The sequence below is a fragment of the Melitaea cinxia genome, chromosome 1 (assembly GCF_905220565.1).
Source record: "Melitaea cinxia chromosome 1, ilMelCinx1.1, whole genome shotgun sequence".
Classification (NCBI taxonomy): domain Eukaryota; kingdom Metazoa; phylum Arthropoda; class Insecta; order Lepidoptera; family Nymphalidae; genus Melitaea; species Melitaea cinxia.
Genome location: NC_059394.1, coordinates 16,028,686 through 16,089,633, shown reverse-complemented (window position 1 = coordinate 16,089,633; position 60,948 = coordinate 16,028,686). Strand labels below are relative to the sequence as shown.

Sequence of the window (60,948 nt, the reverse complement as noted above, 5' to 3'; positions counted from 1 at the left end):
CGCGACCGGCCTCGATTAGGACAGCTCGGTGTGTAGTCGACGTTAATAAAGTCTAATGGAAAATTTTAATATGACGTTATCATATATCGTAGAAATGTGTCTTTGAAACTCTCGATGTGCTTATTGTCCTGTAGTTTTGTTAGAACACGGGCAAGGAGGGGATCGCAGCGAGGCGCGGCAGGAGTTGTGCACTAGGGCTCCTAGGACTAGGCTAATAGTGACCTTAAAAGCGAAGTCTCGTAGGTACTAATTTAATTATATTTTTTTTAGAATTTAAGCTGACCATGTGCTGTGCTTTTGTTTTAAATAATAGTTTCTAGGTAAATGAAATTATTTGTTTTATATTATAACTATTATTATTTTAGATTCGCGTAGTGTATTTCGTATTTATTGCAGTCAATTCGATAACGAGCTTTTAAAATGTTGCGTATGATATGTTAAAATTATTATTCATTATTAGAATACACGAGTTTGTTCATTTGCCAATTGAACGATTTTGTAAAATAATGTGTAGATCACAAATCAAATGTATTTCTTATTATTTTTTAATGTGATAAGCGGATAGATTAGACGGCTACTTGGTAGCGTAGGTGGTTGCATCTTCATTATTGTAAACATTTATTAAATAAAGAGATTTTAATATTTAAATACAAAAATAGTTCACTTTTAGTGGAAATATTTTTGCCAAGTAGCGGATTCGAGTCAACCATCGCTGTCATTATCAATAAATGTATAATAAAATATTTTGTTTTATTTACTAATTATATTGTTGTTTTATTAGTTTTTTTGTATGTTCATACCCTTTCCTATATATCATTTCACTTATAATTAGATTAGATTTGTAGTTTCAATTTAAATAGAGTAAAATTGTGAGTAGTGTCGATATTACATTAGACATTTTCTTTATTAATAATAATTTTTTTCTTCTGAAAAATTCTTTGAAAAAAAAGTAGTAAATTTAAAGAAACGACATTCCTTGCACTCTATACTACAAGGTAATATTAAAATGTTATAGCTTTTGATATTGTGATTTGACATTTTGATGTTATTAATAAATTTAATCTCAACGACCGTTTCATCTTCACTTATCTTTGCAATTCCCATGAACGTTCCCTCAGATCTGACTCCAATTTACTTTCAAAACTTCCTTCTCATACATCCTCCTTCTATTATAATTCCTTCACTGCTAAAGCTGTCTGACTTTGGGATTCTCTTCCGCTCCCAAAAAGACGTGCTCCTACCTCATATACATATAGATATATATATACACATATATATATATATATATATATATATATATACTAGCTGACCCCGCAAACGTTGTTTTGCCATAACACAAAATTTCAAATATTTTTCTCAATTTGACCGCAGCACCAACTGTCAGGACAAACTGAAATTAAACTAGAATAATATTTAATATTTGATGCTGCGATGGTAGCGCAGTCTACCGGATCCAATGTAAAACGTTCCAAAATTAACAACTACTTATAAATTAAAAATTAGTTAAATAAACATTTTCCAGTGGACCAAATTGTGAATCTAAACCATCCTCGAATCCCCTTGAACTCACAAATTTTTTTATCAAAATCCGTCCAGCCGTCTAGGAGTTCAGTAACATACACACGCACACAAGAAATATATATATATATATATATATATATATATATATATATAATATATATATATATATATATATATAATATATATATATATATATATATAATATATATATATATATAATATATTAATGTATGTTCTTTGATAACTTCGTCGTTTAGGAATCGATTTTGATAATTCTTTTTTTGCTATCCCAAGTGGGGTACCATGATAAGGAAACCAGGATCTGATGATGGAATCCCAGAGAAATCGAGGGAAACCCTCGAAAACCGTAGTGACGACTATTGCGTTTGTGATTTTTTTTTTGTCTACTTACGTTGTATTATACTAGTCGAATTAATTGAAGTCGGTTTTTTTCGTTTGCGAGCAAACACAATTATGTTTATTATTTACATTCGAAACGAAACGTACGAAATTCAATTATGTTACATTTTCAGTTTTTAACCGACTTCCAAAAAAGGAGGAGGTTCTCAATTCGACTGTATTTTTTTTTTTTTTTTTTTTTTTATGTATGTTACATCAGAACTTTTGACCGGGTAGACCGATTTCGACAAATTTTGTTTTAATCGAAAGGTGGTGTGTGCCAATTGGTCCCATTTAAATTTATTCGAGATCTAACAACTACTTTTCGAGTTATATCTAATAATGCGTTTTTACTTGACGCTTTTTTCGTCGACCTATGTTGTATTATACCGCATAACTTTCTACTGGATGTACCGATTTTGATAATTCTTTTTTTGTTGAAAAGGGGATATCCCTAGTTTGGTACAGTGATAAGGAAACCAGGATCTGATGATGAGATCCCAGAGAAATCGAGGGAAACTCTCGAAAATCCGTAATAACTTTTTACTGGGTGTACCGATTTTGATAATTTTTAATTTAATCGAAAGCTGATGTTTATCATGTGGTCACATTTAAATTTTATCGAGATCTGATAACTACTTTTTGAGTAATCTTTGATAACGCGTAGTTGCTTGACTATTTTTTCGTCGATCTACGTTGTATTACTTGTCGATGTAATTGAAGTCGGTTTTTTTTCGTTTGCGAGCAAACACAATTATTTCTACACTTATTAAAAAAAGATATGTTCTTTAATTTAGTCTTTATATCATAAAGCTATGTCAGGTGCTTTAAATATAAAGAAAAATTGCTAACCGACATTATTAAAAATAGGTATATCTATATCACTCAGATGTTACAACACTTGTTTTGCGTTGCCTTTCTTAGGAACAGCCAACCATGTGTGTATATTAAGCATATTTATTTATTAAACCTACGAACGATGATTTATGTACTGTAGTTTTATTCCATTTTCATAGTAAGAACATTGCCGTGTCCTATTTGACAGTGGAAACCGCTGAAACTCGTGCTGATATCGTTGATAGCGAGTTAGCGAGCGACAGTTGACCTTATTCGCGACGTCGCGAGTGTCATCTGGCTTGGGGCGGTACTGAATGTGCCTGGTACGCGCCTTTAAAAGTACAACACAATTGTACCGTCTTCAAAATATTTGTAATTACAATATAAGTAATTTATTATAAAACTAAATCCCACGAGACTCTTACAAAAGGAGTAACAGGAAATTGAATAAAATATCATTAGATATTTATATCAATTGAATGTAAATATTTATACTTAGTATAACTATTTATAGCAGATAAGTAGTTAAAATAAAGAAACAAAGTCGTTAATGTGGGCTATTTCCGGTAGTGGACTACGACAGGCTGAAGTGATGAAGTAATATATCATTTTATTGTTACAACTAGATTTCATTCAAAAGTCTTGTAAAAAAAGATTTAGAAAATATGGTTTTGTATACCGTACTTTAATCTATTTTTGTAGGAAAGCTGATGGCTCGTTACAAAGGAGACATCGTTCCATAATGGCCTACCAAAGGACTTGCGTGACTTGCCATTTGCCAGGCTCTCCTTTGCTCTACCACTTCACTGTTTCTTAAACCACCACACTGGTTGTTGATTTAGCAATTTTGGCCTAACAATGTCTTAGGAAAATTATTTTGCAATATGGATCAACCGGGTCCATCAACGTCAAATCAGGACCCGAGAATTGACTTCATAGGCTCGTATGTAGTAAAGTCCCTTAAACTTAAACCAGAAAAATGGATGCGAGTATTGAGTATAGAAGAGCATAGGTCGACGTTAAAAGATTTCTTGGATAAACCTCATCCTATCCTTCTAGTCGTACTTCTAACTCATACGGCTCAACTTGTTCCAGTAGTTTCGTTTCCTTGTTATTTGAAGAACAAGGCCGTTTTTTTCGTCAAAAAGCGACCAGATGTTGTTCCTAAAGAACGATGTGCGGAAATGGTCATATTTGGTAAGTATTGTATTATATTGCTAGAAACATTACTTTTAAGGCAAATTTAATAAAACTTTAAACATGACGTTACGCACCAGTTTCCTAGTATGTGTATGGCCCAGAGGTTTTGTTGTTATTTATGGATTTTGGAACATTATTAAGATTTCCAAAAATGTCAAGCAAATTTTTAATGAAATCTTAGAAATGATTACAAAATTTTATGCAGGTGATTTGGCCCCAAGGCTGATAGATGAACTGGCAGCATTAGTAGACGAAGTATTCGTACCTCTTCTGTCGAATCCTCTCAACCATGAAGGGTGGCCGTTAGTCGTCTCTCAAGATATACTCAAACAAATACATAATCTTAAAAGCACAGTTTACGAGGTTTGGGTTTTCCTATCAAATAGCCATAGAAAAGTTGGAAAACAAAGCTGTTCGTAAATTATGCTATGATTCTTTGTAGGTAAAAGGTAAAGTAAATGGCCAAACAGTTTTACCAATGCCGGTCGGAGTCGAATTAGTTTACGAGGCTGAGAAGGGTTTGTTACGGGGTGAAGAAGTTGACTTATATTTAAAAAGTGCTATAGAAGGTGTGGTTATTAAGTGGGCTCAACAAATTAACGATGTTATGATGGAGGATTCATCTCAAGCGTTTGATAATGGACAAAATCCACTACCGAGAGTTGGTTAGTAAAGTTTCATATACAGATAACTATTTATTTCATTTGGCTTTGCGTAGGATTTCTAAGTACTATATATAATACGACGAAATTCCAAAAAATAGTTTCTTATTACCATTCTTTAATAGTAATCAAAATCATAAATAGCAAATATACATAATATGTATTACTTTTACTCAAATTTTTATATCACAATTTATCTCTGTGACAATAGCACTTTTGTATGCTCAAAGAAGTTAAATAATTAGAAAATAAATAAGCTGAAGTTTTCTTTTTATTAAGAGATTTAGTTGAAAGATTTTGAAATTACAAGGATTAAATTTTATATCGAGTGGAGTCGAGTCGATTCAGCCTGTAATATTCCACTGCTCTACTAGCAAAGGCCTCTTTCTCTATGTAGGAGAAGGATCAGAGCTTAATCCGTCACGATGCTCCACTGCGGGTTGGTGAATATATTCCCCAATATGAGTAAGGATCCCTTTCAGGTGTATATGATAACAACTGGTACCGACATCTTATGGAGGCACGGTGGGGAGAACTACTAGGACAGATATCCAAAACGGAAAGAAATATTTGTACAAATATCCGCCCCGACTGGTAATCGAATCAGCAATCCGTCGGTATTTTAGGCGTGTACATGGCACACTCACCACTACACCAGCGTGGTTGTTCTTAATTTTTTATAGCTACGAGCTGCTCGGACAGGCTTCGTTCTATCAAAAGTTAATAGTAAAAAAATTTTTTAGTGTTAAAACCTTCCGCGGGTCTTAAAGACCATACAAAATAAATGAGCCGAACTGGTCGAGCCATTCTCGAGTTCAGCAACATTCATTTTTATTTATATAGATTATTATTTCAATCCGCAGCAAAAATAAATTGTTGTAATAATTGTTGTTTTGTAATAATTGTAAGGAGAGATTTTGAATTAAATGTTATAATTACAATGGAAATACCCTCCGTATGAATTTACATACGTGTTATAACTAGAGTATAAAATTTTTAATAGATTTAGTATTATACTAAAATAATTGTGATTTAAACATTTTAAGTATTCTAAAATGTCCCGCAGATAATAATCTAAGCATTAATTTATTTAAATAAAGCCAACTAATTATTTTTTAGAGATAGCTTTCTGGAGATCTCGGCTGAGTAATTTAAATTACATTTACGATCAACTGCGTACTGATAGAGTTCGATGTATGGCGGTTATTTTGGAAAAAACCACTTCCGCTTATTATCCATGCTTTAGCCGACTTTTCAAAAATATTGTTTCAGGTACCTAAATTCTGTTTTAGCTAAGTTTTGAGTATATGAATGAAGTTTTAAGTGAAAGTTTAATAATAAATTTTATTTTTCACAGCTTTAGCCGAAGCATCTGAAATCGATTTATATTTGCATACATTAGAAAAGCATTTTCAGGCATTGGAAGATACAGATTTTATTGAGTGTCAGCCTTTATTTCGACCGCTTTTTCATGTTATATGTATGGTGTGGAGAGACTGCAAATATTATTGCAGCTCATCCAAACTAATGGTTCTGATAAAACAGATATGTAACTTACTTATACATCAGGTTTGTTTTTTTTCAATCTTAAAAGGAAATTTAGACTACGTGTTCTTAAATTTAACATTGAAATGAAAATACCTGTTAAGTTTATTCAAAAAGAAAAATATAAATCTATTTTTAAACAAATAATAAAAAAAAAACCTTTAAAGATGTCTTATAATTAACATTATACGATTTACATTCTTATTGATCAATATTTTCAGGCAAAGAAGTGTTTAGATCCAAGCACATTATTTCACAGTGATATTGATGAGGCGAGGCAGCGTATACAATTAACAATCGATATATTAAAAAATTTTCGAAGTACATTCGATTATTTTAAAGACAGATTGCCTAGTTATTTTGAAGGTAGAGCAATCATACCGTGGACGTTTCATCCTAACGTGGTATTTGAGAGGATGAATAAGTTTTTAGAGAGATTAAATACGATCCAGTGGTTTTTCAAAACGGTACTCGAATTTCAAAAGTTAGAAAAAATTGAAATTGGCGGTATGAAAGGTCGAGTATTAGGTGGCCAGATTAGAGATATTTCAGCAGAATTTGATGGTTATTTTCATAGTTTCGCTTCTAAATCATACGATGTTTTGGACCCTGATGATGAAACATTTAATGAAGATTTTAAGGCGTTCCAAGAAAATATTATCGACTTAGATTTAAAATTATCGACAGTTTTGGTAGAGTCTTTTGATAACTGTCCCACTTTAGAGGGAATATTTAAGGTAATTGTAATAATAAAAAATAATCCGTTTATTTTTAAATACGAATATTAAACCAATTTTGTGCTTGCAGTTGATAGACATTGTTGGCTCAGTTTTAGACAGACCGCTTATCAGAAATGAATTTACAGCGAAATACGTAGAAATAATTGTAATGCTCAAGGAAGAAATAATTGTTTGTGAAGTAAGTTCACTAAATATTAAGAAATGCTTATTATTATAAAATTATGCACAGTATATTGTGTATAATTTTATAGAAACAATTTTTTTATTTTCTTTAGGATCTCTTTAAAGAGCAAGTTCATCGTCAAGAAAAATACGGTCATATGGAAATAGATGCATTTTTTCCACCAATAGCAGGAGGACTTCTATATATGACCACGCTTGCTGCTAGAATTACTAAACCAGTGTCCAATTTTAGAAATCTCCAGCATCCGTAAGTTTATCAAGTTCGAGAAAAATACTAGAAAGAGTTAAAAAAAATAACTTTTATTCTTGTAAATTTTCGATTTAAGATTTCTTTTGCAGATGTGGTCTACGTTAATAATTATTACGGCTTGTGGGCTTATCTTCGCCAATCCAAGCTTGTAGTCAGCTTTCGCAATTTGCCGCACCCGTTACTCAGCTGGGTGGGGCAAATTGCGAAAGCCTATTATTTGCTTGATGTCTCCAGAAAATTTTGGCCACAACTTGGAGTTTGAAAATTAAGATTTGCTAATAGCTTATCTATACAAATAAATAAAATTGGAGTGTCTGTTTGTAATATTAAAATAACCGCTTTTTTACTAAACGCATATGGATGTATACTTGGTACATATACCCAAAATAACATTTTTTACAATTTTTTCCGGCTAATTTCTGAAACGACTAGAGGCTACTTTTATTTTAGAAAATTATTTACTTTATAATTGCGAATTGAACAATAACTCTTTTGTTAAATTCCACGTGGAATAAATCGCGGACACAGCTAGTTAAAAAATAAGGAAAAACTATTACAATTTTTGAAATTAGTCACACTTTTTGGTTACATTTCAAATTAGCCACAAGTTCTCATAGTAAAGAAGTAAAGTAGGGCAAATAAGTTTCAGGTCTTGATCGCTATTTCTAATTTAGCATTATTTACTAAACATTTAATAAATTAGAATGGAGTGAAAAATCAAGTGTAAAATTTTTGTCAGGATAAAAGATAGCGAGGAAGCGAAGAAAATTTTTATACGATACGAACAGTTAATAAATGACATCAATGATTTCAAGAAGAAATATTTCAACGAATGGGCAGTGACTGTCCCTAAAGTTATTGAGACGAAATCAAATAACACCATACTCGCCCGACAGGGATCTGATTTAATATTAAACTTTAGTCCAGCGGTAAGATTAATTAAAATTTATGTCCTGAATATCTTACTTTCCAAAAATTTACGATATATTCAATATATTCAATATTCAATATTGTTAATTTTTGTTTAGCTTCTTGAATTAATGAAGGAAATTCATCATCTTCGAAACAATTCAGATTTCAAACAATACTTACCACCTGAAAGCTTAGAGTTATTTAAAAAGCAAGAAACTTATAGACAGTATCGAATTAATCTCAATAGCACGATTGATTGGTACAATCTTATCCGCAAGAATAGTCAAAAGGTTGAATTTGACTTAGTTGAAGACGAAATTAAGGCGATCGATCATAGAATTGATATGGGGCAGAATGAATTAAACTGGAATTCGAAAGGTGCTTTGATAAAATTAACATGTTACAAATTTTTATCGAACACATGGAATAATATGGATAATTTTGTGATTTTTAGACCTATGGAATTATTTAGAAGAACTTAATACATTAGTAGGCAGTCTTTTTAAGCGTATGTCAAAAATACAAGCTAATTTGAGGGAAATGAAAGCTACCATGAAGACATGGACTACACAACCATTATTTGAAAGAAAGGAAGGTAAAAAGGTATGCACTTTATTCAAGGTGAAGCAGTAATATTATATGGAATGAAATACATATTTATAAGTGGAAAGTAGTATTATTCTAAAGAATATATTGTGGAAAAGAATTTTTTATTTCTTTTCTTTACCTCAGGACACTTTATTAAATCTCGATGACTGGCAAGAACGCACTAACAAACGGTACAGTGAAATAAAAGAAACAGCTGAACGTATAAATGTTCTGTTACAAGAGAATATGGAATTGTTTAACATGCAAGACAATCAAGATAGTGAAATATGGTTGTCTTATGTTTCCTTTATAGATGGGTTGATTGAAGAAACTTTATTTAAATCAATTGCTTGCAGGTAAAATTTCAAACAAAATGTTTTGTTTTATAAGAGTGTATTATTTATTACAAGTATGGGTTCTTAGTACCTTATCCTTTTTTTACTTACCTTTATTTAACCATTACATAAAAATACGAATTTTAAATATCTTCAGCGTATAAGTTTAATATATCATAATGTAATATCGCAACAAAATACAATACTGGGATAAAAAAATACGTTTTTTTAATTCACATTTCAGTTTAGGTTACATATCAGAACACATGAATCCTAAGAATAAACTAGCTCCTTTATTCGAAGCGCAATTGGAGCTTCTTGAACCGGACATGGTCTTTTGCCCGAGCTTAGACCCAAGCGAAGAAAAAAGTTTTACAGCTATGATAAATAAATTAATTGAGGATATATTTAGAATGTCAACATTGATAACAAGGATCGACCCGAAGAAAAGCGATTCATATGAAACTCAAATTGTTAACCACAGCGATATTATTGAGATGAAAGAAGACATATTAAATGGAATAGAAAGAGTAATTAATTATTTTATTTATAATTTAGAAAATGGCTAGCTACTAATTACACCTAATGATTATAAAAATTACAGGTTGTAGAAGAAGCAAATGACTTTTGCAAAACATTTGAAAACTATTCATATTTATGGTTGGAAGAACGAGATGCTGTAATGGAGATATTCCTAACATATGGGAGAATACTAACTCCTGAAGAAATAGATAGAATTGGTTCGGAAGATAAAGAAGTTGTTCCTCCTGTACCGTGTCCACCGAAAATGGAAGCTTTCAGGGAACAAATAGATCATTACGAAAATTTGTTTATGGATATAGAAGATATGGATTCCTACAAAGTTTTTAATTCATGGTTTCAGGTAAAATACGATATTATCTTGGATGTATATTTATCGTTTTCATAATATGACGTTTAAAATATTTTAGGTTGATATAAGACCATTCAGACAAGCTTTGTTAAATACAGTGCGTAAATGGGGAAATATGTATAAGGAACATTTGGTAGAGAATGTTACGTCCAGTCTTAGTGATTTGGGTAATTTTATTCGAAAAGCTGATGAAGGTAAAAGTTTTCTTCGAGAAAATTAGATTGAATTTATTTTAATATATGTTTAAGGAATTTTAATGCTATTTTATAATATATATATTTTTTAGGTCTCTTGCAGCCTGTACCCGAAGGCGATTATGAAGCACTAGTCTCTGTTATGGGTTATTTAATGCATGTTAAAGACCGTGCTCTAACTACTGATGATATGTTTCAACCTCTGACAGAAACAATTGAACTTTTAAAGTTTTACGATATGGATATACCAGAAGAAGTCAACGTGCTTTTGCAAGTAAATTGTTTTGGTTACTTTTTTAATTTCTTTTATATTATTTTATAGTTAAATGAAATAGAGTTTAATAAGGAATTATTTATATGCGTATATGTATATATATTTCAAGGAACTACCAGAACAGTGGCAATCAACTAAGAAGCTGGCTTTAACTGTGAAACAACAAGTAGCTCCTCTACAAGCGGCAGAAGTTTCTGGAATCAGGAAAAAAATAACTACGTTTGATTCCCATGTTACTTATTATAGAGAAGTCTTTAAGAAATACGAAGTATCTAAAAATTGTTTTATTATTGGTTACTTATATTTATTACTTTAGATATAATGTAAACGTAATTTTTTGTTTCTCTGGATTTAAACAGTTTTTCAAATATGAATGTGATGATCCCTATGCTGTTATGTCACGCGTTGATAAAGAAATGCTACACCTGGAAGATGAAATGAAGAGTATTCAAGAATCTGGCTCACTTTTTGAAGTTAACATACCAGAATTTAAGCTTCTAAAACAATGTAGGAAAGAATTGAGAATGCTTAAGGTAAAGACATTTTTTTAAATTATATCAAGATAAAAATAAAGTAAGATAAGTAATATATTCTTTTTATTTTCAGCAACTATGGGACTACGTTTATATAGTACGAACAAGTATCGAAGACTGGAAAACGACACCATGGCGAAAAATCGATGTTGAAAATATGGATATCGAATGTAAAAAGTTTGCTAAAGAAATCAGACTATTAGATAAAGAAATGCGAAGGTAAAGTTGTTTTAATTATTGTTATACTTATGTTCGGCTTTTGAAATTAAATAAGATTTTAAATTGTAAATTTGAGTACTTAAACAATAAACATATATTACTATTATTGTAATTCGTCGATAATTTTCTTTTGTGACGTTTTTGTCTAAGTCTTGTGTTTCTAAGTCAGAGTAAAGTTGGTCAGCGCTTAAATGTTTTATATATTATTTTGTTTTAGTTGGGACACTTATATTAACTTAGAAGCTACGGTAAAAAATATGTTAACTTCGCTAAGAGCAGTGGCTGAGTTACAAAACCCTGCTATCAGGGAACGCCACTGGGATCAACTCATGAGAACTACAAAGGTGATAATAATAAGCAGCAAGTGTATTAAGTCTTGTAAATATAATCCTTCCTTCTACTGTCTTTTCAGCTACTGACATTTTTGTCGAAATATGTAAATAAAAGCAATTATATTATTGCCTGTGTGAATTTGCAGTTTGCACTTATTATATTGGAATGGTTTATAAATTGGTTATAATTTTATACTCTTATGCATTTCCGCATGTTTGCATCGTGTTGTAATTTGATATGATTTGCTCTTCTCAACTGCCTTTTAAAACTGAAATTCATATATTTTATTTTCGAAATTGTAAATATTGTAATATATATTTTAAAAAAAAGTATGTTATTTTGGGCTCTTTGGTTTCAAATTGTAAATACGTTTATGATTCACAGAGCTTAGCTGCATTGCCACCTGAACTTACAGTAAGTATGTTACATATAAGAATTATTTATAATCAATATACTTGTCATATTTCTGGTCTATGGGGTTTTGTTTTTACTGACGAGAGACTTGAGTTTTTCGGTAAATGGTAGGTATTTTTGCAGCATAATATTGTGCATTTGGTTTGTGTTATGAATACAGTTATTTGAATGGAAATTTAGACTAATATACCACTTTCACTACTTATCTAATATATTGTTTTTAAAGCATGCAAGTTTTTTTAATAAATAACGAAATGACTTAGCATGTGTTTTAATTTTAATATATATGTAAAAAAACAAAAAACTAGAAATACCAATAAGCCTACCTATACAAGATATTTAATTATTTATATCGTATAGGTCCGAATTGTTATGGATGAAAATACAACGTTAGCGGATTTGTTAGCGTTAAATCTACACGAATTTGAGGAAGAAGTTAAAAATATCGTGGACAAAGCAGTAAAAGAAATGTCAATGGAAAAGATTTTAAAAGATTTGAATACTACTTGGAGTGGTATGGAATTTGAACAAGAGGTACACACAAGAACTGGTTGTGTTTTACTAAGAGCTAGCGAAGAACTAATAGAAACTCTTGAAGAAAATCAGGTTAATAAATAAATTGTTTTGCTCATAGTCTGCCCTTACTTAACAAAACATGATTTAATCATGCTTTCATTTAACTATTCCAGGTACAACTTCAAAATTTGATTACGTCTAAGTTTATTGCTCATTTCCTAGAAGAAGTCTCTGGTTGGCAGCAAAAGTTGTCAATTGCAGATCAAGTTATAACTGTATGGTTTGAAGTACAAAGAACTTGGACTCATCTTGAAAGTATATTCATGAGTTCAGAGGATATCAGGAAACAATTGCCTGAAGATTCAGCTAGATTTGATAGGATAGATGCTGAATTTAAAGTAAGTGCTCGAAAAAGACCCAAAAGTTTTAAACCAAGGTATTTTCTTGTTTGTAATAAAAAAAATTTTGTAGATCTTGTCAAAAGAAATGTCAAAGACTCCAAATGTAGTTAAAGGAACAAATAAAGAAGGTTTAGTAGCTATCTTGGATAGCTTACAAAAAGATCTAGTAATTTGCGAAAAAGCTTTAGCTGAATATTTGGAGACAAAAAGATTAGCATTTCCCAGGTTTTATTTTGTGTCTTCAGCTGATTTATTGGATATTTTGTCGAACGGAAATCAAGCCGATCTCGTAATAAGGTACGAAAATGTTTAAAGTAACTTTACTACTTACTAAATGAATAAATTAATATCAATTTCGTACACTACTTGCTAATTTTTTGAAAATTTTTAGACACCTTACGAAGTTATTCGACTCTATTGCTAAGTTACAGTTTATTGAAAGTGATGTACCTGGTGAAAAAACGGCTTCAGGTATGATAGCTAAAGATGGTGAAATTGTACTGTTTCATGGGCAATGTGATTGTACTGGTCCGGTAAGCAAAAACAATTCCAAATCTACGTAGATTTACGACAAAATAAGGCTAACTAACTTTATATTATTTTTTAAAAATAGGTAGAAATATGGCTTAACAGATTACAAGATATGATGCGATCCACAATTCGCCATTATTTTGGAGAAGGTATCGTATCTTACGAAGAAAAATCTAGAGAACAGTGGCTATTTGATTATATGGCCCAAGTTTCCTTATGTTGCTCTCAAATTTGGTGGACATCTGAAGTAAATATTGCTTTTGGGAGACTAGAAGAAGGGTATGATAATGCTCTTAAGGATTACTATAAGAAACAACTGTCTCAATTAAGTACATTAATCACTTTATTAATTGGGGAATTGAGTAAACAAGATCGTCAAAAAATCATGACAATATGTACAATTGACGTGCATTCTAGAGATGTGGTCAGCAAATTGATTCAGGGAAAAGTGGAAGCTGGATCTGCATTTCAATGGCAGTCTCAACTCAGACACAGGTTTTAAGAAATCCTGCATCATCATTGCACTATTTAGTAAAGGTTACTTCATTTTCATTCATGCTTTTTATTCACCGTATATATAAATAAGTTTATTTCTTATGCCAATAATTTTATCATTATTGTCATCCATTAGTTTTAGCGCAAATAAAGGATATTAAAAGCTGATAGTCCATTCCTTAGTTATAATTATAATTATTTATTTTATAGATGGGATGAAAAAGAATACCATTGTTTCGCCAATATATGTGATGCTCAGTTCAAGTACAGCTATGAATATTTAGGAAATACACCTCGGTTAGTAATAACGCCTTTAACTGACAGATGTTATATAACTTTGACTCAGGTAAGAAGCTCGTAGAAAATAAATTGATTTGTAATTTTATGCAAATGTAAACTTATTTATTTATTTATAGTCACTACATTTAATAATGGGTGGTGGTCCCGCCGGTCCAGCTGGAACAGGAAAAACAGAAACGACCAAAGATTTAGGTAGAGCTCTTGGCATAATGGTTTACGTCTTCAATTGTTCGGAGCAAATGGATTATCAGGTTTTGTGTATATTCAAAATTATTTTAACAACATTATTAAATTGCTGTTTATTATATATACATTTTATTTTACAGTCTTGTGGTAATATCTATAAAGGTTTAGCGCAAACCGGTGCTTGGGGATGTTTCGATGAATTTAACAGAATTTCTGTTGAGGTGCTTTCGGTAGTAGCGGTTCAAGTAAAATCAGTTCAAGATGCAATAAGGTTAATAATTACGTTAATTTTTATACATATATCTTTTGCTATAACCTCAAAAACATTACGAATGAAAAATAACACATTTTTAGGGACAAAAAGGAAAAATTTAATTTTATGGGAGAAACAATAGTCTTAGTCCCTACGGTTGGTATATTTATAACAATGAATCCAGGTTACGCTGGCAGAACAGAGTTACCGGAGAATTTGAAGGCTTTGTTCAGACCTTGTGCAATGGTTGTACCAGATTTTGAATTGATTTGTGAAATTATGTTAGTGGCTGAAGGATTTCAGGATGCAAAAATTTTGGCAAGAAAGTTCATAACTTTGTACACGTTATGTAAAGAGCTTTTATCAAAACAAGATCATTATGATTGGGGATTGAGAGCGATTAAATCCGTATTAGTTGTCGCTGGGTCTTTAAAGGTATTGATATTAATTATACTTAATACGGTAATTTGACGAGATATGATGGTTCTTAAATTAATATTTATGCGATGATCCAATGTGAATTTTTATCGTAGTAGTAATAGTTATCATTCCGTTACAATGAATAGGGGAATAATGTTTAATAGTCTTAATAAAGACTTAGGTACTTATATTTTTAACACCGTTAAATTTCAACAAAACCAGGTCTCTACTTTTTGATATAATCCCGTTCATTTAACAACTGGGGTATAAGTATGAAACTTAAAACTATAAACTTTATTGTATTTATAGATATTAAATTATATGCTTTTACGCTTTAGCCTGTAATATTCACCTCTTTCCCCATGTAGGAGAAGGATTAGAACTCAATCCACCACGCTGTTCCAATGCGAGTTGGAGGATATATTTCCTACTATAAGTGACGATCGCGATATGAGGTGTACATGATAGCAACCGAAACTGACAGCTTAACGTGCTCTCCAAGGCACGGTGAGAAGACCCACAAGGACTAACAACCTGACCGGAAATAAATATTTGTATAAACACAGATATTGACTTCGAGCGGGAATCTAACCTGCGACAGCCAGTGTTTAGGCATCGCTGATACGGCACACGCACCATTACACCAGATCAAATTATATAACAATTTTTTTATTATAACTATTATATTATATTATGCTTTTCTTAAAACTATTATATTGTAAAACTATTCATAAACGAGATATTTACCATGTTTTTTATTTTCATTTTGCGGAGCTCGAAATTTCGACATTAACTGCGAATATCTTATTCACTAGACTAGAAGTAACCATGTTAATCTAAAATCTTATGTTATATTATATTCAGAGAGGCGATCCCGGAAGACCTGAAGAGGAAGTACTTATGAGAACATTACGTGATTTTAACATTCCAAAAATAGTAACAGACGATATGCCTGTATTTATGGGACTAATCGGTGATCTGTTTCCTGCTCTTGAAGTACCAAGAAAACGTGACTTAGAATTCGAAAGAACAGTCAAACAAGCCGCAATGGATTTGCTTCTACAACCAGAAGATAACTTTATTTTAAAAGTTGTTCAATTAGAAGAATTGCTTGAAGTACGTCATTCTGTCTTCATTGTTGGTAATGCTGGTACTGGTAAAACTCAAGTGTGGAAAACGCTGTTTAAAACATATCAAAATATGAAGAAAAAGCCAATTTTCAATGATTTGAATCCAAAAGCTGTTACAAACGATGAACTATTTGGTATAATCAATCCAGCTACTAGGGAATGGAAGGATGGATTGTTTTCTGTTATAATGCGAGATCAAGCAAATTTAGTAGGCGAAAACCCAAAATGGATAGTTTTAGATGGAGATATAGATCCCATGTGGATTGAATCGTTGAATACAGTTATGGATGATAATAAAATATTAACTTTGGCCAGTAATGAGCGTATAGCGCTAACGCCAAGTATGAGATTGATGTTTGAAATATCTAATTTACGTACAGCTACGCCAGCTACTGTATCAAGAGCTGGTATTTTGTATATCAACCCACAAGATTTAGGTTGGAATCCGTAAGTAAAAATAAATATTGACAAATCCTTTTGTTTAATTTTAAATGAACTTTAGTAAATGAAATCAATTCTTAACTCTGTTTATTTAATTTATTTAAATAACTCATTATTAAGTTCATTATTTCAGTTACGTAACAAGTTGGGTAGAAACTAGAAAAATACCAGCGGAAAAGTCAAACCTGGTTATCCTGTTCGACAAATATATCCCACCATGCCTAGAGAACATACGAAATAGATTTAAGAAAATAACACCAATAGCCGATATGGCACACATTCAAATGCTTTGTCATCTGCTGAGTTGTTTATTAGTTCCTGAGAATACGCCACCAGATTGTCCAAAAGATTGGCACGATATATATTTCGTATTTGCTTGTGTTTGGGCTTTTGGATCTGCTATGTTTCAAGATACGAATATTGATTATAGGATTGGTAAGCTATTCAAAGCCGAACATAATTTAATAAACTTCGTATAATGTATTAAATGTTTATAATTTTTGTAGAATTCTCTAAATGGTGGCTCAATGAGTTTAAAAACGTAAAATTTCCAACCGGAGGAACAGTATTTGATTATTACATAGATTCTGAAACCAAACAATTCGCACCCTGGACTGATAAAATAATGAAATTTGAATTAGATACGGACATACCATTGCAAGTAGATATCAATTAGTATTTAAACATTAAATATTTTCATTTAAAATATATTTAATATTATTATTTTTGCATTGTTAATCTTATGTTATTTCAAATGATATTTTTCTAGGCGGTACTTGTTCCAACAGCTGAAACAATCAGAGTTAGATATTTCTTAGATTTATTGATGAAAAACAAGCACCCGGTAATGTTGGTGGGAAGTGCTGGTTGTGGCAAAACAGTACTCGTAAATGAAAAACTGCAAAGGTGAGGTTAAAGTTTTTCTAATTTGTGTCTCATTGTTAAGGACTGAGTGATTTTAACTTTCCAATTATTGAAGCCTTTCAGATAACTATGCCATTCAATCGATTCCATTTAATTTCTACACGACGTCAGAAATGCTGCAAAAGATTTTAGAAAAACCCTTAGAAAAAAAAGCTGGACGTAATTACGGTCCGCCAGGAAATAAAACTTTGATATACTTTATAGATGACATGAACATGCCAGAAGTCGATCCTTACGGAACAGTGCAACCTCATACAATAATAAGACAACATTTAGATTACAATCATTGGTACGATCGCACCAAATTGTCTTTAAAGGATATTCATAATACTCAGTATGTTTCATGCATGAATCCAACATCTGGTAGTTTTACTATAAATCCAAGATTGCAGAGACATTTTTGCGTATTTGCGATAAGTTTCCCAAATGCAGAAGCTTTGAACAATATCTATCATTCGATACTTAGTCAGCATTTGGTTAATCCAGAATTAAGAATAAGTGCTCAAATTGCAAAAATTTCGAGTAAGTACATTTATTACACTGATCCTTATGTAATCACGTATATCGTATCGCGATGTTTGTCCGGGCTTTGTCTCCGAAACTACTGGACCGATTTTAATAAAATTTTGCACAGATATGTAACTTTGTTCAACCTAAAATAACAGTTTTATTTGATTATTAAAATAAAACCTTTATTTTAAGTTGGACAAAATAATGTATAATTATTATATTCACAAAAATATAAGACAAAAAAAAGTTCGCCAAAGTTAGTATTTATATAAAAATCCATCTGAATGAAACATGACTTACAGTTCCCTCCACCCCCTCTTCCCGTGGCTGTCGTAAGAGGCGACTAAGGGATAACACAGTTTCACTATTTTCTTGGAACTTAAAAAGCCGACCGATGGCGGGATAACCATCCAACTGCTGGCTTTGAAATACACAGACCGAAGACGGGCAGCAGCGTCTTCTGTGCGACAAAGCCAGCCCTGCCAACCAGTCAAACCAACCCGCCTGCCCAGCTTGGTGACTATGGGTAAAACACATGAGTTCACACCACTTTTGGCGTGAACTCGTGTAGGCCAATGTCCAGTAGTGGACTGCGAAAGGCTGATGTGATGATGATGTGATTACAGTTCTCTAATTTAGTAGACTAATTTTAAAAAAAATCTTCCTACTCTGAACACACAATGATTTCTTTTCCAGAAAATGCCGTGGCAGCAACTATAGCTTTGCACAACAAAGTGTCACAAGTATTCCTACCGACGGCTATTAAGTTTCATTATATCTTCAACTTAAGAGATTTGTCTAACGTTTTTCAGGTACAGTTGCCATTACGTTAGGCTCTTAATATACAATTCGAGTCATTTGATGCGGTGTTCTTTGCGTCAACTTGTTTAGATAGTAAAAATCTTGCATAAGACGTAGAAGCTAATGCATTTTTTTAACCAAAAAAATATATATCATAAAGAAATTCATATATCAAATTTTAAATAATAAAAAATGTCTGCATGTACGTATAAATTTTTTTTTTACTTGTTGCTGGGACGCAGCTTACCGAACCACTATTATAGTAATCCAAGCTGTGTATTTACAAGTTTAGACAACTACACTGCTTCGTGCCAAGATGAATTAAACGACCTGTATTAATCTTTGTTTTTATTTGTTTAGGGATTCCTTTTTAGTACAAATGAATGTTTAGTGTATCCTTCTGACTTAATAAGACTTTGGCTGCACGAAACCCACAGAGTATATGGAGACAAATTGACAGAAGATAAGGATATAGATGCTTTTCTTAAAATGCAAGTTGATCTATGTAAGAAAAATTTTGAGGTAATATATCAAATTTTGCATTCATCATAATTAATTTGAAAAGTATGATAACAGTGATCATATCACAGTAATGTTACTATGTACTGATATGAACACACAATTTTGTACATAGGACATAGACGAAGGTGCAGTATTTGAGCGTCCAAATATTTATTGTCATTTTGCGGGTGGTATTGGTGAGCCGAAGTATATGCCGATTGCTAATTGGGAACAGCTAAATAAATTGCTCACCGAGGCACTTTCCAGCTACAATGATCTTATTGCAGCGATGAATCTTGTATTATTTGAGGATGCCATGATGCACATTTGCAGGTATCTGGAATTATATTACTTGGATTTCAAATCAGTGAAGAATTGTAAACCAGACGAGATTATGGGTTCGAGTCACTCAGTAAATTATCAAAGCGTAAAATTAATTTGCTAAATCACATTGTAAATATACTTTCCAGAATAAGTCGAATCCTTGAAAGTCCAAGAGGTAGCGCTCTTCTTGTTGGAGTTGGTGGTTCTGGTAAACAATCTCTGTCACGGCTGGCAGCCTTTATTTCGAGTTTGGAAGTATTTCAAATACAATTGAAGAAAGGATACGGTGTTACAGATTTAAAGGTGACGACATTTTAAGATAACTGTATATTTTATATCATAAAAGTTTGTTTTAAAAGTATTTAAAATCGTTACATTTTTTTAGCATGAACTTTCTGGATTATACATTAAAACCGGCTTAAAGAACGTTGGAATTATGTTTCTCATGACAGATGCCCAAGTTGCTAATGAACAGTTCCTTGTATTAATCAATGACTTACTAGCCTCTGGTGAAGTTGGAGATCTTTTTTCAGATGATGATATTGAAAATATTATTGGAGGTGTTAGAAATGAGGTATTTCTTGTAATAACTATGTGTTGTAAAGATTATCTATATCAGAGTTTCTCATTTAATTTATTTAAATTCTAGGTAAAAGGTGCAGGTTTACCTGATACAAGAGAAATTTGTTGGAAATTCTTTATTGACCGCGTTCGTAAGCAACTTAAAGTTGTTCTTTGTTTTTCGCCTGTGGGTTCGACGTTACGAGTAAGGTCTAGAAAGTTTCCAGCTCTCATCAACTGTACATCTATCAACTGGTTCCACGAATGGCCTCAAGAAGCGTTAGTTTCAGTGTCCATAAAGTTTTTGGAAGAGTTGCACGTCTTGCCGGTATTATATATTTTTTTTAATTCTTCATTATTTATCGTTACTGCTGTTATTCAGTTTTTGGTATTATATACCTTGATATTTCTTCCAGATTAATTTGCGAGATTCTGTGTCAAGATTCATGGCTTATGTACACACTTCGGTTAATACAGTTTCGAAGGCTTACCTATCTAATGAGAGGCGTTACAACTATACAACACCTAAGAGTTATCTAGAACAAATCAGCTTATACGCTAAACTTGTAAATCAAAAAACTGATGAGCTTCGAGCTAAAATTCTCAGGTATATTATTTGACAATGATTTTGCAATTTATTTTTTTAATTAATACATAATAATTATATATTATTATTATTATCACAGATTGGAAAATGGCTTAGAAAAGTTAAGAAGTACTGCTTCTCAAGTAGATGAACTAAAAGCTAAGCTAGCTCTACAAGAAATAGAATTACAGCAAAAGAATGAAGCAGCTGACAAACTTATTGAAATGGTTGGCGTTGAAACAGCTAAAGTACAAAGCGAGAAAGCGCTGGGTAAGATTGCTGAGAACTATGCCATTATATATCAACATGTAAAATATTTTTCTTCTTTTTCAAGTGTAATTTTGAACATTATTTAAATTTGTATTTTAGCTGATGAGGAAGAAGAAAAAGTAGCAGTGATTGCTGAAGAAGTGTCCAAAAAGCAAAAAGATTGCGAAGAAGATCTTATAAAGGCCGAACCTGCACTAGTAGCTGCTCAAGAAGCTTTGAACACTCTTAATAAAGCTAATTTGACAGAGTTAAAATCCTTTGGTTCTCCTCCAGGGGCTGTAACAAACGTAACAGCTGCTGTTATGGTCTTGTTGGCACCAGGAGGAAAAATACCGAAAGATAGAAGTTGGAAATCTGCTAAGGTGGGTGAACAGAGCTTAAGATAGTTCCGATTACTTTTTATTAATTAAATAAATATATTTATGAGAATTCAAACTTTGACACACGTGGCTCTCAAACGTATCTATAGTATGATAATTAGGACATATTGAATAATATAGGTAGGATATATAATATTAAAAAAAATAAAGTATTTTTACTACAGATGATGATGGCAAAGGTCGACGTATTTTTGGAATCTCTCATAAATTACGACAAAGAAAATATTCATCCCGACGTTATCAAAGCCATACAGCCGTACCTCAAAGATTCTGAGTTTGAACCAGGTATGATACGATTTTTATCAATACTCTAGGTGTGTTAGATTATATTTGTGTTTTTTTTACTCCAGGCAGTTTTTATTTAATTTTCGTTGATTATTCAGAATTTGTTAGATCGAAATCGGCTGCGGCGGCGGGTCTTTGTGCTTGGGTAATAAACATCATCAAGTTTTATGAGGTATTCTGCGACGTAGAGCCGAAGAGAAAAGCATTGGCCGCGGCTAACGCTGAATTAGCAGCAGCGACAGAAAAGTTAAAATCGATCAAGTCTAAAGTTGCTGTGAGTAAAATTTTTCATATCATTTACGTTTCTTATGAGGATAGTTATAAATTTTTATTATCGCTGTAGCGTCCTTAAATTCATAGTTTTTCTGTAATGTGTACATTGTCTTGCTTATTTTAATTGTTATCTTTTTATAGTCTCTAGAAGAACAATTAGCGACATTGACTGCTGATTTTGAAAAAGCAACATCAGAGAAAGTAAAATGTCAACAAGAAGCGGACGCAACAAATAGAACTATTCAATTAGCAAATCGTCTGGTTAATGGACTCGCTAGTGAAAACGTCAGATGGGCTGAAGCTGTTTCTATGTACGTATACCCGTATTTAATCTATATAAATAGCTGAATATTTTCTTCATAGAAATTTACCTCTCAAAAAAAAGGCGTAACAAATTTGGAATTTAACGTAATACGATTATAATAATTATTCATTTCAAAAATTGCCAATAATTATTATTTTTATACTCAGATTTATGCAGCAAAGTACAACATTACCGGGCGATGTTCTTCTCGTTTGTGCCTTCATATCATATGTCGGTTGTTTCACTAAGCAGTACAGACTAGATTTACTACACAAGAATTGGCTAGTTTTCTTGAAAACTTTAGAGGTACAGATATTTCATCTATTTACTTTTTGATTGATTTTAATTGTTTCTTTTTATTAATAATAATGTTTTTTCTTTAGCCACCAATTCCAATAACCGAAGGACTAGATCCATTGTCGATGTTAACGGATGATACAAATATAGCGATATGGCACAATGAAGGTTTACCTTCAGATCGCATGAGTACTGAAAATGCTACTATACTTTCAAACTCCGATCGATGGCCCTTGATGATTGATCCACAGGTACTATAAATTTAATTTCCTCATAAGAATTCTTTTCTTTCGAGTTAAAATATAATGTTTAGATTCATATTTTTTTAATTTTGATTATTTTCTGTTATTTTTTTTAGCTTCAAGGGGTAAAGTGGATAAAACAAAAATATGGCGACGTACTTAAGGTAATTCGTCTTGGACAAAAAGGTTATCTTGATACTATTGAAAAAGCTATTATTAAAGGTGAAACAGTACTCTTAGAAAATATTGGTGAAACTGTCGACCCAGTCTTGGACCCTTTATTGGGCCGAAACCTTATTAAAAAAGGAAGGTAAATATTATTAACGACGTTATTTTATTAATACTCTAGCTGGATCTACAGAAATTGCGTAGATAACGTGTGAAATTTAAATGATCTTTATGTTTTCTGAAAGTTTTTAATTTCATAAAAACCTTGTAAAAATATTAGAAACGTTGAAAAAAGAGCCGGATTGGTATAGCTGTTCTCGAGTTTTGTTCTTAGTAATACATTTAGTTATTCAGTTATATATAAAAGGTTTAAAAACATATTCTTATAGGGCTATTAAAATTGGGGACAAAGAAGTAGAATACAGTCCAAATTTTAAGTTAATATTACACACTAAACTAGCCAATCCACACTACAAGCCAGAGATGCAAGCTCAGACTACATTAGTGAATTTCACTGTTACTCGAGATGGGCTAGAAGACCAACTATTGGCAGAAGTGGTCAAAGCTGAGAGACCAGATTTAGAAGAGTTAAAAGCAGAATTAACAAAGCAACAAAATGAATTTAAGATACAGTTGAAAACGCTTGAAGACGATCTATTATCTCGCCTGTCATCAGCAGGTGGGAATATCTTAGGTGATACGGCGTTGATAGAAAATTTGGAAACTACTAAAAAGACTGCTGCAGACATTGAGAAGAAGGTGAAGTACTATTTTAATGAATTTTATAAACACATGGCTTAAATGAAATAGCCATCATAAATATAAAGTACTGATAAATTTAACTTTTTTTTGGTAATTATTTAAACCTAATGTTTACTGACATTGTAGGTAACCGAAGCTAAAGTAACATCTCACCAAATAGATCAAGCGCGGGAATTCTATCGACCAGCTGCAGCTCGAGCTTCACTTCTCTACTTTATTCTGAATGACCTTAATACCATTAATCCTATATACCAATTCTCACTTAAGGTAATATAACTCATTCCTTTTCAGTGTTCAAAAATTCTCAATGTAAATTATAAAAATATGTTTCTAGTGATTAAATGATATTTTAGGCTTTTAGCGTCGTTTTTCAAAAGGCAATATCAAAAGCTGAACCAGCTGAGGAAGTCAGTCTGAGGATCAAAAATTTAATTGATTGTATCACGTACTCGGTATTTCAATATACTTCGAGGGGTCTTTTCGAATGTGATAAGTTAATATTTGCATCGCAGATGACTTTCCAGGTAAATATTACCGTAAATAAATTTTGCTGTAACTAGGATAATAATGATTACACTATTAGACATTTTTTGTAATTTCTTGTCTGATTGAGTTTGAAATTTAGGTTCTTCTGATGAGTGAGGAAGTATCACCAGCCGATTTAGATTTTTTCCTTCGCTTTCCAATAAAACCTCATGTAACAAGTCCTGTTGACTTTCTGTCAAATCAGAGCTGGGGTGGTATATGCTCCTTAGCGAGTAAAGACGAATTTAGAAACCTCGATAGGGATATAGAGACTTCACCGAAGAGATGGAAGAAAATTGTCGAAATCGAATGTCCAGAAAGAGAAAAGTTTCCACAGGTATTTTTTATCAATTCATTTAACGAATTCTAATAAAACGCTATGATTCTAGTGCACTTTGTTACCTATAAAGTATATAAATAATGTTGGGGATTGTTAACAAATTAGATTCGAAAAAGTCTGATCGTCAAATAAATGTAAAATAAGCTTTTGGTTTAATAATGAATCTTTCAATTCTTTATATTGAAATTAAGATATGAGATAACACGGGTGTTTTTATATTTATATTTTTAGGAATGGAAGAATAAAACAGCACTTCAGAGATTATGCATGCTCCGAGCTCTGCGACCAGATAGAATGACGTATGCTGTTGCGTAAGTTAATTGTAAATTGTTACCATTATACTAAAATATTTTTATTTTCTTTTTATAAAAAAATATGCCAGCTTAGATCTTCCTGTGAATTTCATGAAATATTAAAAAGTATAACTCTTAAATTAAAAACTTTACATAAAAATCTAAAATTTCAATCACAAAAATCCACGTTTGATCGTCTTACTATCTAAATGTGTTTGAAATCCTATATCTTTGAATATATTTTAGAACTTATATTGAAGAAAAGATGGGTGCAAGATATGTAGAAAATCGTACGGTTGAATTCAGTAAATCTTTTGAAGAAACCAGTCCAACGACACCTATATTTTTCATATTGTCCCCTGGAGTGAATCCTCTGAAGGACGTAGAGACTTTAGGAAAGGTCTTAGGATTCACTGCTGATAATGGAAACTTCCATAACGTGTCGTTGGGTCAAGGACAGGAGATAGTAGCTGAACAAGCTATGGATGAATCACTTAAAAAGGGTCACTGGGTCGTATTGCAGGTACTGGCTTGAGTGTCGTCTCCAAATGTGTTTAGGTTTATTTGATGAATCATCATTACAGCCCATACAGTCCACTGCTGGACATAGGCCTTACAAGTTTACGGCAAAAATAACATGAACTCATGTGTTTTGCCCATAGTCACCACGCTGGGCAGGCGGGTTTGGTGACCGCAGTACTGGCTTTGTCGCACCGAAGACGCTGCTGCCCGCCTTCGGTCTGTGTATTTCAAAGCCAGCAGTTGGATGGTTATCCCGCCATCGGTCGGCTTTTTAAGTTCCAAGGTGGTAGTGAAACTGCGTTATCCCTTAGTCGTCTATTACGACACCCACGGGAAGAGAGGGGGTGGCTATATTCTTTAGTACCGTAGCTACACAGTACATGATTACTGATGATATTACAGTATGAATACAAATAAAAATTACAATATGAATGAAAATGGATATAAATATCCAGATTAATTATTATTGATTTTTTTCTTTTTTAATTTTTTGTTGCACAATTATACAATATATCAATTATACAATAGTACTAGTACTATATTTTTTATTTATACTTGTACTAAGCTTTGCCACGCAGTTTCACCCGCTTTAATTTGAGTAAAAAACATACTATTTTTTTAATCATTACTGCACGTCTTGGGTGACTTACTGATTATCTCCTAACTAATGCACCCAAATTAAATACTATACAATTATATATAATACCTTGTTGATGAAGTGTTTTTCATTCGCAAAGATTCATGTGACTGACTAATAATACAATTAAGTCATCTTTTCATTTTTTGTGATCATCAATTTGTTGCAGTTATTTTGAAACTCCTTCTAAGATATTCATTGAAATCAAATGATATCAAGGGCAATTTTGTTTACAAAAATACTTATGATGGATAATCCATTTGTTTGAATAAAGAGATCTTTAAATCTATAAATGAAATATAAAATAAAGATCTATATCATATCTATAAAACCACCTTCGCGAATAATGCTATATTTTAGAAAAAACTTGTTTACCAAAAAAAGGTCATAATGAGTTAACCTTAAAAGATAGACATATGCTTTCGCGGACTTTTTTGAAATTTTAATGGCGATCAATTCCGTTATAAACAGATTTTTTGTGGTAATTTTAATGGTTTACGTAACGCCCACAACGGAAGCTTTCAAAAAGAATATTTTTTTCCCGTTTTTGTAACATTTCTTATTGCTACTCAGTTTATATTGGGCATAGTGTGATGTTATTATAGCTTATAACCATCCTTGGCAAATGGACTATCAAATACAAAATGGATTTTAATTATATATAAAACAAATTCGATCCATTAGTTCCTGAAATTATCGCAATTAAACAAACAAATAAACATTTTAGCTTTAGTATGGATTCGTTGTGCAAAAATTTCATTTGAAAAATAAAATTCAATTAAAACTTTCGAAGTTTCCATAAGAATTTTTTGATGATGAAAAAGGCCAATCGAAAGAAACCAAGATTAATTTAAATTAATTTGCTAAGGGAATAAAATGACCCTTGACATATTTAATATCATCTTAATGGTTGTATGTTTATATTTTCAGAATATACATCTAGTTAAGAAATGGTTACCGAGCCTTGAAAAGAAAATGGAAAGCTTCGCAGGCGGTTGTCATGCAGACTACAGGTTATTTATGTCAGCAGAACCAGCAGCCACCCCTGCTGCGCATATTATACCTCAGGGTATATTGGAATCCAGCATTAAAATTACTAATGAACCACCTACTGGAATGCAGGTTTATCGTAGTTAAATATATATTATTTCATATATAATTTTGAATACCGGGTCGTCTACTTCAGGTTGTTTATATACAAAGAGGCCACAATAATGCCTATCATTTAAACCATGTTACCAAGGCTGTCAATAAATCACTTTTCTTACCTTTTTTCATTTCTCTTGTTCTGTACCATTCACTTTAGATTATTAATTCAGAGATTTCATAATTATGGATTACTTTAATATTTATATATTTTAGGCAAATTTACACAAAGCACTCGATAATTTCAATCAAGAAACGTTAGAAATGTGTGGTAAAGAAGCGGAATTTAAAGCTATTCTATTCGCCCTTTGTTATTTCCACGCTGTAGTCGCGGAAAGACGGAAATTTGGTCCTCAGGGATGGAATAAAATTTACCCCTTCAATGTTGGTGAGATTAATAGAGTTTGTGACTTTAAATAATGAAATATTACATTGAATGTTATGGAATGAGATTTATTGTTATTAAGTTGATGTAGCTTTTCTGACAATTGCTATATAATACAATAGTGTCAAAAAATACAACGGTAAAAATGTGACGTTATATTTTCAGGTGATTTAACAATAAGCGTATTCGTTTTGTATAACTATTTGGAAGCGAACTCAAAAGTTCCATGGGAGGATTTGAGGTATTTATTTGGTGAGATCATGTATGGCGGTCATATAACAGACGATTGGGACAGAAGACTTTGTAATGCTTATCTTGAAGAATTGATGCAACCTGATTTGGTAAGCCAATTTTATAGACATATTTTGAGACTACAGATTAAATAATATATTTGGAGGAGAATAGCTTGAAAAGTTAAACGTTAAGTTAGGTTGTCTTAAATAAGGTTTGTTGTTTGCTGCCATTGCTGGTGTTACTTAGGTCGATGGCGAACTGCAGCTAGCACCAGGTTTCCCAGCACCACCCAATACTGATTATGTCGGCTACCACCAATATATAGAAGATGCGATGCCTCAAGAGTCTCCATACTTATACGGTCTCCACCCAAACGCTGAAATAGGGTTCCTAACGACAACTTCAGAAAATTTGTTTAGGACCATTTTTGAAATGCAACCGAGAGATGCTCAAGCTTCTGGAGCTACTACAGTGACTAGAGAGGATAAGGTACTATAATAAGAGATTTTATTTACTTAAGCACATATTATGAAGATTCTGGTTATTTTTTAAAAAAAATCTAATATTTGTGACAAAGGTGAAGCAAATGCTGGATGAAGTAATGGAGAAACTACCCGAGGAGTTTAACATGGTGGAAATAATGGGAAAAGTGGAAGAGCGAACTCCATACGTGATCGTTGCATTCCAGGAGTGCGAGCGTATGAACCATCTGACTGGAGAAATGAAACGCTCGCTAAGAGAGTTGGATTTGGGTTTGAAGGTGATTGTAGTTAAAAAAAGACTTTACATGGTATTTTATGGTTGTTATTGTGTACACCTAATAGCGATCGTTACTCTATTAGGGAATATATCCGCCAACCCTAAAGAGGCCTATGCTTAGCAATGGGATGTTACAAGCTGAAGCGAGCGAGCGATTAAATTACAGTTTGATATGTATTCTGTATAAAAATGTGTACTTTATGGCATAATACCTGTGTACCGTGATTTTACACGAGTTAATTAAGGAAAAAATAACAAATAATTTTTTCCGTTTTATAATATTAGTATACATAGACAAATGCATTGTTATAAAAATATAGAGGCCTAAGCGTAAGCGCTGTCCGTATTCATTTTGTGAGAGAAAAGCACCGCCTCCTTGGAAGAGTGCGATAGAGGGCAAATTGTTGATTAATACAGGCTAATAAATGGTTTATTAATGGCTAAAAACTATTTTATAACTTATCAGTCTCAGATAACGTACTTTTTATAGGTGATTGGGAAACGGACACCAATATCAGTATAAACTTAATGTATGTACAAATCTAATATATAAAATTCTCGTGTCGCGGTGTTTGTAGTTAAACTCCTCCGAAACGGCTTGACCGATTCTCATGGAATTTTGTGTGCATGTCGGTTAGTTCTGAGAATCAAACAACATCTATTTTTCATACCCCTAAGCTATAAGAAAGGGGTGGGGGGTTAAGAGTGTTACTAAAATATTATGAAATTTAGTGTGCATATCGGGTAGGTCTGAGAATCGGCCAACATCTAATTTTAATTCCCCTAAGTTGTAAGGTTGTTGTACTGTGTGGCTACGGTACTAAAGAATATAGCCACCCCCTCTCTTCCCGTGGGTGTCGTAAGAGACGACTAAGGGATAACACAATACCACTACCACCTTGGAACTTAAAAAGCCGACAGGTGGCGGGATAACCATCCAACTGCTGGTTTTGAAATACACAGCCCGAAGACGGGCAGCAGCGTCTTCGGTGCGACAAAGCCAGTACTGCGGTCACCAACCCGCCTGCCCAGCGTAGTGACTATGGACAAGACACATCGGTTCACGTTATTTTTGGCGTGAACTTGTGGAGGCCTGTGTCCAGCAGTGGACTGTAAAGGCTGTAATAATAATAATAAAAAATAATAAGTTGTAAGGGGGGAATTGAGAAGGTTAATAAAATATATGGCAAAACAACGTTTGCGGGGTCAGCTAGTGTTTTCATAAATAAGAATTAGACTCACAACCCCATAGTCCCAAAGTAAAAGAGTTTCATTTATTCATGAAAACACTATTTATATTTATTACAAAATTAATGTTGGCGTCTTTTTATGCGAAACTATTTTGAATAACTGGGATTGGATAGTGATTATGTTGTGAATATTTGAATGTATTTAATATTTTAGGGTGAATTGACAATCACTTCAGATATGGAGGAACTGGAAAATGCGCTTTTCTTGGATCAAGTTAGTATTATTTTGCAATATACCTAGGAATTTAATTTGTTTGACCGTACCAGTAAATTCTTTATAATCTAATAAATTTTCTAGGTTCCTGCGATATGGGCTTTGAGGGCTTACCCATCACTGTTGGGGTTATCAGCCTGGTTTGTAGATTTACTGCTTCGACTGAGAGAGTTGGAAACTTGGGCAACTGATTTTGTAGTAAGTTCTTTTGAGTAGACTAAAAATCTTGTGAAGATTTATGATTAATGTTGCATTCTTATGCATTGCGTGATCTTTTAGAGTCGATCTCAATCGATAAAGGTTCTAATTTCTTAATTACCCTAACACTTTTTTACATTTATTTTATATATGTAATTGACTGAGGTACTGAGGTAGGGCACAGCAGGAATTTCCTGCTCAAAATATGGAGCAGCCCGACTGGGGTAGTACCTCGAACTTACAGAAGATCACAGCTAAATAATACTGTTTTCAAGCAGTATTGTGTTTCTGTTGGTGAGTAAGGTGACCAGAGCTCCTGGGGGGATTGGGGATTGGGTCGGCAACGCGCTTGTGATGCTTCTGGTGTTGCAGGCATCTATAAGCTACGGTAATCTCTTACCATTAAGTGAGCCATACGCTTGTTTGCCGAACTAGTGATATAAAAAAAAAGGATTTTAATCCAGCTCTCTTACTTACCAGTTACCAACATCAGTATGGTTGGGTGGATTCTTCAACCCACAAAGCCTGCTCACAGCTATCATGCAGAGCACGGCGCGTCGCTACGAGTTGCCGCTAGACAAGATGTGCTTACAGTGCGATGTCACTAAGAAGATGAAAGAAGATTTCACGTAAAAATACTACATAATATACATATATATTTTTCTTTAAGTCCTAAAAAAAGTTTATTAAGTTCACCGGTTTTAAAATTAGTATAAATTTGTTGGGCCTTGCTTGATATGATGACATTAAAACTAAACGGGTATAAAAAAATTCAGCTCTATCAGGTATAGATACATTCAAAATTAATTTATTCTACCTTAACAAACATACATACATTGCAAGTTAAATAAAATGTGTTAAAAGTAATGAAAAATAATTACGTCTATACTCAAATATATACATATACACACACACATACACTCGTACACATACCTATACAAACATACATTAATAACACACAGTTTTTACACACAGTTTTTACACAGACAGTTTTATTTTTATCAATAATTAATAACTACCACACATATTATGCAAGCTAATAAATTTTTGATTTTTAATTATAAGATTTAGATAATTTGCACAGCAGGAAATTTACTTCTCAAAATATGGAGCAGCATACAAAAAAAAAAACGAGTGTACTTTAGACCACACGACTGAAGTAAAACTTACGAAACGTAACTTTCTCTCTTTCTATCTTCACTAACTTATATCTCCCACTTAACTTCCGTTCACCTCGCTCGTTCACACTAACCGTAACGCTCTTGTCACGCATTCACCAGTACTCCCGAAGTCAAGCGTTTTATTTCAATAAAGTTTTGAATACATAGTGCAATAAACAGTATTTATTAAAATACTACACACTTCTAACCGCTGCTACTGTATCGTGTCCTACGCCCAAATATTATCTGGAAGAAATCGCTCTTTAGCGATAAGATCGCCTTTGTATAGTTCGCGTCATGTAAAAAGAACGCTGAAAGAAACTGGAGGGGGTGCGTTTGCGTGCGTACTTGTGCACAAAAGTACTACTGTTTTATTATTTAATTAGGCTTTCACTCGCGGCTTCGTATAATGGTTATTGGTAGGTACATTAAAAAATACTAGAAATAAAGTATAATAATTATCACTTTACAAAATTACAATTTTTTTTTAAACAAAAGCAATAACAAATTTTTTAGTTATTGAAATGTCGTATTCAAAAATATTAATTATCTATACTCTCGATATTCGTATCTTAATAGTTTTTATGTGTTTAAAATGATAAATTGATATTTGTTTTTTAGTTATATAAATAGTAAATGCAGTTTTACAAGTGTCCGTATGCTAATGTGTTGTGAAAGTGAGTGATAAATGCGGAAAAAACGTGAATTACGATTGATAGTGGATTGTTTACCAAATAAGACTGTTCCAAAATATGGAAAGTAAGAAAAAGTTTTTTCAAGAGTTGGCAGTTCTTTGGTGGTTCTTTTTAAATGACGCGAATTATATATTATAAATAATTTTTCTCACTTCTCTATGTAAAACTATTTCGTAATTTAAAACTTTTGTGCGCGACAATATTTTGAGTCGACGTCGAACTGTCCAACCAATAGCACACCGGCAAGTATGCGACACGTGATAAACACTCCCGCCCCCTACCCCATACCACCAAATAGACCGATAAATCGCTTCTGCGCAGCTTCAAGGCCAGCGTTCTTTTTACATCACGCGAACTATACATCTTGTATTGTATCTTTCTTTATAGGTGTCTGTACATTAAGTTATAGTTCATTGTACATTAAGAATAAAAAAATAAAATATATAAATAAATATTTAATAAAAACACAAAAAACATTCTTTTATAAATGAATAAAAAAAGAAAAAAATCTTATCAAAAAAAATTATGTGGTGTCATGGGACACCAGGTAGGAAAGAAGTTCCCTCGGATAGTATAGAAACAAGATCATTAAAAAAAAAATGTTGAATTTTATATATATTTTCTAGTTCTTGATTTTTTTTTAATTTTGTTGTTTGGTTTTTATTAACTACGTAAAAGTATTTTTTTTTTATGTTACTAGGTCGGCAAACAAGCGTACGGCTCACCTGATGGTAAGCGATTACCGTAGCTTATAGACGCCTGCAACACCAGAAGCATCGCAAGCGCTTTGCCGGCCCAATCCCCAATCCCCCCAGGAGCTCTGGTCACCTTACTCACCAACAGGAACACAATACTGCTTGAAAACAGTATTATTTTGCTGTGATCTTCTGTAAGGTCGAGGTACTACCCCAGTCGGGCTGCTCTATATTTTGAGCAGGAAATTCCTGCTCTGCCCTACCTCAGTTAAATTTAGGAAATTTAGGAAATTTTGTATTTTAGAAAATACAAATACCTTAAAAAAAATAAATCAAACAAAATAGTAATTCAAACAATTAAGTGAAATAAAAAAACACGTGTCTTTATTTATTTTTGTCGACAGTATAAAATTACATAAATAATTTAAAAAAAAAGTTTACTTGTAATATTTTAGTTTTGCAGACGTTTTATTGTAAAGTCGCGTGACTGATATTACGTCACTTCCGTTATATATTTTTCTTACGGTTTTAGTCTCACATTTTTCTCAATTCGGTCGCCCAGCCAAATATCAAGCCTACCGTAAGGAACTTCGTTCCAATTAGTGTACTGTCATCGGTCCTCGATAAGTCAACCAAGTTTAAATCTGAGCGTTTGAAGCGGGCCAAAATGAAGTCCAAAGGAGTCGGTTACAAACGTAGAAACATAGAAACGTATAGGTGAAACTACTCGTAATGATTTCAGGCTTTGGCTTGACTATTATAGACTTGGTTTCGACCTCGCCTATCATTTATAGACAAAGAAGAGTAGACGAAAATATGAAATCTCAGACTTGGCTTCGGCTTTACTTTACTAGTCATCGAATCAGAAGAAAAATAAAGTTACTTCAGACTTGGCTCCGGCCTTTTGATATATCAGAACGAAACTTACAAATTCAAACTAGGCTGTATGGATTATAGTCCTTTGCCTTTCCCTATTGGGGATAAATTTTAAAACAACAACAAGTACTCGTAATGAGCAGCGTGTAACAAAGTGGGGACGGTGCAGCGCAGCGGACGCGCGCTCGGCGCCGCGCGACGGCGCTTACGTGCACGGGCTGCAGCTGGAGGGCGCGCGCTGGGACCTGCACGCCGGCATCGTCATGGACTCGCGCCTCAAGGAACTCTTCCCGCCCATGCCCGTCATCAACGTGCGGGTAAGCATTCTACACTATACGAGTGTGTAGCGGACGCGCGCTCGTACGTGCACGGGCTGCAGCTGGAGGGCGCGCGCTGGGACCTGCACGCCGGCATCGTCATGGACTCGCGCCTCAAGGAACTCTTCCCGCCCATGCCCGTCATCAACGTGCGGGTAAGCATTCTACACTATACGAGTGTGTAGCGGACGCGCGCTCGTACGTGCACGGGCTGCAGCTGGAGGGCGCGCGCTGGGACCTGCACGCCGGCATCGTCATGGACTCGCGCCTCAAGGAACTCTTCCCGCCCATGCCCGTCATCAACGTGCGGGTAAGCATTCTACACTATACGAGTGTGTAGCGGACGCGCGCTCGTACGTGCACGGGCTGCAGCTGGAGGGCGCGCGCTGGGACCTGCACGCCGGCATCGTCATGGACTCGCGCCTCAAGGAACTCTTCCCGCCCATGCCCGTCATCAACGTGCGGGTAAGCATTCTATACTATACGAGTGTGTAGCTGTGTGGTTACGGCGGTGAGAATACAGCCACCCGATACGATACCGATAACTTTGTCTCGTTTATGGCAAATATTTTTATTTGTACGGTGTATTGTTTTTCGCAGAATGAACTAACTAGGTGTAGGCATTCATTACTGATTTCCTATGCAGTATCTCAAGCCCATAAAAAATGCGATTTCTCAGATTTTAAATGTAGCGGAATGTGCTTATGAATTTATAAAAGTGGCTTATGTTTTTACTAATGTTATTGGCAGGCTTGCTGTGTTGTTACGGCAGTAAAGAATATAGCCACTCCCAATCTTCCCGTGGGTGTCGTAAGAGGCGACTAAGGGATAGTACAGTTCCACTACCACCTTGGAACTGAAAAAGTCGACCGATGGCGGGATAACCATCCAACTGCTGGCTCTGAAATACACAGGGCGAAGACGGGCAGCAGCGTCTTCGGTGCGACAAAGCCAGCCCTGCGGTTATCAAGCAGCCTGCTCAGCGTGGTGACTACGCATAAGTTCACGCCATTTTTGGCGCGAACTAGAGGAGGCCTATGTCCAGCAGTGAACTGTATTAGGCTGAAGTGATGATGATGATGATATAAGTATATGTGACGCCTATACACCGACGGTCGCGGGATCGATTCCCGCTTGGAGTGGATATTTGTGTTTTATAAATATTTATTTCCGGTCTAGTTTTAGTCCTTGTTAGTCCTTCCCACCGTGCCTCGGAGAGCACGTTAAGCCTTGTTTTTTTTTTAAATAAAATAAATATGCCAAACATTTTAGAAATAAAATGAACATTACATTATGAAAGACAAATTAAAATGTTATATTATAGAGCATAGTTTTCAAAAAGTATATGTACAAATACAAGTGTTAGACTACTAACTACGTTCTACACTTACCATAAAATTATATATATATATAGGAATTTATTATTTTTCATGTTGAACGATATCTATAACACCCTATTTGAAAGAACTTAGGAATCGAACACTCTGTATTGTGAGCGTGTATACATTTTTTTTCTATATATTTCAGGCCATCACACAAGACAAGCAAGACCTACGTAATATGTACGAGTGTCCTGTGTATAAAACTCGCACGCGCGGACCCACTTACGTATGGACCTTCAACTTGAAAACTAAAGACAAGCCTTCGAAATGGACATTAGCCGGGGTCGCTTTGTTATTGCAGATTTAAATAAAATAATTATTATTCATTTGTTCGATGACTTTTAATTGCTATATCTGTTTTGCTTGAGGTACATGTTTGTATTTTTTAATTTTTTTTAGGGCTTGCTTCACAGCTTTTTAATGTTAAAATTTATTTTTCTAAAATAAAGTTGGATTTTGTAATCAGTCGATATGTTGTATTAGACAACATTTAATCCTTGATTTTTATTTTGTGTTTATGGTAAATATGTAATGTATGTATAAATAAATAGACTTGTATTTATTAAAAATTCCTTTTGTTGTTTAGTTAAAAATATTTAAATGTTTTTCAATTATATTTGCATGTTAATCAATAAAATAAATGCTTAAAATAATCGAATAATACATTTTTATTACTTCTAAAACGTTTCTTTGAATTATTAAAATAGAGAGACGACTTTTATGATAGGTTCAAATTTTGCATGTAACAGCTAATAAGCTGTTGAGTTGCATTGAAATTTTTGTGTTTTAATTAAAAGATTTAGATAATTTTTACAGCAGGAAATTTACTGCTCAAAATATGGAGCAGCCTGGCTGGGGTAGTAGTATCTCGACCTTTAGATCACAGCGAAATAATACTGCTTTCAAGCTTTCTTGTTTTCCTATTGGTGAATAAAGTTTTTTAACTCCATTCCCCCATTTCCCCTGCTCAAAAGAGCTCCTGGGGAGAAATGGGGGTAGGGTCGGCAACGCGCTTGCGATGCTTCTAGTGTTGCAGATAAGCTACGGTAATCGCTTACCATCAGGTGAGCCGTACGCTTGTTTGTCGATCTAGTTATATATAAAAAAAAAGTTCACATGACATTTTAAGAATAAGAAACAAACAGGGCATGAGGCATGAAATAAATAATAATAAATAATAAATGAGGTTGAATGTGTGTGTTGTCATACACGAACTTCGATTTCCAGCCTGCAATTACGTCACACATCCGTATTCGTAAGTTTTATAATACATTTTTTTTGGGAATATACGTAACAGTAACGAAACGCCTTCGATGACTTGTCGCCCGCTATATCCCGAAATTGTGTGCACAATGGAAAACATTGCCTTGTCTAATATATTAAAGGTGATCGCTTCATTTTATTGTTTTTTTTTTCTTAATGGATAAACTCAAAAACTGCTAGAAGAATTTTAAAATATCTTTCACAAATAGAATGCTACGTTGTAACTGAGTGACATAGGCTATATTCTAGCAGAAAGCTAATAGGTATTATAGTAATGACGTCACGAATCGTAGCCGTAATGCCTAAACATCTCACATAAAAAAAAAACTAAAAACTAAATTATAACTAACATATCATTAAGACCTAAATAACATTATTAATAATTTCATTCATATATCAATCCAAGTGTCTCTATTTATATATTTTAATAAAGACAGCAAAGTTAAAAAGTTAATTCTATTTCGAAGAACAATATAATATAATATTTTTGTGTTACTATTAAATTTTATAGTATATAATTTAAAAAACATATATCATAAGATATTAATTGATAAGTGCGAAATCGAGTCTATATGATAATTATTCATAAAGCTAGAATACAAATAATAAAAATGGCATCGAGAATTTGATATATTTCTAACAGTCAAAGTTGAGAAAAGTGCCTATTTCACCAAAAAAATTGATATTTTAACCAATTCGTAGTAGAATCAGAGGATTCTTTTTTTGAAAAAAAATTAAAACCAAAAGGCAGGTCACTCAATATTCAGTGAATTACCAACTTTGAAGATTAGAAGCAGCAGACGAGTAATAAACGCATTCCAGCTGATAAGAGTCAGCTCTATATACTCGTAACTTCTAATCAATATTTTAAAGCTGTACAACTATACTAGGATACTGGATACGTTATATATATATATATTTATAATTTTAAAAGATATTGGAAAAATTTGTGAAATATTTTAAATTGAATACAGTAGAATCCTGAATAAATATCTTGTAAAACATATTTATTCTGGATAATCACATTTATTCTAGTAAATGAAATAAAATCAACTAACCAAAAGCTCTATTATGAAATTTATAAAATATAAATAGAATGGTGCACGTAACTTCGATCAGAGCAGGAAGGCTAGTGACGCGGTTAGTGGGGAGAAGCGAATTTTACAAAAATTTCGCTTTAGTTTTAATTTGATCCCCTTTTAGTGTTTACCAAAATTATTAAAAATTTAATATACATAGTATAAAACTCAAATTAAAAAAAAAAATAAAGTCAAAATCATAAAATGAGAATTTATAAATATGACTGTACCATTTCTAAATTTATGTAGTCTATGAGTAATAACTAATGGTTTTCCGACCTTGTCACCTTACGGTAATTAACTTGATCAAAAGCTCATATTCGTTACAAAATTCGATACTTTATAAGGATGATATCATCAAATATGGCCTTAGAGTTTCTTATGTCATTAGTTTTTTGGGCGATGTTATCATAATTAATCAAAATACTAAATTAGCTATTATAAAAAAGTATATACGCACTCGTGAGTCACTGGAGTGCAAACGTCATCGTTACATGTGACGTGTTAAATATTTTCGATCATTCCAGAAGAATCAAGTGATAAATTGCCTACTAGGCTTTTTAAAATTATTAACGGACTAACATTTACTGCACCGATTCTATGTAATTTTTAAAATGTTTATTTATCACTTCGCTTCAGCCTATGGCAGTCCACTGCTGGACATAGGCCTCCCCAGGTTCGCGCCAGACATCTCGGTTATCCGCAATCCTCATCCAGCCTACAACGGCAATCTTACTGAGATCGTCGGTCCAGCGGGTCGGAGGACGTCCCACACTCAAACTAAAATCAAATTATGCGTCACGTTGTTTGTCCGTGCTGGACTGTTAAAGTAATGGACCGATTTTAACGAAAATTTGTACAGATATGTAACTTTGTCCAACTTAAAATATATTTCGATTTTATTTCGATATATATAATTATTATATTTAAAAAATACAAGGCGGTACGAAGATCGCCGGGTCGGCTAGTTTATTTATAAAAAATGAATACATTTTTAATATTTGTTGTTTAAAAGCTTTAACCAGACATCGTCAATATTAATGTTCTTGTTTTAGCCCTTTTTTACTGTCAAATAAATGTGCTAATGTAGGAAATGATGATTGATATTGAATCGCATCTCTTATTCTCAACCTTTTCACTTTTTATGAGGTTTCAACAAAGGTGTTCATTACAATGTGTCATTTTTACTCTAATTTTAATCATGTTCATATATGTTCATTTACAAACTTAATTATTTTTTTTTATCAAATGTCAGTGTTTAGTAATAATAAATTAGAAATAATATATCGGATGTTTGTAAGGGAAAGTACAAAAGAGTAAGTTTATTCACAGTACATTATTAGTACTTGTTAATTCTCAATTAATTCCTTTTACTTTCTATGTGGGCGTCACATTTGCATTAGTACGCGGTTAGTTATCGCCATGTTAGAGCCGTGAGTGGGTGGCATTGAGTCGTTAGTGAAAATAAAAGTATAAGGCTAATTAGATAATGAGATTCAACTTCATCGAGATTTGTTCTATGTATTTTATATCCTTATTGAACATATGAGAAACTTATTTACTATACGTTAATTAAATCACTTATACACTTTACTTGACCATGCATAATAATCCTTCTACGAATCGGCAATATAGTTAACTTACATTTAAAAGTTGCTATATATAACTATAATTTTTTTCTTGGCTTAAAATGTTTTATCTGTAAGTTTAAGACGCAGCAAACAAAATTAGGTAAATGGTAATTAATATGTTGCACTCTATTAGGTTAAGGATTTGTCCTACATACAGAAAGATATTTTTTTGATATATTTGATACTAGATTATTTTATCATCCAGTCTACATTGGATTTTGTGACAAGCAAGTAAAAATAATTAATTGCAAAATATGTAGTTATTTACTTTAAGCAGATGAAAATGGAGACCTTATAACCTTATATCTAAATGGTCAACTTTTTTAAACGACTTGTTAATAAGGATGCGATGATGACGGATTTGGGTAGAAGACCGCGATTATATCATTTCAATGTAATTCAGATCACATAAATTATGTTCATTTGATAATTCCTCAAACATTATGTAAGGTCATACTTTATCTTATGATTAGTTCAACTTCTTTACTTTAATGGGTATTGCACCATACCTGGGTGAAAACTTCATAAAAAGAGAAAAGGTTGTGTATAATAGATGCGAGTCTAATATAACCATTTCCTACAGTTTCTTCATAAATGCGCACATTTTTTTGACAGTAAAAAATAACTAAAATAAGAATATTAATATTGAAGATGTCAGAGTAGAATTATTCCTAAAATCTTTCTATTAAGACTCATATAAGTGTTTCAGCCACTGTTTTAATTCGGGATAGAAAATGTTACCGTAGTTCAAAACAAATTCATACAAAACCTATTCAATTAAAGTGCATGACCTAATATACGGTAGGCAGAGAGGCTCTGCTCTCGTCATCTGTAACCTTGACACATTCGCTAAATGTATTCTATTGTTAGTCGCGTGTAGGTTTGTTTATAAAAGCTTGGAGGACGTCTCTTATTAATATTAGATGCTAGATAATGCCTTCTACTAGTTTGATACAAATTTTAGTCGTCAATAGGAATACGTATATTCTTGAATCTATGGTTGATAAGAAAATATTAGAAGAGTAAAAATGCTTTGAAAATATATTTAGGGTGCCATACAAAAGAAAAAATAAATAAATAAATAATTAAGGTTAAAGAACTTTATTCTCAAAAAGACAATGTCACTTACATGAGAACAATACACTACAATAAAAGTAAAACATACATATCGTCGTCTTATAAATCCTAGTGCTCAGTTAACGAATAGTTTAAATGGTTTCTTCTAACGACAAAGTGTTATTGAGAATATATTGCGAAAGCCGAGATTTAAATTCGTTAACTGAGCTTACATCTTTTATTAGACAAGGTAATTTGTTGTAAAGCTGTGCTCCTTCGAATGTGATATCCCTTTTGGCAAATTTCGTCCTAGTCTTAGGCAGAACCAATAAGCTGGGTCGTCGATTGCTGCGCTTCGTGATACGTTTTATAAAGGACAAATTTGAACGAATAGATTTACTGATAATTTTTTTTATTAAAATACAGGAATTATATATATAAAGTTGTCGTAGGTTCATGATTTTAGTTTCTTTATAAATTTTAGTTGTAGATGTGTAATATGGATATCGAAATAGTATTTTTATTATTTTGTTTTGCTTTCTTTGAAGCTCTTGTAATTTTGTTTTGGAGGAATTACCCCATACTTCAATCAAATATAACAAATGCGACTTAACCAATGAGTTGTATATAGAATGGCGTAATGTTTGAGGAATGCACTGAGAGATATTTTTTAGGCATATGATCAAAGAGGACATTTTTTTTTTAATATGATCTATATGGTTATTGAAACTTAACTGGTTATCCAATCTTAGGCCAAGGTACTTTTCACAGGTTTTTTCTTCAATTGGAGTATTATGAACTGTTAGTGGATTGTGTTGTGAAATAATTTTATTTTTTGGTTTAAAGATAATATAACACGTTTTGGAAGCATTTATAGTTAATAAATTATGATGAAACCAATCATTTAAAAGATCTAGATCTTCCTGTGCGTGACTGATAATGTCATTTATTCTATTTCCAAAATAAAATAAACATGTATCATCTGCATATAACGTTAGATGACCATGTAGTTTCAAATTTGCGATACCATTCATATATATTAGGAAGAGAAGTGGTCCTAAAATTGAGCCCTGTGGGACTCCACAAGTAATAGGTAAAGCACCACTTTCTTCGTTACTAATTTTCACTATCTGCAGTCGATCTGTCAGATAAGATTTTAAAATTTTGAGAACACTACCTTTGATACCAATGTTTTCTAGTTTTCGTAATAAAAGTTTGTGACTAATAGTATCAAAGGCTTTTTTTAAATCAATAAACACACCGACTACAATGTGTTTTTTATCTATATTTTGTCTTATGGTTGTTATCAGATCTACGATTGCAGCAGTAGTATTGCTTTTAGCCCTGAAACCGTATTGCCGTTCGGATAAGAAATTGAAAGAGTCTAAGTGTGTAGTTAAGCGGTTGTAAATTAATTTTTCCAATATTTTAGAGAGGACCGGTAGTACAGAGATTGGACGATAGTTTCCTAGATCAGTTTGAAGGCCAGATTTATATATAGGTGTTATTTTTGCAATTTTTAGTGATTCAGGGAAACTTCCTTCAGACAAGAGTTTATTAAAACATTGCATCAATTTTTCTGAAATCAAATTTTGTAAGCATTTTACAGCTTTGGTGCTAATTCTATCTATGCCAGTACTTGAATTAGAATTAGAAATTATTTATTTATAATATTTATTTAGATTATTTCTACGAAAGAAAGAACAAACAATCATTAGTGCGAGATTTTACCACATTTCCATTCACTAAGAACTTCATGTACAAATTGATTTAAAATTGAACACACATGGATATAAGAATTTGTGACTTTAAAACTAATGGAATTAGTATGCGGGTCATGTTGGAAGTTGAAGTGAAAAAAAAAACGACAAATTTGAGATATTTTTAGAAGTTAGTAAGTACGTTAGTTAAGAATACAGATTATATTACAATAGCTTAAAGGTAAAAGTAAAATTGTAACGATACTCAAAATTTTTAGAGATATTTTAATGGATACAGGTAAAAAAATAACGAGTTTCAAGGGCTAAGGGAAGATTATTGACCTTTATTATAATAAACCTAGTTTTATAGACAATACTCGCATATATAATACAAAGGTATATTGAGTTTGTTTTTACTAATGTCATACGAGTATAAAAGGTATATTAAAGCTACTAAAAATAGACAAAATATTATATCACAAAATAAAGATAGACATACTTTTATTATTATATACTTAAAGTAAAAATTAATTATTTACTATTAATTTGAATAAATAATTTAGTAATTATTTAATTGTTTAAGTAATTTGTAAGTATTTGATTTCTATTTAAAGATTTCTATCTAAAGAGGTAAAGTTTCTAACTTTGTTTGTTTGTAGGGGATTATCTTACCAAATACTGAGCCGATCATGAAAATTCTTTCACTAACAGAAGGCTATACTATTCCGGAGTGATATAGACTATATTTTATTGTCATTGAACAAAAAATTCAGTGAAAAATAATAATATATGTAAATCAAATCGAAGAAATCTGAGCGAGATGAAAACTTTACTATATGTTTTCATCACAAATATAATAATTAACGCCCAACAAAGTGGGCACGGGTTGGCTAGTAGGTATTTAATAAAAACAAAGGTGTCAAAAACCTTTATCGAGAATTGTGGGCACACTTTCTACCTGCCGGCGACTTGCTAGGGTCAAGTATGATTCAATTTGCATTTTTATTAGTTTCTTAAATATTTTCTTCGGGCACCTTCGTAGATACTCGCGTTTTGAAGGCAAAATAAACTAATCAATGTTGAAGCGATTAATATAGTGATCGACCTCGGTATAGTGATCTTATTAACCGTTACCCTTCGTTAGTTATAAACCAGTAGAAAACGCGCTGTAATTAGTCGTACCCTCGTATAATAGCTATGCGCGATGTAGCTCCAGAAGCTTCAAGCTTGGCAGTAGATGGTGGAAGTTAGTCAGAATCTAGGAGTCGATTGTCTATTGTTTTTTAATGTTTACGCAAATTTCACTCATTATAACGAAAAAACTTTTTCAGATTTTATCGTGGTTTATTAAAACTCTTTGAAAAAGAAGCTTCATAACAAAATCTCTCGGAAAGACTATTTTTCAACATAAAAATTTTATTTTCACTTTGGCCATCGAAGTCTGTGTCTGTAAGTAAAAAATTATACCTAAACATTTGGTAATTATTACCTTTTAGAACAATACAATAAATCAAATCAAATAATAAAATACATTAGGTCATAAAAAATTGGTCTCCGTATCAATCATATACGTCACAGGTGAATTGGTAATTTTCGTAAGCCTTTGTTACACCAATCAAGCTTGTTTCAATCGTATAACGTGGGACGTGCGATTACGAAGGTCAAAGCAATGTCGAACAATATTCATCAGATTCGATTTCCGTTGCCTTTTTTATTCCAAGTCTTCTTTTTACTCGTTAATCAATTTTTGCGCATTAGCTGCATTTTCAAATAAATTTGATTCGGTAGAATATTCATTGATTTAATAATACAAATTCGTTACAACTTATTGTATTGCATTTATATACGTATGAAAAACATGCATATTTTTAACAAGATTTTAACTGAGGTAGGGCACAGCAGAAAATTTCCTGCTCAAAATATGGAGCAGCTGGACTGGGGTACTACCTCGACCTTACAGAAGATCACAGCTAAATAATGCTTTTTTCAATCATTGTTGTATTTCTGTTGGTGAGGAAGATGACCAGAGCTCCTGGGGGGAATTGGGGATGGGGTCGACAACGCGCTTGCGATGTTTTTGGTGTCGCAGACGTCTATACCTAAGCTACGGTAATTTACGCTCACCATCATGTGAGCCGTATGCTTGTTTGCCGAACTAGTTGTATATATAAAAAATGCACTGAGTTTAATGGAAAGGGCGTATGATTTTCCTGGTTCTGATTTTCCTTCTTCTTCGTACTCTTACTTACCGACAAGGCTTTAATAAAGCCGTACGATTATTTGTGTAATGGAAAAAAACAAGTTTTAGTAGTTTTGTACAGGAACTATGATGGTGATAATGATGAACTATGAGGACGTTTATTCGTTTGTCGGTTTTTTCATACTGATATAAGTTATTTTCATAGTAAAACACAATTTAACATAAATGATATACATAATTATATAGACGTACAAATATATGTGTAGTCTTTCGACTGAATTGGAAGGTCCTTTTCTATATTCGCAGGGCGCGGGCGTAGGTTATACTCGCACTCTTTACAATATTATGTAGGTAGTACTTAAAAAGATTATAACAAATTGTAACGTTCACCGAACACGTGGATGCATGCGCGCTCTTCAGCGCTCCGATCGAGTCTATCATGTGGCGGAGGGAGTAACTCAGAACAGTGCCTAGGACTTGCGACCCAGGTGTAGGTTTAAGGAGATCTCCTTTGAGATACGTATCAACGCTCACCTTCACTGCTCGAGTTATCCGCCATAATATGTAACAATTAATTCGTATGCACAAATTAATTATCGAATGAGTCTAGGTTAAGCTACTAGCAGGATACAACAAATGTATCGTGCCAAGCCAGAGCCAAGACTGCCTTAGCCGAGGTGACACCGTTCGTTTTATACATGTCAGAACAATTCGAGTAATATAATAAATGAGGGTAGGTGACTATCGAACGATGTGCTAGGTGGCGCGATCGTTGCATCTGTTGTTTAATAATTCCTTTCTAATTGCGTAAGACAGCGCTAATGCCGACACGGCCATCCTGCTAGCACACGCCCTCGTGTGATAGTCAGCCTGGAGTAGAAGAAAAAGCCACAACAGTGCCTTGTACCACTCAGTCAAACTCAACGTAAAAGGGGAAAGTAGACAAACTACGCTCTAAACTTAAGTTATTCGAAGAACTTTACAAGAATCTCAATCATAACTAATCACTACAGATAAATAGCACAGCCATGTACCATCGGCGTCATCACAACCAATACTATAGACTTCGACAACAAGTTACAACCAAACTTACAGAAATGCCCGAGTAAATACCTCTAACACCATGGCTCTCTAGCCGAAGAACAATCAAATTACTATCTCACAACAACGGTCTCCATTGACCACGACCTCCGCCAGAGTTAAACTCACATCGCTCAACGTGTTTATCTTTGTGTTGTAATGTGCCCTTCGGAGGTTGAACGCTGCACACGTCTACGCGCCGCTCGCTGCGTGCTGCGCCGGCTTCACTGTTGATAGAAGCGGTCGACAATACAAGCGGCTATCGGACAACATCAGCTATGTAACGTCTAAAATAGCTGGCTAAACCCTGACAATCGCATGACCTCGTGCGTCCATGTCGTGCATCCGCTAACTCGGCGTTACTCCTCCGATAACAACAACAGTAACGAGTGACATTAATAACTGTTCGGCTATTCCTGACCAAAACGCTGAGACTGTAATGCACTAGCGGGTCGGGCGTACTGAGCCCCTTCATCCCTTCCTAACATAGCATGGCCCGGGCGTACGTGGCCCCTTCAACCAGCTTTCTAACTGTGGTTCGGGCGTACTAGGCCCCTTCACCCTCACTCTGTAGCGTGGCCCGGGCGTACAAGGCCCCTTCAACCAGCTAACAACCGTGGGTCGGGCGTGCTAGGCCCCTTCACCCTCACTCTGCAGCGTGGCCCGGGCGTACAAGGCCCCTTCAACCAGCTACCAACCGTGGGTCGGGCGTGCTAGGCCCCTTCACCCTCACTCTGTAGCGTGGCCCGGGCGTACAAGGCCCCTTCAACCAGCTAACAACCGTGGGTCGGGCGTGCTGGGCCCCTTCACCCTCACTCTGTAGCGTGGCCCGGGCGTACAAGGCCCCTTCAACCAGCTAACAACCGTGGGTCGGGCGTGCTAGGCCCCTTCACCCTCACTCTGTAGCGTGGCCCGGGCGTACGAGGCCCCTTCAACCAGCTTACTAACCGATAAGAATACAACAGAACGACTGAAAAGAAATTAAAATACCGATGTACCCACTAATAAAAGAAAATAAAACGATGATCGATGTACCCACTAATCACCACCAAATATTGCAACTAACTTGCACAATCGCTAAAAACAGATGTATCGTCAGGAGGTGGGCCTATAACTTCAGCTATTTTCTGAAATAGCTTCCATATTGGAAGCGAAGAGAGACATTTCTTCGTTCAATGTGACTAACTGAATTAGTTAAATCTTGAAAGTGGGGGTGGATCTTATCCCACTTCTGATGTAGTCTTTCGACTGAATTGGAAGGTCCTTTTCTATATTCGCAGGGCGCGGGCGTAGGTTATACTCGCACTCTTTACAATATTATGTAGGTAGTACTTAAAAAGATTATAACAAATTGTAACGTTCACCGAACACGTGGATGCGTGCGCGCTCTTCAGCGCTCCGATCGAGTCTATCATGTGGCGGAGGGAGTAACTCAGAACAGTGCCTAGGACTTGCGACCCAGGTGTAGGTTTAAGGAGATCTCCTTTGAGATACGTATCAACGCTCACCTTCACTGCTCGAGTTATCCGCCATAATATGTAACAATTAATTCGTATGCACAAATTAATTATCGAATGAGTCTAGGTTAAGCTACTAGCAGGATACAACAAATGTATCGTGCCAAGCCAGAGCCAAGACTGCCTTAACCGAGGTGACACCGTTCGTTTTATACATGTCAGAACAATTCGAGTAATATAATAAATGAGGGTAGGTGACTATCGAACGATGTGCTAGGTGGCGCGATCGTTGCATCTGTTGTTTAATAATTCCTTTCTAATTGCGTAAGACAGCGCTAATGCCGACATATGCATATGGACTCTATCACAACGTAATGATCATTTATGACTATAAATAGTATAGTATTATTATTTTTTATTATTATTAGACATTAAATATTTGTTCGACTAAATCTAGCGTTTAAAATTATAAAGTAAAAACATATATTCGAAGCTAAGTTCGTGCTAGTAAAGTCAACAGTCAACACGTTCGGAGAACACGGTCTAACCATAAACAAACTAACATGTTAGTAAAAAATAAAATCGACCGAACATTCGCAAAACGTAACACGGCTGACTGCAGACATTAATTAAATACGCCCTAAGTGATTCTGATTAGCCGTAATTAGCTGTTAGGTACTAAGTCACGTGCTATAGTTGAAAATCTTCGAATATTCTAATATTAGAAGGCCGCAGAGTTTGTTTATGTTCGTTTGCTCGTTAATTCATGGTATTAATACTAAATATTTTTTTTTATGTCACTAGGTTGGCAAAAAGCGTACAGCTCACTTGATGGTAAGCGATTACCGTAGCTTATAGACGCCTGCAACACCAGAAGCATCGCAAGCGCGTTGCCGACCCAATCCCCAATCCCCCCAGGAGCTCTGGTCACCTTACTCACCAACAGGAACACAATACTGCTTGAAAACAGTATTATTTTGCTGTGATCTTCTGTAAGGTCGAGGTACTACCCCAGTCGGGCTGCTCCATATTTTGAGCAGGAAATTCCTGCTGTGCCTTACCTCAGTTAAATAATAAAAGGAATAAATAATAGAAGGAAGTTGATATAAATCATTATAATTACCACAATTGAAATGGGTGAAACAGATATTAATATATAAAGAAAGCGATTTGTAAAGTTAAATAAGTGTATCATTAGTATCCACGCATATTAATATATTTTATCTTTAAGACAATAGGAGAAGAATAACTTGCCTTTTTAATAAATAAATAATTGCTATCTCTCCTCATAACGAGAAGATAGCGTGTTCAAGCACGCGTGTCATCGGAACACACGGCTGTAGTGAAAGTGTTCAGAATTGGGTTCTTGTAGTTTAATAGTCCAATGGCCTAAAGATCCGTAAAATTTTCAATGTCTTCGAGATGAGGTTAAAATATGATTATTATATTTATATAGAGTTAATTTACTATTATTTATCTATCAATATATGTTATTTTTACTAGTCATAAAAGAGAAAGAAGTTGTTTTATTAGTTTTTTGTTTTGTGGGTGACATTTGGGTTTTCCGTTCATTCTCTGTGTTAAGTTCAATTTGCGTAATTATTTTTTTTTAATTATTTAATAGAAACAAGAGAACGATTTGAAGATAGAATAGTTGTTAACACATAAATCTAATTGATTAAAATTGTTTCATAGTACATGTTTTACTTGCAGTTATTATCTGGAAATTTGTTTTTTCTTCGAATGTTTTTGCTATATAATATATTATATATTTGCGAAATAATTTGATAGATATATGTATGTTTAAGAATTAATCAAAAACGTAAAAAAATATGTCAATGACGACCATATGAAATATCGTATTTCATTTTGTTATTATATACCTATTTTGTATACGACTAATTCGGCAAATAAACGCACAGCCCTCCTGATGGTAAGCAGTTAACATTGTCTCTTACACCTACAACATCCACTTCTATAAAAATATTTATGACTTAAATAATTAAATTTAATGAAAACTATGTATAATTGTCTATGTAATGGAAGTTAGTTTTTTTTTCGTTTGCGAGCAAACACAATTTTTGATAAACTTTCTAAGTATCACAAACTTATTAATTTTTTCTATGAAAACAATCAATCATGCATTACTTGAAAATATTGAGTTTGAAAAATTTACGATCTTAAGATTTTATTACTATACACCAGACGCGGTGTGGTCCGCTAAAAAATTAAGAGCACGGAGATTAGACGGCTTGAGCGTAATGTATACAATATTAGGGATATCCCTATGACATTATACGAGTATTATCATGATGATTAATCATTCTAAATAGGGTTTCTTGATATCTTGTCCATAATATTCTGTATTATCTGTGGCGTATCCACACATATATAAACTTTTTATATTAAAACAATAATCAAACCTCATATTATGTTTTTATATATTTTATAATAATATTTTTGACAGATGTCAAGAATTTGCATTTTGAATTCTTCTTTATAATTTATTTTTCTACAATTTATTCATTCTTTTATATATTTTGGTACGAGAACGTTGTTTTTAATTCTATTAATCTTTAATAAAGAGTCGGTGGAGATAACAGTTTCTATAATTAAGTACTTCGTCCGTCAGCTTATTCGCTAAATATGTATACATATAGTTTTAGTACTTTAAAAACAATTAAAGTTTATTTCAGTATACGAGTAGGTACGAGTTAGAAACAAAATATTTTGAGGGGCCGTGAGTTTCCAGTGTTTGTAATAACAACCCGGTCCGATGACCGACGACTAGAGGCACAATGGTGAAATAAATTATAAACTGTCTGAAAACACACACCATATACAATCACAAACGCCCAGACCACGACAAACGACGACGATGACGGCATGTTGGCGTAGCGGTCTTCGCACTGTCCGTTGCGCTGGCGGTCGCGGGTTCGATCCCGCTCACGACAGACATTATTTTGTATTGGCCATATAGATGTTGAGTCGTGGTTTGGGCGTTTGTGTTTGTGTGTTGTACGTGTTTTCAGACCCCCGTCACAGGAAAAAATCCTACTGGGGGGCGTTGAGTGAGAAGCGTTAAAAAAATAATAATATAAAAAAAAACATTGGTACGACCAATTCAAAATTACAAATGTTTGTTATGAGCGGGGTGTGAACGCGCTACCACACTTAAAAGTATTATACCTTTAACCTTTGTTTTTTGTGGCCTTTGTAAAATTTATAACACCATTTTACCGAAACTGTTGTGTAAAGCTTCTGTCATATTTAATTGCAAACATATAGATAGGCTTTAAACTGAGATCAGCGTGTCATAGCGTACCACATCTTATGTGTATTATACTCTTAATGTGAAGTAATCACTGCATCATAATGTTTAAATAAGACAGTGAAATCTGTACTCATTACTAGCTATGTTATTAGCATGTTGGCGTGAAATGTAATATGTTTTTGTTTTGTAATATTGACATTAGTGTGTTAAAAACTTCTGAAATTTGTTAGATGCTCTACAGGTTACCCATATTGCTTCTTATTGCTAGTTGACAAAGGATATATTTAGTACTAGCTGTGCCCGCGACTTCGTCTGCGTGGGGTTAAAAAAAAGTTGTTTAATTTTAAAAAAAATCTAAATAAAAGTAGCCTAATTTACTCCTTAATACACCAGCTATCTGCCAGAGAAAGACCCGTCAAAATCGATCCAGCCACACAGGACAAACAGACAGACAGATAGACCGACAGACAGACAGACAGACAGACAAAAGGTATATGTACCGTGTATACATCCATATGCATTTAGTAAAAAGCGGTTATTTTAATATTACAACCAGACGCCCCAATTTTATTTATTTGTGTAGATGTCAATAAAAGTTTTATTATATATATTTAATGTTAGTATAACTCAAAACTGCCTTGCAAACGCTTTGCTGAGAACAAAACAAATACATAGTCGATTCTTTCATAAATTAAAATAAATAAACCACTGTAATATAATAAGCGTTTAAAATTCGTGTAGTATTGATTCTATCTTAATGATAACATCCAACTTCTGAGTTTATTGACGACCCTTTTTAGCAGAATCTGCACTTATAGTGAATGAATTTTGAGGTTATTTAAAAAAAGTGTAAATACAAAAGTTGTAGATATTTTTACTATCTACAACTTTGCCATTGGGCTTTTTTCCACAGGACTTTTTTTTACCCTTACACCCCCCTCCCTATCACTTCTCGAGCTCAGATCGCCCGTAATTTATTTTTCCTTTCATTTTCGTTGTATTCTCTTTCTTTTACAATGGGTTTCATCCTCCTATAATTTTATTCACTTTATACCATTATCAAAGGCAACTGGTCTTTATAATCGGTCGCAGCTTTATTTTAATTGTAATTAATTTATTAGACTCATATAACTATAATACAATTTGTTAAATAACCGAATTAATCAAAAATCAAAAATTAATAAAAAGCGCTTTCGAAGCCAACTTGAAGAATTTTAATTTTTTTATATTTTCTGATATTCGTTTCATTAATTTAAGTTTTTGATCTACTAAAGTCTAGTAACTAGACTAAATCATTTTTTTTTCTAACTCAGTATAAACTTATATCATCAATATTAATTCGATCGCCTATGAGCATTCGATACATTCGATATCCGATAGTGACATTACGGTCACATACTAATAAGGGCGTCCCGTTAGTTCATAATAACTGCGCTTTTGTATTCTAAACTCATATTTTGACTTCTTCTGTTTATAATACTCGTATTAAATGAAGAAAAGAAAGTAATTTGTAGTATACAAGTTATTGTGTAACTTTAATTTCGGTGTAAAAAAATTCTCTGATGTGTGTCACAAATTCTCTGTGTACGTGTGTAATAAAGAGTATTTGTATTGTATTGTATTGTATTGTACAACTTTAAATGTATCAATAAAGTAATTGTAGTTTCTAATCGTGTTTTAATTATGCTTATATAGATGAACAATTTTTTTTTAATGTATAATCTTCTAATATATAAAATTCTCGTGTCATGGTGTTAAACATTGAACTCCTCCGAAACGGCTTGACCGATTTTAATAAAATTTTGGGGCATATCGGGTAGGTCTGAGAATCGGCCAAAATCTATTTTTCATACCCCTAAGTTATAAGGGGGGGGGGGGATTAAGCGGGTTAATAAGATATATGGCAAAGCAACGTTTGTGGGGTCAGCTAGTTCTGTATAAAAAGAAGTTACTTGCTATTTCAAACCAAATTTGTAAATTTGCTGTTGTTTGCTGTCTAGATTGTTCTAGAAAAGAATTAAAACAATCTGGTGAGCGAGCACCTTGCGTATTTTGTAGTGACCCTGCTTATTGCCCCGGCGGTTGTGGGTTCGATTCCCGCCGTGGATCTGGGTGTGATATATATGTATTATTTGTATATATGTACATCGAAAAAATTGTAACTAAATCTGTCGACTGTTACCTATAACACAAGCGTTAAGTGTCTTATCGTAGGAGCAGACGGCAGTGTGTCATCATCATCATCACTTCAGTCTAATACAGTCCATTGCTGGACATAGGGTATATGTAAAATGTATTTAAAAAATACTACTTTAGTTGCATACTAATATTTGTAACGAAAACGTTGTACACACCAGTAAAGATATATAATACCGAAATATACTCGTGGTATATGTCCACATGTTTAATGTGAACTAACTAGAATTTTTACTAAGTACCTATATGTTGATGGCGTATCTATCTTTGAAATAAACAGATAAACATTGTTTATTATAAATAAATATCTTTAAGCATATCTTTCTACTAGATTTAATGATATGCAGTTAGTGTTTACCTAGCTAATACATATAAATAAAATTGGAGTGTTTGTCTGTGATTTTAAACTACTTGTCTTTTATCAAGTGCATTTAGTTATTTACACGATACTAAAACACAAGCAAACGATTTTTGTCGGTCTGTCTGTCTGTTTTTCTGTTTGAGCTTATCTTTGGAACGGCTAAACCGATTTTTATGGGACTTTCACTAAAAGATAGAGAAGATTATGGAGCAACACATAGGCTAATTTTTTGGAATTCCCGCGTTAACCGCGTCCGAGTATCTACTGCCAATAACCAAACTTTTCAAATAAATACGACAATTTTTGTGGGAAAATCTTATACATCTACACTAGTGACCCGACCCGGCTTCGCACGGGTGCAAAAACTATTAAAGTTCCTCTACTATATTATGCATATATCATACATATTAACTTTCCTCTGGAATCACTCTATTTACTAAAGAAAACCGCATCAAAATCCATTGCGTAGTTTTAAAGATCTAAATATACAGACAGCGGGAAGCGACGTTGTTTTATACTATATAGTGATAATGATATTATAAAGCTGAAAAGTTTGTATGTTTGGACGCGCTAATCTCAGGAACAACTGGTTCGTATTGGAATATTATTTTTTAATTGGATATATCATTTACCGAGAAAAGCTAAAGGCAATTTTTCCTCAATTTTACCCGCGGTGAAGCCGTGAGGCACAGCTAGTGATAAACTATGGAAGGACTGTTAATAATACATTTTCACAAAATAATAAGTGTATATTTATATGATTCCAGTTTCACTTTGCAATTATTTACTAGAAATGAACAGATGGGAGTATGCGTCCAGTCGCCGGACGAGCGCTGTTATGCGAATCATGCAGTTACTATGAAAGTGTGATGGCGTCATCGCGCGTTTCAATACCAAAACGAACGTTTCTCGATTTGCATGGATTATTATCTACAATTATTTATTTATAAGATTGTCAGAGAAAGTCTAAATCTATTATTTTTTGTATTAAGAGAGGTAAATGTTATTATTAGGACCTTACTGGATACGCCTTAGCTAGTTCTTAATTAGCTGTGACAGTATTTATGTCTAAATATTTAATAGTTCAGTATAAAGTGTAATATATATTTTAATATCTTTAAGAATACAATAACGTTTTTTATTATTTTAAAACATGAAAAATAATTATAATGTCTTTTAATATTTATTTTTCAAACTAACAAATTATTCAACTTAATTACTTTAATCCGACCGCTCTGATTACTTGTCCTATTGGCGCTATTTTAAAAATTCGACAGAAAAATAGGCAGGTCGTTTTGTCATGTACAAACTCCGTCTATAAGGCCTTATTAAATTTTAAGCTTTTATTTCCTTATAATATTTAGCAATTTATTTATCCGCCTAATTCAAACCGGAATAAACATAATATTTTGTCTTAGAGACGGTATCCAGTTATATATTATAAAGTTGTTTCATCCGCGTCTTTAAAAGCTTAAAAGTGTGGGCAGCACCTTATATTGAAATGAGGTCAATAAAATTGTATTTATATTTTAGATTTAACTTATAAAATGTCATAAATTACAATAATAATAAATTTTCAAGAACTTAGAAACATTTATTATAACTTATATTTAAATATAAATTTTGGATTTATTATCAGTTATTATTTTCTTATTGTAAAAATAAAAAACATACATATTTTGTTATATACACAATACATACAAAGATTTATATAACTACTAATTGTGGTATTAAGTAAAAATTATTTGGAAAATGTTGTATAAGAATATGTTAAGGTTTTTCATTTCCATGTCACCTACTTTAGAGGTGTAGTAGGCGTCGCAGGTGCGCGCAAAGTAGTGTTACACTCGACGGCGCGAACACGCGTGCGCGCATCTTCCTAAGTTGTCGATATCGATACTTTCGAACGATTATCGACTTTAATCGGACAACGGAACATCGATAGTAGAATTCGAACGACCGTGTGTAAAATTATATTAATATTTTTTTGTAATTTATATAATTAGATTACGTAATATATTTATATGGTTTTATTTTTGATCTTTGGAAGTGAAGTGAATTTGAAATTAGGGTTTTTTCTTTAACTGCGATTTATTTTAAGTGGGTAAGTTTACAGTATTTTTTTTTTAATTTTTATCATAACACAAATATGCTTTTTTTTAATTTATTTATTATTTTATGTTTTATATATTATTGTTAAAGTAGTATTTAGTACATATATATAGTATTATGTATATATTATTGTTAAAGTAGTATTCATGTGCTACTCTACTAAAAAAGCAGAACGTTTAAATTTTAGGTAAATGATGAAAGTTAAAAAAATAAAAAAAAAGCCAATGGCCTCGTGCCTCACTAAGAATAATTTGAAAAGTTTAAAACTTATTGATGAGAATTTTATATATATTTATAAAGCTGTAATTGGCGCGTTGATTGAATTCTAGACATTGTAATACAATAATATATATGTACAGCGTTTTTAAGTGAGCGAACATTTTTTAATTTTTTGTATTCGAAGCTATTTTTCCAATCTTCGCGATATATTGAAGAAATAAGAATTATTGTAAGGACTTTTTAATCAATTAAAATTATTGATGAAAAAAATGTCACTGTGTATGATAAATTAGAGACAACGAAGAAATTTTTTTTCCAGAGAGAGCACAAGGAAGTGTTTGAGGATTAATTAACAAATCCAGTTACAATTAATATGGTAACAAGTTCTCTGTAGCATTTAATTCTAATCAATTAATCCCATAGCAGTAAACATTCACGGAATATATGTGATAATAGATTCTGTTAATATAAATATACATATATATAATGCCTTTAAACCAGCAATTCTTGTATATATATATATATATATATATATATATATATATATATTATCTGAGTCTCGGAAACGGCTCCAACGATTTTCGTGAAATTTAGTATGCAGGAGATTTCGCTGGCAATAAATCGATAGCGAGGATTCATTTTAAAAAAATGCTTCATCCCTGTTTTGAGGCAATAAAAAAATGGCTGCAATATCATTAGAATACGAAGGAAAATTTCGAAATTGTCCATAAAGTGGTAATAGCTCAAGTGGGAAATCGGCTAGTCGGAACCGACTGAGAAGACTTCGGTTCAAACCCCCTGTATGCAGAACGATTCCCCCCCCCCTTTTCTTTCTAATTGAACTCGTGATTTTATATTTAGATAACCTATGAACTGGTAAGATCGAAAAATATTATTTATATTTTATCAATGTGTAATTCGTATTTAAATATAATTTCCAAAAACACGATTTACCAAAAATACCGAGCTAAGCTCAGTCACCCAGGTCTTCTCGGCTTGATATACGTGGTAAGTCCTTAACTGTCAATCGTAAGTAATTTTATAAAAAAGTGCTTAATATAGGCATTAATGAAATAATTTATATTCTAAAAAAGATCCTAAATCTAGATGTGAAAAAAAATTACTCATTACTATAGAATGAAAATTAAGTGCGTTGTGTCAGATAATGTAAAAGACACTGACATCAAAAAATGCATCAATATTACGTCATTCGATATCCCTCGTGTCTTCACCCATTTTGTATTGTTAAGCGATGTGCTCAAACGAGATGCCATGCCATGATTAAGGACGTCATTGATGTAACTTACAACAACACAAACTTACTCATATCTGAATTATCCCATATCAATAAATTAATTTTTAACACGAATGTAATTTTGGAAATATCTCTTCGGACAGTATCGCTTTTAAATAGGCCTGTTTCACCATTTTTGGATAACGCTATTTGACGGATGATAACATCCAATACAATAAAGTTTTTGGTGATTCTTTTCGCCATCGATATCCATTGTATTTATGAGATATTTCCATTGAGGAAAATAAATCTAAAAGTTGTTGTTTATTAATTAAGGTGAAACAGGTCCTAATGGCCTATTCTACCTCCTGCTAAAGTTTAATCGTAACTTATTTACTGGATAAACTTTACATACAACTGGTGAAGTAGGCCCTTAGACTTTTCTGTGTAATATTAATATTATTAAAATAATAATTATATTGAACGAACGAAAACGTGATTATCGTCATAGCGCGTCAAGTTATGCGTTGATATTATAATAAGGTCATTATGAGGTACATTTTTAAATATAATATTTATAGATGGAGTCTTACTGTGGTATATTGTACACCATTATAGACAAATATTTTCAAGGACTTTTGAGCATATTTGTTTTAACCTCGGTGCTTTATATACACAGTGATTATATTATGTAAATGTTATGGCTAAAAGTGATGCTAATTTTCATTATAAATTCAGATTGTTTTATCCTTCGGTATATTTTACAAATTTATTTATGATATATAGTTAAAATACAAATTAAATTAACAGGTGAATCACTCACGGATTTAAAAAAATAAGCAATATTTATTGAAGGTCCACTACCAAAATTTTGGATAAAATTGTTGTTTAACACTCAAATAGATAAATATTATTAATTTATTATTAGTTATAATATGTTTACAATAATTATATAATATTTTACCATTGTACTTATAAAAACTTATAGGTATAAATATTTTATAAGCGTTTTATAAAAATTATACGTTTTTGTACATTTTATTAACATTAACAACGAAACCCTTCTTTGAATTTTTTTTAAGTATACTAATAATAAACGCCCCGGGTAATAACGCAAATCATTATTAAATCTGTCACTGGAACATTCACTATAGTGTGAAAGTCTGCAATTGTTCGGCTGACACATAAACAAAAAAATAAATTTCATTAAATGGATCAAAAGTTATCGTTATGGGCATAATCAAAATTTAGAATTATGTGACTCCACGCTATCCGACTCTAAGCTATGGTCGAGAATTGTTTTTATTGTCACCGTTATTGGCATAATATACACAGGTGTTCGTGGGTCTAATGGACTGCCACTACCGCACGAGACATACTATCGTGTATCTGGAGTATCTTGGGTTTGCTTCGGACAATGATGACATCGTCGTCTCTGCGTTTCGTGGATGGTTATGTCGCTCGATCCTTCACCGTTTCCGTGTCTTTTAGTCCAACAGAGTTTTCTTTTTCTCCCGTGCATAAGCCAAGTGCAGGGTTTCCGTTGTCAACGATATTTACGCACTAGTTTACCCTTGCTCAAGGATTGGACAATGAGGTTGATCGAATTGATGTTTAAATAAACCTCGCTGATCGCATATGCAACGTTTACGGGGTACCGGTATGTGTAAGACAAATCCCTCGTAACATTTTTTGTCAGGTATGATTGCTCCTCATTTCGCACATTTTTTTTCTGTCGATATAAGCCAACTGGTTTGGCGTCTCCAATGAATGCAACTTCGTGTACAAACGATAGCCTTGCCGCCATTACTGAGGCTCCAAAGTAATTCAGGAGGGCTTCATCGGCCTTTAAATGGTTTCAATTTATGTCCTTTTTGAATCCGTTTACTAGAATAGCCATAGTACGCACTCTAGATCTAGCTTTTACGCCAAAGCGGCGAGCGAGTTCTTCTTTTAGGTCCTTGGCGGCTTTGACATCATTCACGTAAAGCTTGGCCAACCCCGAGGGCCGCATTGACGCCATGATCGCTCGAGATTGATTTGGCCATCTTAAGTATCCTGTTATCCAGCATTAGCCTCGTTCACTTGGTTTCCACCACAATCAGATCTTCCACATATGGTAATTTTTTTTGTGGCGTGGCTTTTGCTCCATAAACTTTTCTGTTATCTACTGGAAAAATTTGGTATTAATTTATTATAATTGGTGTTTTAAAAATATCGACTATTTTATACCTAGTATATTTATATATAGTTTTTTCACATTCTATTTTAACAATCAATATATAAAGTTCCTTTTAAATTAATTTATTGACAGCAATAGTAATAAAAACGCAGTGAATATAAAAATAAAATATCTATTCACGTGATTAATACTAACAATAATGATAAGATGAAAAGTGAATGATTAATATCATTCGTAAGAGAAAGTTTGTAAGAAATAGTTAAACCAAACGTGTGTTCTATTCGATTTTTTAGATATACTTATTTCATCAGAATCAATAAGTCCATTGCAAACTTTAGTAACTAAAATCGGTCCAGTTATATTAAAATAGTGTTTTTCGTATGAGGAATATTTTTAATTACTGAAAGCAGCTTAATTTTGGGTGTTTGGGTAAATTTTCTCTCTAAGAGAGTCTAGTCCGCTAAACTGCTGCTTATGACGGTGGATCTACGTAGACAAATATATACCTAGGTCAGAAGTCACTATTATTACGAAATTTATTTTTACTTAGAAGGAATCGACAAAGGACGTTGAAGTAATATAATTTTCACCGTTATTGCGCGTTATCGACAAGGTAAACGAAAGACAATAAAATATTTAAACTCGTAACGTATTTTAAAAAATCTAAACTGCAGGTTAAAGGGTAATCATGAAATGTACGATTTCTAAAACAATTTGGTAATTATAATGATATTCGTGCGTAAAAACCGTTAAAATTATTGTTAGTGCTATATTGCATCTCTAAAAATCGTGATTAGTTTTAAATATTACATATCTTTGTTACCAATCATGTTATCTGAATGAGCATTTTTATTCAAACTCATATTTCATGTTAAGGATAACGAATTTATACTTATTTAGCTTTACTGAGGGAAAGGCTTATGTATGTATGTATGTATGAATGTATGTATGTATATATTTATCTATGTATGCATGTATGTATATATGTATGTATATATGTATGTATTGTATAGTATGTATATGTAATATTTTTTCATGTATATAATATAGCGATTGTCACTAACTTTACCTTATTTTTCCTCCCTTTTATTTCTCGTTTTTTTTGTCTTATTGTGTGTTGATGTTATTTTAGTACAACCTGATTCTAAACACATACAAACATCTGCTCTTGTACGTCCTTTAGGATGAGGATTTTATTTTTATTATTTGTGATAATTTATTTCTTTAAGTAATAATGTTACAAAATTAGTAACTTTTTCAATTGTAGAGTTGGTTTTTTTTACAGAATATTATCAAATTTTTTCATTGATTTTTTTTTGTTATGACAATGTAACAATATGTATGTTGATATTGTGATGTATAATTAATTACATACGTTATGTGTTAACAACTTGCTCCATATTAAGAAATTTTGCCAACATAAGAAGCAGATGATTATTCAAACGAGTGTTACAGAAACTGTTGCAGTCAACTCTAATTAAAAACTGATCAAAGCATATAGATAGTAGGGTTTCACAATTTTAAGGAACCCTTAACATATCGATATGCCGACGATTGTATGAAGAAAATTTTAATACAAGAGCGCAAATCTTAATACAAGAAAATAGTCTACTATTTTCTTTTATATTCATTTTAACAATGACAAAATTAATAGTGTTGAAAAGTGTAAAATATTTTCATAATTTTACAAGATACTCAATATTTAAAATTAAAAAATTAAAAAAAAAATATGAAGAAAATTAAAAATTGTTTAATTTGTTTATAGTACCTATTTATTTATTTTTTTATATTTTTAAGGTATTTAGTTTATTCATTCATTTCTTTGTTATTTTACAAGCTTCCACCGCGGCTTCGGTCATACGAAACCTCAGTTTCGTTGTATTTTCATTGATGCTTCGCTCTTAGTGGTCGTAGCATGTAGCATATAGCGTTTCTCAATAAATGGGTTATTAAGAGTAAAACAATCTTTAAATTAGATTCACTTCCTTATATTAGCATTATCGGCGCTTCAGCTTTATAGTATTAGCTTATCTAGATATAAACTGTATTCCATTTCATTCATAACATAATTATGTAAGTAAAAGTACATAAAAGTTTCCCTATACAATGCGCAGTCAATTCGTCACTTTGTCAACGCTAAGAGTGAATTCTTGTCGATTCAAATCATTATTAACTAAACTCTAGTAGAAGTTCAATGCTAAATATAGTTGCATGCTAATGACGAATCCACCTCGAAATCTGAGGTCAAATAAGAATTTTTCGATAAGATATTGATATGTGTTATCTATAATAATATATATAAAAGCGAAAGGTCACTCACTCATCACGAAATCTCCGAAACTATAACACCTACAAACTTGAAATTTGGCAGGTAGGCTCCTTAT

General features: G+C 32.9%; 1 protein-coding gene and 1 long non-coding RNA gene across 2 annotated transcripts; one reads left to right on the top strand and one right to left on the bottom strand.

The window, feature by feature from the left end:
• Nucleotides 1–3,641: 3,641 nt before the first annotated feature.
• Nucleotides 3,642–36,089, top strand: LOC123654347 (dynein beta chain, ciliary). The gene is made up of 66 exons (XM_045590263.1): nt 3,642–3,954; nt 4,163–4,320; nt 4,400–4,622; nt 5,739–5,891; nt 5,977–6,188; nt 6,386–6,901; nt 6,972–7,082; nt 7,180–7,334; nt 8,077–8,266; nt 8,366–8,627; nt 8,704–8,852; nt 8,982–9,193; nt 9,417–9,702; nt 9,777–10,055; nt 10,123–10,258; nt 10,351–10,532; nt 10,642–10,800; nt 10,892–11,065; nt 11,139–11,284; nt 11,502–11,628; nt 12,002–12,031; nt 12,392–12,637; nt 12,721–12,945; nt 13,019–13,245; nt 13,340–13,481; nt 13,562–13,974; nt 14,185–14,320; nt 14,391–14,525; nt 14,601–14,731; nt 14,815–15,148; nt 15,998–16,710; nt 16,838–17,139; nt 17,211–17,365; nt 17,474–17,610; nt 17,684–18,150; nt 18,835–18,950; nt 19,300–19,461; nt 19,574–19,773; nt 19,911–20,067; nt 20,150–20,338; nt 20,414–20,653; nt 20,742–20,932; nt 21,012–21,181; nt 21,281–21,543; nt 21,726–21,846; nt 21,945–22,120; nt 22,261–22,430; nt 22,591–22,729; nt 22,807–22,971; nt 23,079–23,272; nt 23,520–23,889; nt 24,019–24,159; nt 24,246–24,416; nt 24,518–24,754; nt 24,989–25,068; nt 25,297–25,573; nt 27,140–27,331; nt 27,572–27,743; nt 27,906–28,081; nt 28,221–28,463; nt 28,552–28,734; nt 30,138–30,197; nt 30,282–30,395; nt 30,876–31,024; nt 33,991–34,138; nt 35,666–36,089. Exons 1-66 carry the CDS (start codon nt 3,642–3,644, stop codon nt 35,825–35,827), a joined length of 13,464 nt encoding a protein of 4,487 aa, XP_045446219.1. The 3' UTR covers nt 35,828–36,089.
• Nucleotides 36,090–40,584: 4,495 nt separating this feature from the next.
• LOC123670216 lies at nt 40,585–53,955 on the bottom strand. Its single transcript, XR_006745883.1, has 3 exons — nt 53,945–53,955; nt 45,718–45,721; nt 40,585–40,858 (listed from the first exon to the last, which is right to left on the bottom strand). It is a non-coding gene; the product is annotated as an uncharacterized LOC123670216 (long non-coding RNA).
• Between the last annotated feature and the right edge of the window lie 6,993 nt (nt 53,956–60,948).

Coding starts and splice junctions, on each gene's coding strand:
- LOC123654347 (XM_045590263.1), top strand. CDS start 3,642: ATGGATCAACCGGGTCCATCAACGTCAAATCAGGACCCGAGAATTGAC. Junction 12,946..13,018: donor GGATAGATGCTGAATTTAAA/GTAAGTGCTCGA, acceptor AAAATTTTGTAG/ATCTTGTCAAAAGAAATGTC. Junction 17,366..17,473: donor ATACGGACATACCATTGCAA/GTAGATATCAAT, acceptor ATATTTTTCTAG/GCGGTACTTGTTCCAACAGC.